General features: G+C 41.5%; 3 protein-coding genes across 3 annotated transcripts in view; 1 reads left to right on the top strand and 2 right to left on the bottom strand.

The window, feature by feature from the left end:
• Positions 1-374: 374 nt before the first annotated feature.
• On the bottom strand, positions 375-16834 carry slc30a2 (solute carrier family 30 member 2). Its single transcript, XM_003227375.4, has 8 exons — positions 16393-16834; positions 9040-9254; positions 7399-7545; positions 4804-4957; positions 4236-4395; positions 2477-2582; positions 2149-2283; positions 375-768 (listed from the first exon to the last, which is right to left on the bottom strand). The coding sequence occupies exons 1-8, from the start codon at positions 16428-16430 to the stop codon at positions 623-625; spliced, it is 1101 nt and encodes a 366-aa protein (XP_003227423.2). The 5' UTR covers positions 16431-16834; the 3' UTR covers positions 375-622.
• Positions 16835-20034: 3200 nt separating this feature from the next.
• Positions 20035-39173, bottom strand: trim63 (tripartite motif containing 63). Its single transcript, XM_062962370.1, has 9 exons — positions 38877-39173; positions 34776-34945; positions 32667-32835; positions 26875-26970; positions 24398-24631; positions 24225-24247; positions 22988-23112; positions 21214-21288; positions 20035-20724 (listed from the first exon to the last, which is right to left on the bottom strand). The coding sequence occupies exons 1-9, from the start codon at positions 39033-39035 to the stop codon at positions 20714-20716; spliced, it is 1062 nt and encodes a 353-aa protein (XP_062818440.1). The 5' UTR covers positions 39036-39173; the 3' UTR covers positions 20035-20713.
• A 17396-nt stretch (positions 39174-56569) lies between these two features.
• The window catches only part of pdik1l (PDLIM1 interacting kinase 1 like), a 7240-nt gene continuing 2861 nt past the window's right edge, over positions 56570-60948 (top strand). The window contains exons 1-3 of the mRNA XM_003227365.4: positions 56570-56718; positions 59005-59306; positions 60249-60948. The exon at positions 60249-60948 is cut by the window's right edge and continues 2861 nt beyond it. Of these exons, the coding sequence (XP_003227413.1) occupies positions 59022-59306; positions 60249-60948 (985 nt within the window). The 5' untranslated portion in view covers positions 56570-56718; positions 59005-59021. The remainder of the gene's footprint in view (positions 56719-59004; positions 59307-60248) is intronic.

Raw genomic sequence — 60948 nt, 5'->3', positions numbered from 1 at the left:
TTTTGCAAGGTCTTCCAAAAAGAGCTGGCTTTTTAACAGCTATTGCATGGAATCACAGTGGAGAAAGTGGTCTCAAACTGCATCAATTCTCCAGTGTAGATGCACTCTTTAACGTCTCTCCAAGAGTCTTTCCACACAACAAATTCTAGACTGATGATCCTAATTTTAACCGCCATGGTTCCATCCTATGGAATCTCAGCCGGAGTTCTCCTGTGCCATACGGAGCTACAAATCCCAGAATTGCATGGCTATGAGTTAAAAGTGGCTTGATTCTAGTGTAAATGCACCCCTGAGTCCATATTCTGACAGAAGAGATTATTCACCTTGAAGAGACCCCGTAGCCAAGCCAACAAATAGGCACAGGTATCCAGCCGTTTCATTTTAGCTTCTTAAATTTTATAGAAAAAGAGAGAAGGACGGACAAAGGCACAAAAGGAACCGAAGGAGGAAAAGACTACAAGAGGACGGGAAAGGGAAAGTGTCTCTTTGCTCGGCTCCCAAACAAACCAGGGACAGGTTTGTTGCAAGTTGAGCGAGTCGGTTTTGGACACGATTGGTCCCAAAGTCAGAAAGAACCTCCGAGGTAGCAGCTCCGAAAAGGACGGGTTGTTGGCGGCAAGGCTCAGTCGGAGGGGCTCTGGCAGGCCCGGCAGTCCTTCATGTCCTCGGAGTAGTTCTCGATCTGGATGGTCATGGTGTGGAAATTGAAGGCTCGCTGCAGCCGGGAACTGGCTTCCTTCAGCACCGTCTGCGCGTCCGCGTCTTCGTCTGGGAAGGACAACAACACAGGCATTCATCGGGCACAACGTCACGCCTGGAACCAAGGGGCACTTCCGGGGTTCAAACCACCTCCGAGATTAGTCAGCTCAAAAAATAAAAATCCTGATTTACACATGAATTTCAACTGGTTAACCAAATAACCCATGCCAAGTAGATGAGAAGAAAAAATTAGTTTGGGAAAAGGACTTTTGGGGACTGCAGGTCTCCAAATCCCTGGCTCAGGATGGTCATTTTCCATAGTCACAAGAGTATTGTTACTACACTGCTATATGAAATCCAGATTATCTGCTTTGAGCCGGATTATATAGCAGTGTAAAGGTAAAGGTTTTCCCCAACAACAACAACAACAACAAGTGTCCTAGACACTTGGGAATTGTCCGACGTGTGATCCAATACAACAGCCAGCAGAGTGTCTGCTGTGGACTCATCTTGTTGTGTTTCAAATAATAATAATAATAATAATAATAATAATAATAATAATAATAATAATAATAATAATAGTGTCCGACATGTGATCTAATGCAACAGCCAGCAGAGTGTCTGCTGTGGACTCATCTTGTTGTGTTTCTAATAATAATAATAATAATAATAATAATAATAATAATAATAATAGTGTCCGACATGTGATCCAATATAACAGCCAGCAGAGTGTCTGCTGTGGACTCATCTTGTTGTGTTTCTAATAATAATAATAATAATAATAATAATAATAATAATAATAATAATAATAATAGTGTCCGACATGTGATCCAATATAACAGCCAGCAGAGTGTCTGCTGTGGACTCATCTTGTTGTGTTTCTAATAATAATAATAATAATAATAATAATAATAATAATAATAGTGTCCGACATGTGATCTAATGCAACAGCCAGCAGAGTGTCTGCTGTGGACTCATCTTGTTGTGTTTCTAATAATAATAATAATAATAATAATAATAATAATAATAATAATAATAATAGTACCCCGGCGCCATTGTGGCCAAGGGGGTTGCTAGGAGATGAAGTGGGTGAGGCCCAAAGTGGGCAGGGTCTACCCTTCTGACCAGCAACCAGGGTTGAAAACGGCTCTTCCTCGTTTTCCAATTTGGACTTTATTTTCCAAGTTTTTTGTTTGAAAGACATAGATTGGATGACTATGTCTTTTGTGGCCAAATTTGGTGTGATTTGGTTCAGTGGTTTTGTTGTTTACTCAGTCCTACAAACGTACATTACATTTTTAGATAGATAGATAGATAGATAGATAGATAGATAGATAGATAGATAGATAGATAGCAGCGTTGTAGCCTTTGGAGAATTGCAGACTTTTCCAAGCAACTTGCGAGTAAGTAACACCACAAATTTCCACAAATTTCCCCCGGGAAACTTACTGATGGCGATGTGGACGGAGAGGACAGGCTGAGACACGGTGAGGGCCCAGATATGGAGGCTGTGGAGGGCTTTCACCCCGTTGATGGACAACAGCGTCATCTTCACGTGGTTGAAATCCACTCCTTTGGGGGTTCCTACGGAAGGACAAAGGGTGCTCATGGGGGGCGTGAAACAAAACCAAAGGCAGGAGCATGGAACTGAGCCAGGCCTGAATCAGGGCCCTTCTACACTGCCATATAATCCAGATGATCACATCAAATAATCCACATTTTCCAGCCTTATTCCCAAGTCCCATTGGCCCCACAATCCAGAGGAGAGGAGACGTACCTTCCATGAGCACCAGGACAACGTCTCGGAGGATGCTCAACGTGGTTCCGAGGACCAGGATGGAAAAGAGGAAGGTGCAGATGGGATCCACGTATTTGTATTCTGGCTGGAAGGACACAAAGGCAGACCATGAGCCGTCTAGGAGCCGAATCTCTTTTTTGCAGTTCACCGTAAGACACAAGGAGTCAGTTGCCTCGGGCATTACGTACTACGCTTCCATAGCTTCCCACCATTCCAATTTCTCCCAATTAATCCCTTCCCAACCCACTTTCTCAGACACTTTTAAAAAGTCCCAGTTTCCTTTCCCCATGTGCCCCATTGTGCTCGGATCACTTCAATAGCTGCAAAGGGAATCCAAAGTGCAGTAGTAGATTAGTTGCGGTGGTGCAATGAGTTAAACAGTTAATCTGTTGAATTTGCTGACATAAAGGATGGCAGTTCGAGGTTGTGGGTCGGGTGAGCTCCCGCTGTTAGCCTTAGCTCCTGCCAACCTTGCGGTTCGAAAACATGCAAATGTGAGTAGATCAATAGGTACCGCTCCGGTGGGAAGGGAATGGCACTCCATGCAGTCATGCCAACTACATGACCTAGGAGGTGTCTAAGGACAACACCGGCTCTTCAGCTTAGAAATGGAGATGAGCACCAACCTCCAGAGTCAGACTCGATTAGACGTAATGTCAAGGGGTAAACTTTTACCTTTACTTTAAATAAAGCAAACATTGCAATAAAAAAGACTTAGAAAGAGAAAGAATTCCACTCCATGTGTGTCCTTACTTATGCCCAACATAAAAACTTTAAGTACTGATGGGGTTTTGGGTTTTTTTTTTATGTTAACCTGGCATGATGTGCATTGTAGTTCACCCCACAAGCTTATGTGTTTTGTTCAATTTTAAAAAATGACTTTTTCAAATAACTCGGGCAACGGCTGGTACCCAAGCTAGCTTGTAAATAAAGCAAAAATTACAATAAAAAAGACTCTAAAAGAAAGAGAAATAATTCCACTCCAGCTGGTGGCAACGTGGGTTAAACACTGAGCTGCTGAACTTGTTGAGCAAAAGGTTCGAATCTGGGGAGCGAGGTGAGCTCTCGCTATTAGCCCCAGCTCCTGAAAAATGTAGCAGTTCAATAATAATAATAATAATAATAATAATAATAATTATTATTATTATTATTATTATTATTATTATTATTTTATTCTTGTACCCCGCTTCTATCTCCCTGCAGGGACTCAGGGCGGCTTACAAATACAAAACTAATATACATACATAAAACATCAAATACTGAAAATGCACAAATGAAAAATTAAAACATACGATTAAAATCAACCATGAATAAGACAAAGTTAAAACACAGCAATGAAACATAAGGATGGGCTGATCAAAGTGCACTAAGTGAGATTTGTAAACATAGAGGAAATTAAAAGTGCTATAAGAACATGGAGGAGAACCCAAAAGTGAGTTGAACCCTGAAGCTATATAGAGAAATTACCCATGCAGATGAAACCGATCAAGGATAATCATTTGTACAAGAATTTAACATTCAGAGGGTGGTACTTATTCAAAAACATGCAAATGTAAGTAGATCAATAGGTACTGCTCCAGGCACTCCATGCAGTCATGCCAATGGCCACATGACCTTGGAGGTGTCTACCTACAACGCCGGCTCTTTGGCTTAGGAATGGAGATGAGCACCAACCCCCAGAATCAGATATGACTGGACTTAATGTTCGGGGAAAACCTTTACCTAGGTGTGTCCTTACTTTGAAATAAATGACGTAGGCTGCGACCAGGACCCCAATGCTCTGCAGAAGGTCCCCGACCACGTGGATGAAGGCGGCTCGGACGCTGGTGTTCTGCCTGCCCTCCCCGTGGCTGTGATGGCCGGGACCGTGTCCCGACTGGTGGAGGGAGATTCCCATTCTGGAGGAAGAGATCAAGAGCAAATGTCAAGGGAACTGGGAAAAGACACCCCGAAAGAAACCACAGAGACCCTCCGCTCCGGTAGCCTTCCGAGATCAGACATTAGATACAAATTCAAACTATGGAACAAACCTACAGAACCTATCCTGTTCCTGTATTCCCACCTAATCTATAATTCACAGAAGGACGGCATCATCGGCTACCACGATCTCAGCATTTAGGAACAAATAATTTGGGTGTGGATTGATCTTACGTAGGTAGTTAAGATCCATCCGTTCTACAAAAGACCTGCTCCTAGTGGTATGAATAGCAACAAAACTAGTGGCATTTTTTGGACGCTTTCTTGAGACCGTGTCACCATGAGCCCCTGGAATTCAATGTCTAGCCTTACGTCACGGCGATACGCACATGATGTTCACCACCACAGCACAACCGGAGGTGATGAGCATGGCGTTGCCTTCGATCTCGTAGTCGCCCGAGAGGAGCCGTTGCACCGCCAAGTAGACCAAGACGCCCGTCACCACCCAGATGGACAGCACAGACAAGAGGGCTCCCAAAATCTCTGCAAAACCAAGAATATAGCGTTGAGCATCCGATACCAAAATGGAATATAATACAGGCTGACAGAATGATCTGAAGTGCATTTCCTTTGGGGTTACTTTTGGATATAATACCTTATATCCAATGCCATGTGCCGCCGCCCTGTTTTTACTATTTTTTAACCTATGCATTGTTTCTTATCCGGTGGTTTTACTTATTATTTATTATTATAAATAATATACGATTTCCTGCTTCTTAGCAGGGGGTTGGACTGGATGGCCCATGAGGTCTCTTCCAACTCTACTATTCTATGATTCTATGATTATATCAATGTTAAAATGCTGGTTTAATCTATGTGCCATGTTATATGTCTATCGTGTTTGTTTTATTGCAACTGTACTTTATTTTGCTTATTGTGGATATTTGGGCTTGGCCCCATGTTAGCTGCCCCAAGTCCCTGTGGAGAGATGGAGGCGGGGTATAAAAATAAAATTATTATTATTATTATTGACACAACAACATCGTATGACACAGTAAACAAGATAAATATGCTGGATTTCGTTTCACAAAATCACAAGTCGAACACTTCCCAAGTGTCTAGGACTGTGTGATGTATTTTCGGATGATGCGTGCAGATCCCAGCAGGGTGGCCTTTTGCAGTTGGCAGATCGTGATTTTGTCAATGTCTGTTATTTCCAAATGCCGGCTGAGATCTTTTGGCACAGCACCCAGTGTGCCCATCACCACCGGGACCACCTGCACTGGTTTCTGCCAGAGTCTTTGCAGTTCCATCTTGAGGTCCTGATAGCGGCTGAGTTTTTCCTGTTGTTTTTCATCAATGCGACTGTCACCTGGGATGGCAACATCAATTATCCAAACCTTGTTTTTTTCCACAACTGTGATGTCTGGTGTGTTGTGTTCCAGAACTTTATCAGTCTGATTCGGAAGTCCCACAGTATCTTTGCGTGTTCATTTTCCAATACTTTGCTGGTTTGTGATCCCACCAGTTCTTTGCTGCTGGGAGGTGGTACTTGAGGTATAAGTTCCAATGGATCATTTGGGCCACACAGTTGTGCCTCTGTTTGTTGTCTGTCTGTGCAATTTTCTTACAGCAGCTCAGGATATGATCAATGGTTTCCTCGGTTTTCTTGCACAGCCTGCATTTTGGGTCATCAGCTGATTTTTCGATCTTGGCCTTAATTGCCTTTGTCCTGATGTCTTGCTCCTGGGCTGCAAGGATCAGGCCTTCTGTCTCCTTCTTCAGGGTCCCATTCGTGAGCCAGAGCCAAGTCTTCTCCTTCTCAGCTTTTCCTTCAATTTTGTCAAGGAACTTTCCATGCAGTGTTTTGTTGTGCCAGCTGTCAGCTCTAGTTTGTAGTGCAGTTTTCTTGTACTGGTTTTTTGTCTGTTGTGTTTTGAGGAGTTTCTGATTTTTGACTTTAATCAAAGCAGGTTATTATTATTATTATTATTATTATTATTATTACTCTTTGAGATGGTGAGAGCAGCCACCAAGTTCGCACTTAACTAGCCAACCCATCGCTATCAACACTTGCTTTTTCTTTCACATTCCCAGCTAATTTCAGTTTCTGAAAACTGAGTTCAGTTAATCCAACAAGAGAGAAGAAAAAGGTTGGGGATTTTGCTCTTCCCTGTAGATTTGGGCAAAACAAACTGCTGCGAGCTCTCCTGTTTTGTTAACGTTTGCTATTTTGGCCACATATGATGCTGCTTGGTCACACATATCTCAGTCTATATATGTGGAGATTGGGCAGATTTATCCTTGGTTAACATATGTGAATCATGTTTTATTGATTAGCCCATCGGCCGTATCAAAACATTTAACACATAGACATACATACAACATACAACCCGCGGTACAAAAGAAGTTAAAATAAACAAGCTGTTAACAAGATCCCGTTCAGGTCAAATATCTGCATCACCTCCACAGTTTACCCCAATTAATTCCAAATATGCCATTCTCAGCTGTGTTGCTTTAAATAGGAAAAGGGCTGTTTTGTGAGTTATTTTAGGATTCTGGCTGACCAACAAAAATGAAGTTCTAATATGTGGGTCCCGGTGTGTTTTGTGAATAATGTATGGCCTGAGGCATTGGTCTCTCTCTTTCTTATACAATTCACAGCTGAACAGAACATGTGCGATATCCTCCACCTCTGATGCTCCACAAATACAAAATCATTCGTTGTATGGAACTTGATTAAACCGTCTGTGTTTATATGTGGAAAACGAACTCTGATGGACAAAGCATCAACATAAGCTGCACATTTAGAGCCATTGTATTGGTGTGGTCATGTTTCAAATCCTGGTCACACTCTCTCAAGTACAAAAACAAACCTGAACCATTTTTCAGAGAGCAAAATAAACTTATTGGGTCACCGTAAATTGGAATAGACTTGAAGGCATAACATAGCAAAAGTGGGAAGTTTGTAAAGCCCAAGTTACCTGCACGATGCCAGCCAAAATTCATGGTTTTGGTGGGAGGACGAGAGGACATCCAGAGCGAGAAAAGGCTGATCATCATGCTGGCAAAGTCGGTGAGGAGATGGGCAGCATCCGTCATAATGGCCAGACTATGAGCAATGTATCCTCCTGGGGAGAAGGAGAGAAGACCGAGAAAAATAAGGACAAGCAGGACATCGTTTGTCTCTTTCTCGTGCCAAGAATATCAACCCAAGAGTTCAGATTTGGTGCAGAAAAAGGTCCAAGACTGGTCTCCTTGCTCTGCTAGATTTTTGCAAGCACCAAGGTTCACAATGCACCAAAACAAAGTTGATACTGTTGCTCTTATTTATTTTGACACTGTATCTTGCAATTTCCTCAAAACTGGGAACAACATGACTTAGAATTTAAAACAAATACAACACAGCTAAAAAAAAGTCAACATTAAACTATTTGCAACATGAAAACAATACACAAGTATGCAACACCCGATGTATTTCTCTCGATGCATGTCAAGAAAGAGTCCCTGCCTAAGGAAGGCTGCTATGGGGAAGAAAAAAGGATTTTAGCCCAATATATATATATACATATACTGTAGAGTCTCACTTATCCAACATAAACGGGCTGGCAGAATGTTGGATCAGTGAATATGTTGGATAATGAGAAGGGATTAAGAAAATTTTATGGTTGGGGGGGTCACCACAACGTGAAGAACTGTCTTAAGGGGTCGCGGCATTAGGAAAGTTGAGAACCACTGATGTAATGGCACACAGGTAACTCAGTTGTTAGACTGAAAAACCATAAAGTAATGTTATGGCTGGAGGGTCGCCACAACATGAGGAACTGTCTTAAGGAGTCGCAGCATTAGGAAGGTTGAGAACTACAGTAGAGTCTCACTTATCCAACACTCGCTTATCCAACGTTCTGGATTATCCAACACATTTTTGTAGTCAATGTTTTCAATATATCGTGATATTTTGGTGCTAAATTCGTAAATACAGTAATTATTACATAGCATTACTGCATATTGAACTACTTTTTCTGCCAAATTTGTTGTCTAACATGATGTTTTGGTGCTTCATTTGCAAAACCATAACCTAATTTGATGTTTAATAGGCTTTTCCTTAATGCCTCCTTATTATCCAACATATTCGCTTATCCAACATTCTGCCGGCCCATTTATGTTGGATAAGTGAGACTCTACTGTACTGATGTAATGGCACACAGGTAACTCAGCTGTTAGACTGAAAAACCATAAAATAATTTTATGGTTGGAGGGTCGCCATAACATGAGGAACTGTCTTAAGGGGTCGCGGCATTAGGAAGGTTGAGAACCACTGATGTAATGGCACACAGGTAACTCAGCTGTTAGACTGAAAAACCATAAAATAATTTTATGGTTGGAGGGTCGCCATAACATGAGGAACTGTCTTAAGGGGTCGCGGCATTAGGAAGGTTGAGAACCACTGATGTAATGGCACACAGGTAACTCAGCTGTTAGACTGAAAAACCATAAAATAATTTTATGGTTGGGGGGTCGCCACAACATGAGGAACTGTCTTAAGGGGTCACAGCATTAGGAAGGTTGAGAACCACTGAATTAAAGCAAGGTTCTTCCTGGCAGTTTATCGTGAGCAGGCTTACCCACAACTTCCCCGGTCATGAAGACTAAGCAGATGACCGAGGCGAGATACAACTTCCGCCGAGCCCTCTCTTTCTCTGCGTCATAGCCGTTGCTGGCGGCCCAGCTGGAGTGGCAGTGCTGGTTCCCCTTCAGGCCCAGCTCGATGGCACTGAGGTCCGGAACGTAGCCCACCACGGCCCCGTTGCCATTCTTCCCAGAGATCCCCAGATAAGACCTAGAGCAGAAAAGAACAGCTTTAATGTATGTGTGTGTGCATGGATTCAAGGAGGATGCAATTATTTCCAAGTGCCCTCAAGTTGCATCAGAATTATAGTCTTGGAAGAGACCATCGTGGTCATTTAGTCCAACCCACAAGAAGATTCCACCACACCCAGAGGCAGCACATTCCTTCTCTGAACCTGTTTCTACAAACTTCCCGAAGAACGACTCCTTGAAACGGGCACGGCTTTTCTAGATGAGTTTGACGAGTACACATTAGAGCGGAACACTCTCTTCCCGTCACTTGAACACTTCGGTCTGATTAACTCAGAATTTTAGCCTCCTTATCCTGTTATCAAGAAACAATAACAGTAATGTTATGTAGTAATTACTGTATTCACGAATTTAGCACCAAAACATTGAACTGGGATATAGAGCAGTGTGGACTCAGATAACCCAGTTCAAAGCAGATATTGTGGGTTATTCTGCTTTGATATTCTGGGTTATATAGCTGTGTGGAAAAACACTGAGGGTCCTTCCACACAGCCATATAACCCAGAATATCAAGGCAGGTAATCCACAATTAAAAGGCCACCGAAAGGGAATCTGGCTCCTGATATTAAAAAAAAACTCTAAAATCAGGACAATAAATAAAGAACAGGAGCGCCGGTGGCAAAGTGTGTTAAAGCACTGAGCTGCTGAACTTGCAGACCGAAAGGTCCCAGGTTCAAATCCCAGGAGCGGAATGAGCACCCGCTGTTAGCCCCAGCTCCTGCCAACCTAGCAGTTCGAAAACATGCTAATGTGAGTAGATCAATAGGTACCGCTCCGGTGGGAAGGTAACAGCGCTCCATGCAGTCATGCTAATGGCCACATGACCATGGAGGTGTCTACGGACAATGCCGGCTCTTCGGCTTAGAAATGGAGATGAGCACCAACCCCTGGAGTCGGGAAATTCAGACAGGAAACAATCAGAGCCAGCTAACACCTCTCAACAATGGATTCCCCCAGACAGGAAGCAAAGCCATTCAATGCTAATCAAGGTGGCCACTTACAACATTCACACTTGCCTCAAGGACTGACATTCCACATATATATAAACCCCACTTGCCTAGTTTCCAAGAGACTTCAACAGCGCCCCCCAAAACGACGGCGCCTGAGGCAACCGCCTAATTTGCCTTACAGGTGAACCGCCCCTGCTCACGTGCCTTCTGCAAGATTTTAAAAACATACAGAACCGCATGTGTTAAAATTCAACAGTGCTGAAGGGCAACTCTAAATGTCGGAGATATTTCAGGGACTGTGTGCGGAAGGAAGCATGGGACGAAACCAGGTGTTGGTTTAGAAGAAAGAGACCCATAGCATATCATACAAGGCACTTAAGTCAATATGCTACAATTTCTTTTTCCTCTCGACGGGCATTCATGGGTGCCGGGCTGGAGAGAACGACTCCGTGTTCTAGAAATGGAGATCACGTACTCTAAACACACACGGACTCTTGACTACGCAGGTTTAAGGAGCCGCCAGCAAAAAAAGTAAATAGATACAAAGGCCATGTGTTGTTGAAGGCCTTCATGGCCGGAATCAAAGGGTTGTTGTGTGTTTTCCGGGCTGTCTGGCCATGTTCCAGAAGCAGCATTCTCTCCTGACGTTTCGCCCACATCTATGGCAGGCATCCTCAGGCCCTTTCCTTTTCCCCCTCCGCCGCTTAAGCGGCGGAGGGGGAAAAGGAAGGGGCCTGAGGATGCCTGCCATAGATGTGGGCGAAACGTCAGGAGAGAATGCTTCCGAAACACGACCATACAGCCCGGGAAACACACAACAACCCTACAACGACCATGTTTAGGGCAGACTTAGAAAAGTGTGACAACACCTATAAATAATCCGGACAGACTTGCCAAAAGAAGGTTGCATTTATTGCCGTTTTAATCTCAACGGACAGGATATTCCACAATCTGGGGGCGATTGAAGAAAATGTTCTGAGTAACAACCAGCCTAGTTTGCATGAAAGAAGGAAATGTCCCACAACTACGGAATTCAAAGTAGACGTCACTGCACAAAGCAGACATGCTCCTGGGCTTTGCTTCCATAGCTAGTAGCTACCAGAAGTAGAAAAAAGAGGGATGATAATAATAATACAGTAGAGTCTCACTAATCCAAGCCTCGCTTATCCAAGCCTCTGGATAATCCAAGCCATTTTTGTAGTCAATGTTTCCAATATATCGTGATATTTTGGTGCTAAATTCGTAAATACAGTAATTACAACATAATATTACTGCGCATTGAACTACTTTTTCTGTCAAATTTGTTGTATAACATGAAGTTTTGGTGCTTAATTTGTAAAATCATAACCTAATTTGATGTTTAATAGGCTTTTCCTTGATCAGTCCTTATTATCCAAGATATTTGCTTATCCAAGCTTCTGCTGGCCCGTTTAGCTTGGATTAGTGAGACTCTACTGTAATAATAATAATAATAATAATAATAATAATAATAATAATAATAAGTTTCTACTTTTCTTATGTTTCCCAGCTAGACACATACTGTATATACTCGACTATAAGCCTAGTTTTTCAGCCCTTTCTTTAAGCCTGAAAAAGCCCCCCTCGGCTTATACTCAGGTGAGGGTCCAGGTTGGCTTATATTTGGGTCAGCTTATACTCGAGAATATATGGTACGTTCATTATTTTTCTCTATTATTGTTGCTACTATTACATTTATTTTACTCTATTTTTATTATTATTAATACAGTAGAGTCTCACTTATCCAACATAAACGGGCCGGCAGAATGTTGGATAAGCGAATATGTTGGAGAATAAGGAGGGATTAAGGAAAAGCCTATTAAACATCAAATTAGGTTATGATTTTACAAATGAAGCACCAAAACATCATGTTAGACAACAAATTTGGCAGAAAAAGGAGTTCAATATGGAGTAATGCTATGTAGTAATTACTGTATTTATGAATTTAGCACCAAAATATCACAATATATTGAAAACATTGACTACAAAAATGCGTTGGATAATCCAGAACGTCTCCTTCTCAGCCTGGACGGTCATCTGTCGGGAGCACATTCTCCAAAAGGCCAAAGATCACACATCAGACAATTATAGTCCCGTGAAGTCCACTGAACAATGGATACACTCAGCAACTACAAAAGGTGGATTGTAAGTAACTACACAAAGGTGGATTGTAGTCAGAAGGGTTGAGAAGGTAAATGGATGGCGAGTGGGGTGGAAAGGATGCTTCCCATGCGCCTCGTATAGAAGATTTCCTTCATTAGGTATCCTCCAAAGTTTTGCATAATTCACGACACCGATCCTGTGAGTTTTGAGGCTTCAAACAAGCTGCTTGTTTACATCACAACAACCACTGACATGGATGCAATCAAACTCCTTATCTAGTTCAACTCTCTCAGCCTAACCAAACACAATAATAATAATAATTATTATTATTAACACTGGGTGCCGTGCCAAAAGATCTCAGCCAGCATTTGGAAACAATAGACATTGACAAAATTACGATCTATCAACTGCAAAAGGCCACCCTACTGGGATCTGCGCACATCATCCGAAAATACATCACACAGCCTAGACACTTGGGAAGTGTTGGACTTGTGATTTTGTGAAATGAAATCCAGCATATCTATCTTGTTTGCTGTGTCATAATAAAATAATAATAATAATAGTAATAGTAATAATAATAATAATAATAATAATAATCTGCCGACTGCAAAAGGCCACCCTACTGGGATCTGCACGCATCATCCGAAAATACATCACACAGTCCTAGACACTTGGGAAGTGTTCGACTTGTGATTTTGTGATACGAAATCCAGCATGTCTATCTTGTTTGCTGTGGCATAATATAATAATAATAATAGTAATAATAGTAATAATAATCTGACAACTGCAAAAGGCCACCCTACTGGGATCTGCGCACATCATCCGAAAATACATCACACAGTCCTAGACACTTGGGAAGTGTTCGACTTGTGGTTTTGTGATACGAAATCCAGCATATCTATCTTGTTTGCTGTGTCATACAATAAAATAATAATAATAATAATAATAATACAGTAGAGTCTCACTTATCCAAGCTAAATGGGCCGGCAGAACCTTGGATAAGCGAATATCTTGGATAATAAGGAGGGATTAAGGAAAAGCCTATTAAACATCAAATTAGGTTGTGATTTTACAAATTAAGCACCAAAACATCATGTTATACAAATTTGTCAGAAAAAAAGTAGTTCAATACGCAGTAATGTTATGTAGTAATTACTGTATTTACGAATTTAGCACCAAAATATCATGATATAATGAAAACATTGACTACAAAAATGCGTTGGATAATCCAGAACCTTGGATAAGTGAGTCTTGGATAAGTGAGACTCTACTGTAATAATAATAATAATAATAATAATAATAATAAATCTGAAAATACATCACACAGTCCTAGACACTTGGAAAGTGTTCGACTTGTGATTTTGTGATACGAAATCCAGCATATTTATCTTGTTTGCTGTGTCATAAAATAATAATAATAATAATAATAATAATAATAATAATAATACATCACACAGTCCTAGACACTTGGAAAGTGTTCGACTTGTGATTTTGTGATACGAAATCCAGCATGTCTATCTTGTTTGCTGTGTCATAAAATAATAATAATAATAATAATAATAATAATAATAATAATAATAATAATAATACATCACACAGTCCTAGACACTTGGAAAGTGTTCGACTTGTGATTTTGTGATATAAAATCCAGCATATTTATCTTGTTTGCTGTGTTGTTGTGTCAATAATAATAATAATAATAATAATAATAATAATAACTTTATTCTTGTACCTTGCCTCCATCTCTCCAAAGGGACTTGGAGTAGTTTGCATAAGAAAACAAACCAACCACAACATAAATTAACGTATAATCCATGAAATTAAAACACATACTGTAGCAACGCTATAAAACAACATAACAACAATGCTCTTGTGTCTCTCTGAAGCAGATGAAATATGTGTCGTGCATTTCTATGCTATAAAAGTGTTCTCCAAGATTTAAAGGAAGACATTAGTTCCTCCAGATGTTTGGGACTACAACTCCCACAATCCCTCTCCACGGTGCCAACCGCCAGCGTGAGTTTCGTACGGCCCCAAATATCCGAAGCCTTGAAACATCTCTGCGACGAAACTGACATTTCGAGCTCTCCTTCCTTCTCGAGGGCATTTTATGTCCATTTCACGCTACATTTCACGAGCTTTAGGTTTTTACACTTAATTGAACTGGAACGACAACCGACCGGCGTATGCTCCGGTGCTGCATATCTGCTGACAAAAGATCAAAAAGCCTCGCTTTCTACTGATACACTTTGTACTAACAGGCCGCACAACGCGTTTGGAAACCGCCTCCCTCGGTGGGGTGGCAAGAACCTGGGGCAAAGGATCTGGGGCAATTGTGCCTCCGGCTTCCCCCCAGAGAGGCCGTGGAGCGATTGTTGTACACACACCCATATGTGTATGTGTATCTATATATATAAAAGGGTAATGAAATTCCGGCCTAGGACAAGACAACAAAACTACACATCCCAGAAACACTAAACTTGGCAGCACAACCCCTCATCCATGCCTCTACGTTCATACAACAAAAAGAAAAGAAAAATAAAGTCCTAATTAGAGGTATGGGAATAATTGTCTTTATCCAATTGCTGCCAGTTAGAAGGCTAAGCTCCGCCCGCTTGGTCTCCTAGCAACCCACTCAGCCCAGGGGACAGGCAGAGTTAGGCCTCACTTAGGCCTCTTCCACACTGCCTATAAAATACAGGTTATCTGATTTTAACTGGATTATATGGCAGTGTAGACTCAAGGCCCTTCCCCACAGCTATATTACCCATTTATAATGGACTTAATGTCAGGAGAAAACCTTTACCCTTTACCTTAACTACCACCAATTCCTTAATACTTTATTTCCCATACCACTATACTTCGCCACAGCAATGCGTGGCCGGGCACAGCTAGTATACACATATTGACATAAATACACACACACACATATATACACACACACACAGACATATACACACATGGTATATATGCACATATATATACATATATATATATATATATATACACATACATATATATACAGACACACACACACACATATATACACACACACACAGACATATACACACATGGTATATATGCATATATATATATATATATATATATATACATATATACATATATATACAGACACACACACACACAGATATACACACATGGTATATATGCACATATATATATATATATACATACACATACATATATATACAGACACACACACAGACATATACACACATGGTATATATGCACATATATATATATACATACACATACATATATATACAGACACACACACACATATATATACACACACACAGACATATACACATGGTATATATGCACATATATATATATATATATATATATATATATATATACATACACATACATATATATATACAGACACACACACACACATATATACACACACACACAGACATATACACACATGGTATATATGCACATATATATATATATACATACACATACATATATATACAGACACACACACACACATATACAGACACACACACACAGACATATACACACATGGTATATATGCACATATATATATATACATACACATACATATATATACAGACACACACACACACATATATACACACACACACAGACATATACACACATGGTATATATGCACACATATATATATATATACATACACATACATATATATACAGACACACACTTATACATATGTTATGTAAATCTTATGTTATGTATATCTTATTCCAAGTTGGTTGGGGATGTTGGGCATTATCTTCCAGAAAGGAACCTTTCCCAGCTGAGAGGGAGGGAAGAGAGACGCCCCTCTGCCTGGGGGATGGTGGGAGTTGTAGTCCCCAAAGCTTCTGCTGCTGCCAAGTGGAACTCTTGGCATTGCCAAAGGAAAGGAGCGCGGGGCGGATCCAGGGCAAGGGCAAGCTGGCCTGCGTCCGCCTGGGCCGGGGATGCTGGGCGCCCGAGTCCCAAGGGGAACTTTCCCCAGCTTTGGGGGCTGCTCACCTGCCCTGCATCCCGTGGAGGAGGCGGCTCTTCTCCATCGCGGCCCCGCAGGTGTGGTGTCGCTCCGCCCTGGGCCGCCCGAGCTCCGTCCGGGAGGAAAGGCCGTTTCCCCGCAGCTGCCGCCTCTTATCCCGCTCTGCGCCCGGAGGGAGAGCAGCCCGGGTGGAGACGCCGCCGAGAGCGTGCGCAAAGGCCGGGGGGCGGCCCAGGGAAGAAGGAGCGAAGGAGCGAAGGAGACGCGGACCGGCTGCAAACCCGCCAAGGACGCCCAGCAAGGCCCAGGAGAGACCCGTCCTTGCCCGGCACGGAGCCTCCTCCGCCGTCTCCCCAGGCGTGGTTGGGAGCTCCTCCGTTCCCTCCAGACACCTCCAGGCTTCCTCTGCCTTCCCACCTTGGAAAGAATGTCCCAGCTCCCCCTCGGCAAAAGTCTGCCAAAGTCTTCCTCGCCAGGGCAGGGGCCCTCAAACTTTTTAAGTGGAGGGCTGATTCACAGTCCCGAAGACTGTTAGGGGGCCGGACTATAATGAAATAGTTGACTATAATGAAATTAAGATTGTTGTAGTTGTGGCCTTCAAGTCATTTCAGACTTAGGTCAATCCTAAGTCTAAAGTTTAGGACAGAGGCCAAGTCAATGACCTTGGAGGGCCGCATCCGGCCCATGGTCCTTAGTTTGGCGACCCCTGATCTAGACGATCTCATAAGACCATAGGTAAGCAAAGAGACCTCCAAAGACCATCTAGATGGTCTCATAAGACAATAGGTAAGGAAAGTGACCTCCAAAAGCCATCTAGATGGTCTCATAAGACAATACGTAAGGAAAGTGACCTCCAAAAGCCATCTAGATGGTCTCATAAGGCCGTAGCCAAGCAAAGAGACCTTCAAAGACCATCTAGATGGTCTCATAAGACAATAGGTAAGGAAAGTGACCTCCAAAAGCCATCTAGATGGTCTCATAAGGCCGTAGCCAAGCAAAGATACCTTCAAAGACCATCTAGATGGTCTCATAAGACAATAGGTAAGGAAAGTGACCTCCAAAAGCCATCTAGATGGTCTCATAAGGCCGTAGCCAAGCAAAGAGACCTTCAAAGACCATCTAGATGGTCTCATAAGACAATAGGTAAGGAAAGTGACCTCCAAAAGCCATCTAGATGGTCTCATAAGGCCGTAGCCAAGCAAAGAGACCTTCAAAGACCATCTAGATGGTCTCATAAGACAATAGGTAAGGAAAGTGACCTCCAAAAGCCATCTAGATGGTCTCATAAGGCCGTAGCCAAACAAAGAGACCTTCAAAGACCATCTAGATGGTCTCATAGGACCATCAATAAGGAAAGTGACCTCCAAAAGCCATCTAGATGGTCTCATAAGGCCGTAGCCAAGCAAAGAGACCTTCAAAGACTATCTAGATGGTCTCATAAGACAATAGGTAAGGAAAGTGACCTCCAAAAGCCATCTAGATGGTCTCATAAGGCCGTAGCCAAGCAAAGAGACCTTCAAAGACCATCTAGATGGTCTCATAAGACAATAGGTAAGGAAAGTGACCTCCAAAAGCCATCTAGATGGTCTCATAAGGCCGTAGCCAAGCAAAGAGACCTTCAAAGACCATCTAGATGGTCTCATAGGACCATCGATAAGGAAAGTGACCTCCAAAAGCCATCTAGATGGTCTCATAAGGCCGTAGCCAAGCAAAGAGACCTTCAAAGACCATCTAGATGGTCTCATAGGACCATCGATAAGGAAAGTGACCTCCAAAAGCCATCTAGATGGTCTCATAAGGCCGTAGCCAAGCAAAGAGACCTTCAAAGACCATCTAGATGGTCTCATAATGTGATTGAGGTGACCCCCCCCCCCAGGACTTTGTAAAAGATAGTTCAAAAATCAAGACTTTATGTTCTATATTCCATATATTTATAGTAGAAGGTGATTGAGACTTTTTACTGGAGTTTACTGTGGTTTACTAAAACTCTCTGCACAAAAGGTGTTTGACCTTTTAGCCTGAGGCAAGAGATAACAACTACTATCATGTCTCCTCTCCACCTTCTCTTCTTCAGGCTCCTCATAGGGCAGAGATGTAGACTATGTGGGAGAGATGGTAGACCTAGTGGCAGAGATGGTAGACCTAGTGGCAGAGATGGTAGACCTAGTGGCAGAGATGGTAGACTATGTGGCAGAGATGGTAGACTATGTGGCAGAGATGGTAGACTATGTGTTGACGTCTTGGTCGATCGCTATAACAGCGAGATGGCCAGGGCGATAGACACGATCGCCCCCGAACGTCCCCTCTCAACCCGCCGACGCACCAGGGCTCCCTGGTTCACAAGGGAGCTGGCTGTGATGAAGCGGCCGAGAAGGGGTCTGGAGTGCTCCTGGCGGAGAACTCGTAGGGTATCCGACCGAACACGGGCTAGAGCTGCTATTAGGGCCTATTCTGCGGCCTTGCGGGCAGCCCGAAAGGCTTTCTCGGCTGCCCGCATAGCATCTGCAATCAATAGACCAACGGAGTTGTTTCGGGTTGTTGGGGAGCTTCTCCATCCTCCCCAGGGGGAGGAGACCCCTGACAACCCAGCAACCCAGTGCAGCGACTTCGCGCACTTTTTTTGCAGATAAAGTCGCTCGGATACGCTCTGAGTTGGACACTGGGGTTAGTGCAATGCCAGGTGAGGTGCCTGAGGCATCTGTCTGTTCGATCTTGATGGATTCGTTTCGGCTTGTTTGCCCTGATGACGTGGACAAGTTCCTTGGAGCTACGAGAGCGACCACTTGTTCCCTAGATCCTTGCCCCTCCTGGTTAATCAAACTGACCAGGGGAGATTTGTTAATTTGGCTTGAGAAAATTATAAATTCATCTCTGGAACAAGGGATTTTTCCACGTTGACCAGAGACCAGTGGTTCCCAGCCTTTTGTTAACCATCGTCCATGTTCACCAGGGCCCACATTGACCAGGGCCCACATTGACCAGGGTCCAGTGGTCCCAACCTTTTGTTAACAATCGTCCATATTTACCAGGGCCCCGGTTGACTAGTGCCCACCTTGATCAGAGACCAGTGGTTCCGAACCTTTTGTTAACCATTGTCCATGTTCACCAGGGCCCACCTTGACCAGGGCCCACATTGACCAGGGTCCAGTAGTTCCCCACATCTTTTTGACCAGCGTTGACTTTGACCAGAGACCACTCTCCAACATTAGTACCAAAAAGGTTACGAATCCATTTTTGGTCAGCTTTGGTTATTTGGGTTGCTGATTCAGAAAATTGTATTAGAATGACCACATCAGCTCTAGTTTCTAATACAGAACATATGCCATCCAGTAGTCGCTATCTGCTCACCTACAAAAAGCCATATTTAATCATCTAGAGCTGATGTGGTCTATCCAATGCAATGGTCAGCACTGTGGAAAGAGCGGGAAAAAATAAAGCCGATGGAGGTTTGCGGATAGATTTTTGTTCTCGCCACCATTGCTGGGCCGCAGCCCATAGGTTGAAAACCACTCATCTAGACACCAAGCATCTTGAAAATGTTTCCAGGTTTTCTGCAGATTTAATTGTACAGCGCTTAGTTTATTTCATCAAAAGTTATTTTTTTTAAAGCCTTCCCATATACCGTGGTACCTCCAGCAGAAGAAACAAAGAAAAACTCTGCCAACAAGTTAAAACTGGAATTTGTTTTTATTGTGTAGCTATATACAACCAAAAAAAGGGTGGGGAAATCAACATGCACCTTTCAAGTTCAACTATAGACACCGAAGTGGAGAATATTCTTCTTCGGACCTCTCTTTTTAGATCAATAAGTGAACGAAAACGAGTGTTTTGTTTTGTTGCTATAGTCTAACACAGGCCTGGGCCAACTTGGGCCATGCCTCGTCTAACACTAAACTTCTTTCCTATCGTCTTCTATTCTACTCAGTGCAAAGAAATCCTCGAACTCATTCCCACACTCATCGCCCTCCAATCTGTGGAAGAGTTCACTTTTAAAAAAGGGGAAAACAAAGGGAAAAAAATCAAGTGTCTTGGCAATTATGTACAAAAAAAAACCCACACACTCACACAAAACATATAAAAATGTATGAAAGTTCTCTGTTTTTTGCACCCGTGTAGAAAAGTGTCTCTGTGCTTGTTTTCCGTTCCGAATTGCCAAGCGCTCCCCTTTCCCCGGTGGCTCTTCTCTCTCCGGCCGGCCTTTATCTTCTCCTTGGCTCTCGCATCACGGGCATCTCCTTTGGGTTTCACCCGCTTCCCCGTCCCACATCTTCCCCCCAAATCTTCCCGGTAATTTCTGCATATCGACAGTTGCATTTCCGTCCTTGGAATTCGTGACTCCTGGCTCCGTTACTGAGGATCTGGAACGAAAGGGGAATTGAAATGTCACGGTGAAGGGGTGGAAACCAATTGAAGGCTTTCATGGCCGGAATCACTGGAACATGGCCAGACAGCCCGGAAAACTCACAGCAACCCAGTGAAGACAATATTGATAAATGAGAAATTTAAAGCAGATCTCTGGACCCTGGACTGAGAAGAATGCCCAGTTTAGAAGTTACAAAACTTTCTGTCCTTTTCAAGCTTTGCTATTATAAAAATTATTTTTAAAAAACGGAGCCTCCGGTGGCTTAGGGGATAAAAGCCTTGGGTTGCTGACCTGAAGGCTGCCAGGTTCGAATCCCACCCGGGGAGAGCGTGGATGAGCTCCCTCTGTCAGCTCCAGCTCCATGCAGGGACATGAGAGAAGCCTCCCACAAGGATGGTAAAAACATCAAGAACATCCGGGCAATGTCCCTTGGGCAACGTCCTTGCAGACGGCCAATTCTCTCACTCATAAAAAAGATACATACTGTCGACTCTTCCAACTTGAAGTTCTTCCTCTTCTGTTTCGTCTTCTTCCTCGTTCGCTTCTTCACTCTCTTCATCTTAAAACAGGAAAAGAACAAGGCAGGGATTTTAGAACCTTTCTAGGGTTTAGTTAAGGATTTTGCTATATCCCCAGTCAAGACTTATTTATCCATCGAAACTACATGTGTCCAACCAAGGCCCATAGACCGAATCCGGCCTTTCATGTCATCGTATGTGGCTCATCAAATGCTATACTACAACTCCTGTAGTAGACAGGAACATTAGAAGGTTGCCATTTGTTCTGTTTTGTCAGGAGAGTGGGCTTAGAATGAAGATACAAGGCTTGCAGAGGCGGTTCAACCGCGAGGCGAACCAGGTACAGTAGAGTCTCACTTATCCAACATAAACGGGCCGGCAGAATGTTGGATAAGCGAATATGTTGGATAATAAGGAGGCATTAAAGAAAAGCCTATTAAACATCAAATTAGGTTATGATTTTACAAATTAAGCACCAAAACATCATGTTAGACAACAAATTTGGCAGAAAAAATAGTTCAATACGCAGTAATGTTATGTTGTAATTACTGTATTTATGAATTTAGCACCAAAATATCTCGATATATTGAAAACATTGACTACAAAAATGCGTTGGATAATCCAGAACGTTGGATAAGTGAGACTCTACTGTACTTGCTTGTGGCGCCACTCTGTAGGGGGCAAGGTTGAGGCGCTCCCGGGTGCGTGCAGCCCACACCTATGGCAGGTATCCTCAGAGGTCTGTTGGAAGCTAGGTAAGTGGGGTTTATATATCTGTGGAAAGTCCGGGGTGGGAGAAAAGGTTCTTGTCTGTTTGAGGCTAGTGTGAATGTTGCAATTGGCCAGCTCGATTAGCATTGAATGGCCTTGCAGACTCAAAGCCTGGCTGCTTCCTCCCTGGGGCCATCCTTGGTTGGGAGGTGTTAGCTGGCCCTGATTGTTTCCTGTCTAGATTTCCCCTGTTTCCCCTGCTCTTTATTTAGGCTTTTCCTTAATCCTTATTATCCAACATTTTCGCTTATCCAACGCTTTTATTTTTCAGTGATTGGTTTGTGGGAGGGTGCCAAAATTCTGTTTGCCTACACTTGAAAATTACCTTGGGCGGAACAAGAAGATAAACTTTTTACCTATATTACAACTTCTGCTAGAATTGTTTTCGCTAGAGAATGGAAACAGGAATCAGTCCCACCAATTGAGGAGTGGGTGGAGAAGATAAGAGAAATAAAGGATATGGACGAATTGACTTTTTTGTTGAAGCAAAACACAGGCAAGATAATGAAAAGAACGAATTGGGACGATCTTCAGGACTATCTGGATAATTTGAGAAAATGAAGATTACGAGAGACAATTTTGCTATTTTTTTTTCTTCTTAGCAAGAAAAGATATTATTGAATAATAAGAAAATATTATCCAAGAAGATGGAATGGAAGTCATTTTTTTAAAAAAATTTTGCTTTTTTTGTGTGTGGGTATATTTTTGAAGATTGTAGACTTTTATCTTTCTCTCTTTTCTCTACTTTTCTATACCTTGGTTGTTCTCACTCTTTTGATGTAGTATAAAAAATGTAATAAAATTCTTTAAAAAATTTTTTACCTTGGGCCGGTCCTGAAGGCTTGTGGGCATGATGTCTGACTTTAAAATGTCATTTAACCAGAGCCACAAGGGCTTGGGTTCAGGTTAGCCATATGTCCAAGGTGAGCAATGTGAACGCCTAATGTTTCCCACACTATGTGATCTTACCTGGCTCAAAGTCAAGGCTTCTCAAGATTTCGGTGACACTCTCTGTGTCTACAATGAAGTAGTCCATGTTTTCAAAGCCCGACTCGATCTTCTCCAGCTGAGCTCCCTTTGATGCATCCACAATTCTAGAGCAGGAAACAAAACAGAACGAGGGTTTTTCATCTTGCGATAATTGCACGATGCAAATTGCTGTCTTGCTTGTGGCTTTCATTTCGATGCTTCCATAGATTGCATCGGATTCTTTCAAATATGATTCTAAACCATCTCTGCAACGAGAGATGATACATCGATACTTTCAACAGGGAGAAAAAGCAGCTTTTTTGATATTTGGGGCAAGGAAATGAAACATGAAAAATAGGAATTGTGTAGATTCCTTCTCTGGAATTAGGTGTGTAGTGAAGGGCAACAAAAAGACCATATTGCCCCACAAATAAGATTTCTACCCTCCCAACAACAAAATGTTCTATCGGACCCAACAGTTCTGTCATTGCAGAAAGTGAGACATTTTCCCGATCCAGAATTTTTGCAGTTGCAATGTTTGTACCGTATATACTTGAGTATAAGCCGACCCAAATATAAGCTGGGGCACCTAATTTTATCACAAGAAAACTGGGAAAACATTGACTCTAGTATAAGCCGAGATTTTGCAGTTGGCAGATGGTGATTTTGTCAATGTCTATTGTTTCCAATTATTATTATTATTACATTTATTATTTCACTCTGATCTCATTATTATTATTATTGCATTTATTATTTTACTCTATTTATTATTACTTGTATTATTTTCCTGTATTTATTATTATTATTATTATTACATGTATTATTTTACTCTATTATTATTAGAAGGATACATAAGCACATTTACATTGAAGAAGATGAGAATAATGATTGGATCAGAATTGGACAGTCTTATCTTAAATTTGAGCTTTATCTAAATATTCAAAAACATTTAACCCATTGATGCCTCAATTAATGTAATTTTATTGGCATCTGTTTTTATTTCTGAAATTTACCACCCTCGGCTTATACTGGGGTCAATGTTTTAGGTGCCTCGGCTTATATTCGGGTCGGTTTATACTCGAGTATATACGGTAACTATTCAAACAGCTTGACTCACTTCATCTGCTGCATTTTAGAGAGCTTTCCCCATTTGGATCCTGCGTCAATCAGAACAATGAATGCTTTGCACACTGAAATTGCCAAATAGAGAAAACAAAAAAAAATTTGCCGGACTTACGTTTTAATGAGCTGTTTTGCACTCTGCAATGGGATAAAAAAAGAAGACAAAATATTATATTATTAGTTAATAACAACGGTTTAGGTTTTAGAACAATGCTTATTCAATAACAACAACAACAACAATAAACAAAATAAAGAAATTCAAATCCAAAAAAATAAGTTTTGTCTCACCAGGAGGAAATCGGCCCCTCCTTCCTCCTCCATGGACTGGATGGCGGTCTCCACCAGTTTGGAAGACTTCTCCAGCTGGTCGTTGTACTGGTGGATGAGGTTCTTCATGAAGCCGACCTTCTCTTCTTGCTCCTTGGTGACGCGCTCCAGCAACTCGTTCCTCTTCTCCTGCAAGATGCCAATCAGCCCTTCGAACTTCTCGTGCAAAGACTGCTTGACCTGCCGGCTGTTCTCCTGCCAAGGAACAAAAAAGGATGGAACAGAGACCCTCGGACCCCTCGGCTTATATTTGGGTCGGCTTATACTCAAGTATATACGGTAATTTTATTGGTATCTCGGCTTATACTGGAGTCAATGTTTTCCCAGTTTTTTGTGGTAAAATTAGGTGCCTCGGCTTATATTCGGGTCGGCTTATACTCGAGTATATACGGTAATTTTATTGGTATCTCGGCTTATACTAGAGTCAATGTTTTCCCAGTTTTTTTGTGGTAAAAATTAGATGCCTCGGCTTATATTCGGGTCGGCTTATACTCGAGTATATACGGTAATTTTATTGGTATCTCGGCTTATACTGGAGTCAATGTTTTCCCAGTTTTTTGTGGTAAAATTAGGTGCCTCGGCTTATATTCGGGTCGGCTTATACTTGAGTATATACGGTAATTTTATTGGTATCTCGGCTTATACTAGAGTCAATGTTTTCCCAGTTTTTTTGTGGTAAAAATTAGGTGCCTCGGCTTATATTCGGGTCGGCTTATACTCGAGTATATACGGTAATTTTATTGGTATCTCGGCTTATCTGGAGTCAATGTTTTCCCAGTTTTTTTGTGGTAAAATTGGGTGCCTCGGCTTATATTCGGGTCGGCTTATACTCGAGTATATACGGTAATTTTATTGGTATCTCGGCTTATACTGGAGTCAATGTTTTCCCACTTTTTTGTGGTAAAATTAGGTGCCTCGGCTTATATTCGGGTCGGCTTATACTCGAGTATATACGGTAATTTTATTGGTATCTAGGCTTATACTGGAGTCGATGTTTTCCCACTTTTTTGTGGTAAAATTAGGTGCCTCGGCTTGTATTTGGGTCGGCTTATACTCGAGTATATACAGTAATTTTATTGGTATCTCGGCTTATACTGGAGTAAGTGTTTTCCCAGTTTTTTTGTGGTAAAATTATTATTTATTATTTATTTACAGTATTTATATTCCGCCCTTCTTTCTCACCCCGAAGGGGACTCAGGGCGGATTACAATGAACACATATATGGCAAACATTCAGTGCCAACAGACAAACAACATTCAGTTTTAGACAGACAAAGAGGCATTTTTAACATCTTTCCAGCTTCACGATTAGGTGAAATTAGGTGCCTCGGCTTATATTCGGGTCGGCTTATACTCGAGTATATACGGTAGATACAATTTGGGAAATAATAATAATAATAATAACTTTATTTTTATACCCCGCCCCATCTCCCCGAAGGGACTCGGGGCGGCTTACAGGCCCGGCCCGATAAAACAAACAAAACAGTAACAAAGCAATAAAACAAATATCCCAGTAAAAAACATCAACATCAATAAAAACAATCATTAAAATCAACAAGCAGGAAAGATTCTTAGTCAGAGCAACCTCACTTTTGGAGAATCATCTCTTGTCTTGTTTTTGGTTCAAGCCTCGTCTCAAGCCTAGAATCTGTGTCTGGATTACTTTTGAAGCTCATGTATTGTAAATAAATACTGTAAATATTAATGTATTCATGTTACCTTGAATTTACAGTAGAGTCTCACTTATCCAACACTCGCTTATCCAACGTTCTGGATTATCCAACATATTTTTGTAATCAATGTTTTCAATACGTTGTGATATTTTGGTGCTAAATTTGTAAATAAAGTAATTACTACATAGCATTACTGCGTATTGAACTACTTTTTCTGTCAAATTTGTTGTTAAACATGATGTTTTGGTGCTTATTTTGTAAAATCATATTGTAATTTGATGTTTAATAGTCTTTTCCTTAATCTCTCCTTATTATCCAACATATTCGCTTATCCAACGTTTTGCCGGCCCGTTTATGTTGGATAAGTGAGACTCTACTGTACTATGCTGTTTCTGGGACTCTGGACGAATAACTACGAAACCATTGAACTGTGTTTAAGGATTGCATTTGCAATTGGATTTTACTTTCTTTACTGCTTTTTTTATTAAGTCTTGCTATCTTTCTTCAATAAACTGAAAAACTCAAGCCTGCAAGGAGAACCAGTGCCGAGGTGCGGCACCCAGGGCCATCTCAAGAGACTTCTCCTCCCTTCGGAGCTGCCCTGATCCGAAGAAGGGCCTGGGGCTGAACTGCGGTGCCCATGGAGGCGCATTTCTCTTTGGCTCTCCTCTCCCGCAAAGCCTGCACCCTCAGCCATTGCTCGGGCTTGGGTTTCCCTCCCAGCGCTTGGGTTTCCACGGGCTCAGCCATCCGTGGCATTCCTCACCTCCGTGGTCCTGCAGGACTCCTCCAGCTGGTTGATGATGGTCTGGATCCTGTCGTTGCCTGCCACCAGCATCGAGATGCAGTTGCTCAGCTCCGTCTGCGAAGGAAGAGGATAAAAATAGGTCTCGGGTCCCTGCTCTCCATTCCTGAGCCCGAGGACGACAGTGCAAACTCGGAATGGCACGAAAGGAAGAGGAGCCTGGAAGCTGAAAGTCCAACTAGGACAGTGATGGCACTGACACGCCTAGCCATCGAGACCACCTTGACAGGTGCAGCTCAGGATTTCATGGTTGCCATGACGACCATGGGGCTGACTCAAGTTATATCTGGGCCCACACATCAGGCAGGACACACGCTGGACCTTGTCTTTATTGTGGACGGTGGGACAGTCAGAGTGGAAGAGCAAAACATCCTTCCATTGTCATGGTCTGACCATCGTCTGATCTGTTTAAGTTTCGCTGTGTCTTCTAACCTCCGCAGGGGTGGTGGACCCACTAAGATGGTCCGCCCCAGGAGGCTGATGGATCCGGATGGACTTCTGAGGTCTCTTGGGGATCTTTCTGTTCTGGAGACTGGTCTCCCCTTGTTTTTATTGTCTCCTTGTTTTATTTTGTAATGGATATTATTTACTGTATTGTTTATTGTATTGTGTTGTGCTGTTCTTTTATATGCTGTTTACATTGTATGCTGTTTAGATTGGGCCTATGGAGCTTCTGGCATCGCTGCAGGTCCAGGCTGATTAATTTCCTTGAAAACACCATCAATGCCCATCTGTTTCATTTAGATCTTTGGAGATCTAAATGAAACAGATGGGCATTGTTTTGGGCGTGGCCCCATGTAAGCCGCCCCGAGTCCCCATTGGGGAGATGGTGGCAGGGTATAAATAAAGTTTTATTATTATTATTATTATTATTATTATTATTATTGCTGACACGCTGCTGCATGCAGATTGATTGGATGACTATGTCTTTTGTGGCCAAATTCGGTGTGATTTGGTCCAGTGGTTTTGTTGTTTACTCCATGGGAATTATGCACAGTACATATTATTATCCTATTATTATTGTAGTATATTATTATATTATTATTATTATTATTATTATTATTATTATTATTATTATTATTATATTAATTATTCATGACTACATTGAAACTACAATAGAGAGAAATCAGCGTGGAAACTGCAAGAGGTACCATAGATTGTTGTACATGGAAATAATGGTAGTAAATAGTTTTTGACTTATTAAATACAGTTATATATTACAACTAGCTGTGCCCGGCCACGCGTTGCTGTGGTGTTGTCTGGTGGTGTTGGTGAGAAATTGTTGAGGTAGTGGTGGTATTGAATGTCTGTTGTATGGTTGTCTTTATGTTTAGTATGCACACTGAAGTGGATTATATGGCAGTGTGGAGTCAAGATAATCCAGTGCAAAGCAGATAATATAAGATTATAAATGGGTTATATAGCTGTGTGGAAGGGCCTTGAGTCTACACAGCCATATAATCCAGTTAAAATCTGATCATCTGTGGAAGAGGCCTAAGTGAGGCCTAACTGTGCCTGTCCCCTGGGCTGAGGAGGTTGCTAGGAGACCAAGTGGGTGGAGCTTAGCCTTCAAACTGGCAGCAATTGGATAAAAACTATTATTCCTCTCCCTGTAATTAGGACTTTATTTTTCTTTTCTTTTTGTTGTATCAACCTAGAGCCGTGAATGATGGGTTGTGTTGTCAAATTTCGAGGTTGGGAGGCCTGTAGTTTTGTTGTTTTGTCCACTGCCCTGATGCCATCACTCTTTTATATATATAGATTATATATTTTTGTTATTTAAACTATATATATTGCGAAATTATGGGGTTTTTTCTCTCAAAGTGACACACCACCCAAGTCATGCTAGGTTTTTTGGTGAATTTTGACACACCAAGCGCAAAAGGTTGCCCATCACTGAACTAGGAGAACGTTTCTGCCGTGAGAAGATGGCTTAGACTTGCTTGTTTTCTGCTTCCATCCTCATCCCCTTGCCCTCTTTCATCATGCCTGTTACATTATAGCATATAATGTACTAGCATATTAAAACATACATATACACACTCTTTCTCTCTGCATGTGTGTATGTACATGCGCATCCTGGACTTTGGCAACCACAAAGAATATTTGGAAAGGTGAGACAGGGCTCCTTAAGGAAAAGGACGACATGAGTCTCGTGGTCATTTCTTCATTCGTTGGACCATAAAGCAAATGAATCCCTTTCCTCGTGCCCTCTATTCAGGTCTTGCCCAAGGCATAGTAGCACACATACACATGCCAAGGTACATAGAGAGTATCTTTGTTATTTTGGCACATGAGACAGAGAATTTCACAAAGAGCTCTCCACTATCTTGGGAATGGAAGCACAACGAAATTAGACCGGCTCCCTCCCTCCTGTCTTTCCGAACGAGAACAAAAACGTGGTTATGGGATCAGGCATTTGAGCATGAGTAGCAGCAGAATCGCGATATGAATATATGACTCACTGACAGACCCCCACCTGGACATGAAAAGCCCCTTAAATGTATATTTAAATGTACAATTATGCAGGTTTTTAATGTATATTTTAATTTTTATTGTAATTTTTTTAATTTTGAAAGACTTTTAAATCTGATGTAAACTGTTTTTCTGATGTATATGTTTATATTGTAAGTCGCCCTGAGTCCCCCGATGGGTGAGAAGGGCGGGGTAGAAGTGATGTAATAAATAAATTAAATAAATAAATGATACTTATTAATGGAGCCTGCACGGAGGCCAGGATTCACGTCTTTGCTTGGCTGTGACAACCCACAGGTAGGCAAGTCACACACTCTCAGCCCAGTAAAGCCCTAGGATAGATTGGCCTTGGAGTTGCTGTAAGTTGGAAACAATTGGAAGGCAGACAACAACATGGGCAAACTTGGGCCCTCCAGGTGTTTTGGACTTCAACTCCCACAATTCCTAACATGTTCAGGATAAAAAGAAAGTGCTGTTTCCAAAATATGGAAGGAAGCAAAATGGTTATCTTTACCCCTATCTTTCCATGGGTTGCCCATGGAGCCCATTCAGTGCGCTCCTTAAATGATCTCCCCGCTCAGCTGCTCCCGTGGGAATGGGCGCCCTTCTCTCCCGCTCGCGGCTCTTGAGTGGCTCTAAATATAACCCTCTGGGAACTGCTTGGGGCCTGTGGTCATCTGTGTATTTATTCCTATCAGCTGTGCCAGGGGTCAGAGGCTATTCCTGAAAGACACCCGGCACAGCAGATCCAGAGCCCTCCCACCAAAAGGGAGACTTTTCTCTCCTGCTCCGAGAGTCTATTTCCCTGCGAGTAGGCCCTGTCTGAGAGTGCATTTAAAAGCTTAGTTTGTGTTGACTCTTTCCTTGGATTGCATCAGGAAGCTGTGTGCTTGGCTCTTTTCTTAGATTGCACTGGGAAGCCGTGTGCTTGACTCCTTCTGAGACTCCATTAGGAAGCCGTGTGCTTGGCTCTTTGCTACTCTGCTATTGTTTTGAAAGGCTAATGTTTTGACCAGGGGTCCTCAAACTTTTAAAGCAGAGGGCCGGTCCACAATCCTTCAGACTGTTGAGGGGCCGAATTATCATTTGGGGGGAAAAAACGAACAAATTCCTATGCACACTGCACATATCTTATTTGTAGTGCAAAACAACAACAATAACAATGAAAGAACAATACAATATTTAAAAATGAAAATAATTTTAACCAACATAAACCTATCAGGATTTCAATAGGAAGTGTGGGCCTGCTAGTCATTAGGATTGTTGTTGTTGTGTGTCTTCAAGTCATCTCAGACTTTGGGCGAGCTTAAGTCCAAAATTATTTATTCATTTACTACATTTATTTACTACATTTATATCCCACCCTTCTCACCCCGATGGGAACTCAGAGCAGCTGTATGTACATACAGTATATTATATTATTAGCATAGCACAATATTAGCATTATATATTACTATATTGAACTATACTACTATACTGTAATATTATATGTAATATATAACATATAATTAATATTATATGGTATTATTATTATATTGTATAAAATGATAATATTATTATCAGTATCATATGTATATACAATATATTATATTATTAAAACAGATATAAAAATATTATATTATAAATGAGGGCGGGGGCCAGGTAAATGACCTTGGAGGGCCGCATCCGGCCCCCGGGCCTTAGTTTGGGGACCCCTGGTTTTGACTGATGGCTGGCTTCCTGTTGAAGCTTTCTGAACCAGAGGCTGACCTCAAGTGGCAGTGGGTTCACACAGAGGTGAGGAGGCAAGAAGTCCGCTTTGCCACCCCTACATTAACACATAGTTAAAGTAAAATCAATTAAATAAAAACACATTAAAAACACATACACAGGGAGGTGGATAGCAGTCTGCCCATAACGCACAGTATAAGGATTCTGCTTGGTAACTTCACTCACCAAGAGATGGAACAAAAGCAAAAAGGTGCCATCGCATGCACAAGTTGTGGCATGTTTAGCTTCTTTGCACAACAACTATTCAACTACATCTGCACCAAGTGTAAACAGATGATTCTGATGGAGCAGAGGATCCAACAACTCGAGGACTGTATTGAGACCCTTAAGGACATTCAGGAACTCGAGCTCTTCTTGGACACGGCACAACACACTGTTCTAGATACACCTCCTGCATCACACCAACACTACCATGATCAGGAACTTTATGGAAGATCAACTCAAATGTAGACAACCCTCAGGCTTGGAAGGAGGTCACTCATAGAAAGAGACAAAGGACCAGGCAGCCTCCGCAGAATTCTTCTGCTCAGCTTGACTTACAAAACAGATTCCAAATTCTTACACCACTAACATCTGATCAGGAAACACATCTTGTGGAGGACCACAGTTACTTATATATATATACACAGTAGAGTCTCACTTATCCATCATAAACGGGCCAGCAGAACATTGGATAAGTGAAAATGTTGGATAATAAGGAGGGACTAACAAAAAGCCTATTAAACAGCAAACTACATTATGATTTTACAAATTAAGCACCAAAACATCATGTTTTACAGCCAATCAACAGAAAACGCAGTTCAATACACTGTAACGTTATGTAGTAATTACTGTATTTACAAATTTAGCATCAAAACATCGCAACGTATTGAAAACATTGACTACAAAAACATTGTGTTGTCAAAGGCTTTCATGGCTGGGATCACAGGGTTGTTGTATGTATTCCGGGCTGTATGGCCATGTTCTAGATGTATTCTCTCCTGACGTTTTGCCCTCATCTATGGCAGGCATGCCTCACAACCTCTGAGGATGCCTGCCATAGATGTGGGAGAAACGTCAGGAGAAAATGCTTCTGGAACATGGCCATACAGTCCGGAATACATACAACAACCCTACAAAAACATTGACTACTAAAAGGCAGACTGTGTTGGATAATACAGAACGTTGGATAAGTGGAGGTTGGATAAGCGAGACTCTACTGTACGTGTATATACCTGTGGAATAATGTCCAGGATGGGAAAACGAACCCTTGCCTGTTGAAAGCAAGGGTGAATGTTGCCATGAGCAAACTTGAATTAGCATTGGAATAGCCGTGAAATTTGCAAAGTTAATCAGCAAAGGTATCTGCATAGAGGTAGCATGGCCTTTGTTGCCTGGAGGCAAGGTTGGATCTATAAAATATTCAGGGTTTTCTAAATAAAGAGTTTGGAGCACAAGGAAGAGTTGGCTGGAGACACAACAATTGAAAACCGTTTGCCAACCTGAAGTTGGTGGACATGTCTCCTTACCTTTTGTCCCTGGAAGACGCTCTGGAGGGGCGCGACCTCGCAGTCCTTGTGAGCCCCAAAGACTTTGCACATGGAGCAGGTGGGCACCTCGCAGGTCAAGCAGTAGATGTTGATCTTCTCGTCCTCGTGGTCTTTGCACATCGGGTGGTTGCCCTTCTTCAGGGGTCGGCTGGAGGAGACACAAGGAAACACATATATACAATATAATTTACAATAATATATAACATTACAGTAGACTCTCACTTATCCAAGCTAAATGGGCCGGCAGAAGCTTAGATAAGCTTATCTTGGATAATAAGGAGGGATTAAGAAAAAGCCTATTAACCATCAAATTAGGTTATGATTTTACAAATTAAGCACCAAAACATCATGTTATACAACAAATTTGACAGAAAAAGCAGTTCAATACGCAGTAATGTTATGTTGTAATTACTGTATTTACAAATTTAGCACCAAAATATCACAATGTATTGAAAACATTGACTACAAAAATGCGTTGGATAATCCAGAACGTTGGATAAGCGAGTGTTGGATAAGTGAGACTCTACTGTAATTTTATCCAATACCGTTAAAGAATTTGATGTTATTGTATATCATGCATCCTCAGAGGTTGTGAGTTTTGAGGATGCCTCTATGGATGCCTGCTATAGATGTGGGGGGAAAGCATCAGGAGAGAATGCTTCTGGAACATGACCAGACAGCCTAGAAAACTCATAGCAACCTGTTGATAGATGTTTATTGATTAGTCCTCTGACTATATCAACAGTAAAAGACAAAGGATAAGTAAACAAAGACATAATAAACACAAATCCATATCCTAACTCCAAGTTCACTCTTGTTTGGAAGAGTGTTTGGCAGCCTATTGTCTTTTCAGCCCGTGTTTCATTCTAAGGTTAGACAACGGAGTCCAACTGTCACATTAATCCCAGGTGTTGAAAATCCAGAGATGTCTAACCCTAGCCACCTCTTAGTACAGTAGGAATTGGACTGGTTCCCACTGCACCTCTAATATTAACTTCCTCCGAGAGGTTATGTTTAGACTTTCCTTCTTCACATGCCATGCCATGCTGTGCGAGGAGCTTGCGAGCTGCGCCTGGGTTTTATTTTGGGAGGCCGACAACGGTATTCCTTCGTTCTGGAGCCGCCTTCAGATAAGGCCCCAAAAGTCTCCTCCTCAGCACCGGCCCTCCTATATTTGGATTCCTCTCTAATCCACCCAAAATGCATTTCCCTGAAGGGTAGATGACATGTGTAGGTTCAATGTGTAATTAAAAGGCTCTAATATTATCGTGTCTTAGTTAGCAACTCCCAGCATTTACTAAGGCCCCTTCTACACTGCCGCTGTAAAGGATGCCAGTTAGAAGTCAGTTGAGGCTCGAGTGTTTGAGTGCAGAAGCCAATGTTAGAAGCTAGAAGTCAGTTGAGGCTTGAGTCTGTCTGAGTGCAGAAGCCAGTGTTACGAGTTAGAGATGTCAGTTGAGGCTTGTGTCTGTTCGAGTGCAGAAGCCAGTGTTACGAGTTAGAGATGTCAGTTGAGGCTTGTGTCTCTTTGAGAGCAGAAGCCAGTGTTTCGAGTTAGAGATGTCAGTTGAGGCTTGTGTCTGTTCGAGTGCAGAAGCCAGTGTTTCGAGTTAGAGATGTCAGTTGAGGCTTGTGTCTGTTCGAGTGCAGAAGCCAGTGTTAGGAGTTAGAGATGTCAGTTGAGGCTTGTGTCTCTTTGAGAGCAGAAGCCAGTGTTTCGAGTTAGAGATGTCAGTTGAGGCTTGTGTCTGTTTGAGTGCAGAAGCCAGTGTTAGAAGCTAGAAGTCAGTTGGGGCTTGGGGTTTTGTTTTTTGTTTTTTTGGAAGCTGACTGTTATTAAAGAGAGTGTTTTTAAGATTTTTTTTAAAAGATATTTTAAAGATTTTTTAAAATTGTTAGATTTTAGCCTTTCTTGTAAGCCACCCCGAGCCCTAGGGGAGTGGCAGCATATACGTTTAAATAATAAATAAAAAATAATAAATAAATAAATAATCCAAGAGCCCAATAGGTTATGGTCTTAACAGGTCATAATCCGTTATCCCAATACCCCGTGGTAGAGCCAGCCCAGTATGACGGGTCAATGCAAACCTGGAATATTCCTGCTTGTAGATGTCAATGATGTTCTCCACCAGAAGGTTCCTCTGGAGGCCGTAGACGCCGTGGCGGTCCAGGATGACTTCGTGGCGGCAGGAAGGGCAGCGGAACCGACCCCCTGAGATGGTTGTTCCACGGGATGTTTGCCAGTAGGGATTCGCAGCCTAGAGAGGCCACCAAAACAGAAGGACACGGGTCAGGTGCTGGACACAAGCAGACTTCGTCCCACCTGGCTAAGGAAAGGCAATGCCAGACTGCAGCTATCCAAGGGTGAACAAATCACATAATAATGATTGACATTTGTCTTTCTGATGCGACTGGAAATCCCCAGAATGTTTCGTGCTTGGATCAGACACCTTGGGCTCATCTACCTTGTGGCAGTTGGACACTACTTTAACTGCCACGGCTCAGTGCTATGGAATACTGGGAATTGTAATTTGGTGACGCACCTGCATTCTTTGTAATCTGAGTAATCTGAAGACCTTATAGAACCACGACTTCCAGGATTACGTAGCATTGAGCCCTAGCAGCTCAAGTGGTGTCAAACTGTGCTAATTCTACAGTGTAGATGCAGCCTCAGTAGCAATTGTTGGGGAAAATAGTGAAAGGGGACTGCCGCCTTCATGCCCTTGCATGTTGACTTTCCAAGACACATCTGATTGCGAGATTAAATTAGATAGATCTTCTGACTTGATCCAGCAAGATCTGCTCACATTCCTATGCAGTTTAGAACCAAATCATGCTCCAGAATGGGTTGGTTACATTATGACATTCAGCGAGACAATGGGTCTAAATTCATATTTAGAGGAAGGTCACTAAATTCATCGTAGAGTTTTAAGTTGCAGAGTTATATAAATATACTTATACATTAATTTGATGTACCCTGTTCTTTAAAATGCCCTAAACACTCTTAGGTGCCCTATCAAATTATATTATTAATTTCCAAGACACATATGGTTGCGAGATTAAATTACTGTATATACTTGAGTATAAGCCTAATTTTTCAGCCCTTTTTTTAAGACTGAAAAAGCCCCCCTCAGCTTCTACTCAGGTGAAGTTCCTGGTTGGCTTATATTTGGGTCAGCTTATACTCGAGAATATATGGTACATTTATTATTTTTCTCTATTATTGTTGCTACTATTACATTATTTGAGTCTATGTTTATTATTATTAATAATACATTTATTATTTCACTCTGATCTTATTATTATTATTATATTTATTATTTTACTCTATTTATTACTATATGTATTATTTTACTCTATTTATTATTATTATTACATGTATTATTTTACTCTATTATTATTAAAAGGATACATAAGCACATTTACATTGAAGAAGATGAGAATAATGATTTCATCAGAGTTGGACAATCTTATTTTAAATTAGAGCTTTCTGTAAATATTCAAAAACATTTAACCTGCTGATGCCTCAATTAATGTAATTTTATTGGTATCTGTTTTTATTTCTGAAATTTACCGCTCTCGGCTTATACTGGAGTCAATGTTTTCCCGTTTTTTTATAATAAAATTAGGTGCCTCGGCTTATATTCGGGTCGGCTTATACTCAAGTATATACGGTAATTTTATTGGTATCTCGGCTTATACTGGAGTCAATGTTTTCCCGTTTTTTTATAATAAAATTAGTTGCCTCGGCTTATATTCGGGTCGGCTTATACTCAAGTATATACGGTAATTTTATTGGTATCTCGGCTTATACTGGAGTCAATGTTTTCCCGTTTTTTTATAATAAAATTAGGTGCCTCGGCTTATATTCGGGTCGGCTTATACTCAAGTATATACGGTAATTTTATTGGTATCTCGGCTTATACTGGAGTCAATGTTTTCCCGTTTTTTTATAATAAAATTAGTTGCCTCGGCTTATATTCGGGTCGGCTTATACTCAAGTATATACGGTAATTTTATTGGTATCTCGGCTTATACTGGAGTCAATGTTTTCCCGTTTTTTTATAATAAAATTAGGTGCCTCGGCTTATATTCGGGTCGGCTTATACTCAAGTATATACGGTAATTTTATTGGTATCTCGGCTTATACTGGAGTCAATGTTTTCCCAGTTTTTTGTGGTAAATCTTTTTGTGGTATATATATTTTGAAGAGCTACGAAGAGCATTGGCAACTAATTATTTTTTTCATCCTAACGGCACATTCTGCCCTCGGTCATGCTAGGCTTGGCTTGAGTCTCAACCCGACTCCCACGGCACCAACTGCCAGCCAAACTCTGAAAACTTGTGGAAACTTTGATCTGTGTTCCAGAAGCCGAATCCAACTCTCCTTTGCCCCTGAGCCGTCCTCCTGACTCCCCTTATTTTGTTGTCTCGGAAGTCAAGCAACGGCGATCAACACCGTTGGAAACAACTGCGTCACAACTCGAAGAGGCCCCAAAGGGACCGTCCTCTTATCAGCTGGTTCTTCCTCTCGAGATAGGAAACCGATTCCGTTTGGGATTGTTTCCAGTGCGTTCACCAAGAGAGGATTTGCCTTTGTTTGATGTTTCCAAAGCTGGGACAGGGACTCCTTAGGAAATGTTTGCCCCCTTGATAAAAACTTATAAACATTTCACAGCTCCCTTGTTTGCTGTTGTTCATATTCATCGGAATTAGCGGCACGCATTGGCACCGTTCTCGGGTTCTTGTTGCAATTTGCTTGTTTCTACCAACAAAGTTCTTACAAACAGTCCGTTTATTGTTCCGTTGGCTGATTCTGGAGGTTGTGTTGTGTCCTCCCTGAAAGAGGATTATCCTGTAGTTGAATATTTCCAGTTCAAGGCTAAGTCAGCCTTTAAGAGAATGGGACCTATAAAGGCTTGGCAAAAATGGCCCATTATCAACTCCGTTTATTGTTCCGTTGGCTGCTTCTGGAGGTTGTGTTGTGTCTTCCCTTAAAGAGGATTATCCTGTAGTTGAATATTTCCAGTTCAAGGCTAAGTCAGTCTTTAAGAGAATGGGACCTAAGAAGGCTGGGCAAAAATGGCCCATTGTCAACTCCGAGTTGCCAGATGAAATCATGGAATGAGCTCCTAGCCGTGAAAAGGTGCATGGAAGAACATTGCTTTCCTGACATACGACAGTTGCTGAAATTCCTTCTTCTACACCAGCATTTCTCAACCTGGGGGTCGGGACCCCCGGGCCGGGGGTCCCGACCCCCAGGTTGAGAAACGCTGGTGTAGAAGAAGGAATTTCAGCAACTGTTGTATGTTAGTGAGTGGGTGTCACCAAAGACATATTTCTGATGGTCTTAGGAACCCCTTTGGCAGAGAACCCGAAGATCTCTCCTCCTGTTTGGCCCAATTGTATCATTGGTGGGATTCAAGGGGCTCTTTGATTGTAAGTGAACTATAAATCCGAGCAGCTACAACTCCCAAATATCAAGGTCTATTTCCCCAAACTCCACCAGTGTTCACATTTGGGCATATTCAGTATTCGTGCCAAGTTTAGTCCAGATCCACCATTGTCTGAGCTCTCTGGATGTAGGTGAACTACAACTCCCAAACTCAAGGTCAATGCCCACCAAACCCTTCCAGTATTTTCTGTTCGTCATGGGAGTTCTGTGCACCAAGTTTGGTTCAATTCCATTGCCGGTGGAGTTCAGAATGCTCTTTGATTGTAGGTGAACTATAAATCCCAAATGACAAAATCAATCCAACCCCACCAGTATTCAAATTTGGGTGTATCGGGTATTTGTGCCAAATTTGGTCCAGTGAATAAAAATACATCCTGCATGTCAGATATTTACATTACGATTCATAACAGGAGCAAAATGACAGTTATGACGTCGCAACGAAAATAATGTTATGGTTGGTGGTCACCACAACATGAGGAACTTGTATTAAGGGGATGCAGCATTAGGAAGGTGGAGAACCACTGTTCTACACAATTATTAAAGGGACAGAAGTAGTAGCTCTTATGTATCTCCTTCCCGATCCAAGCTTTGCTTCCAAAGTGATCATCACCTGCTTCCCTGCCTCATTGCATCTCCCTCACCATGCACCACTTACATGAGCCTTGCTTCCAGCATTGGTAGTATTGAAACTGACCATCTACCCACATCGGGTCAATATTAGGAGATCTACTGACCTGGAAGATGTCGTTGGCACATTTCCGGCAGAGGTTGTGCTGGCAAGGGAGGATCACCACGGGTTTGGTGAACATCTCCAGGCAGATGGGGCAGATCAACTGCTTCTCCAGGTTCTCCATGGGGTTCGCGTCCCGGATGATGCTCGACTGGTAATCCATGGCCCTGCTTGAGGCTTCCGTATTATATCCTTCGCGGAGGACGTTTCGCTCTCTGCAGAAAAGGTCTTGTGGTCTTCTTCTCAGGCTTCTCGGCACTTGTCGGCTGCTTCTCAAAGCTCTGCACTTTTGTCCGGCCCTTTTCTATTTATAATTCATCTCTGGGAGTCACATGGGCTTGGGCTTGAAGGGGGTGAAGGGGGTCGTGTTTCCTAAAGAGTGACAGGCTGTCACATGGGGAGCGGGAGCGGGAGCCCCTCCAGAGACAGACACAGCTCTGTAAACAAGGCCGAGGGGACAACCTGTCCAAAAAGGCTGGGTGGAATCGGACAATATTTTTCTCCTTCCTCGCTTGTTTGGACAAAGAAACCGGAGCCACGCTTGTGTAAATGGTCACACTTCTCCAAGTGTTAAGTAAGTGACATGAGCCTGCTCCGCTCCCACCCCGGGATCCACAACGTAGGACCTCTTCTTTCTTCCACGAAACCAAGGGTTAAACTTACACCGCTCAAGAAATTGTTTGCTATTTCCAGCACCAGCTGCTGTCCTCTCCCAATGGGTGACTCTTAACAACCCAGACAGACATGTGCTAGTGGCCTCTTATTCTATCTTTTATCTTATCTTTTTATCTTACAGTTTGTATATTTTGTTCAGACTCTAATTATTTATTTATTTATTTATTTATATTCCGCCCTTCTTTCTCACCCCGAAGGGGACTCAGGGCAGATCACATTGTATACATATAAGGCAAACATTCAATGCCCATAGACACATAGAACCGAGACAGAGACAGACACAGAGGCAATTTAACCTTCTCCTGAGGGGATGTTCGATTCTGGCCACAGGGGGGAGCAACTGCTTCATCATCCACTCTGATGGCACTTCCTCATTCCAACGTCATAAATTAGTTAAATTTGCCTCCCCACTTTATAAGTGGTACCTTATTTCCTACTTAATAGATGCAACTATCTTTCGGGTTGCTAGGTCAGCAACGAGCAGGGGCTATATTTTATTTTTAATTGATGGGTGCTCACCCCGCCATGGGCTGGCCTCGAACTCATGACCTCATGGTTAGAGTGATTTATTGCAGCAGCTGTTTACCAGCCTGTGCCACAGCCCGGTGGGGCTGTTCTAATGTTTTATGTTGATATTTTATGCTGGTTTGTATGATTATACCATCTTACCTGTTTTACATTGGTTTAATTATGCTGTAATGTATTGTATTTTGGAACTGGGCTTGTCCCCATGTGAGCCGCCCCGAGTCCCCTCTGGGGAGATGGGAGTGGGATATAAAAATAAAGTTATTATTTTATTATGACACAGCAAACAAGATAGATATGCTGGATTTCATATCAGAAAATCACAAGTCGAACACTTCCCAAGTGTCTAGGACTGTATGATGTATTTTCGGATGACGCACGCAGATCCCAGCAGGGTGGCCTTTTGCAGTTGGCAGATCGTAATTTTGTCAATGTCTATTGTTTCCAAATGCTGGCTGAGATCTTTTGGCACGGCACCCAATGTGCCCATCACCACATTATTATTATTATTATTATTATTATTATTATTATTATTATTATTATTATTATTATTATTATTATTATCTGCACAGGCTTCCATCCACTGAGGTCTGCTACCCATCGTGCACTTGAAACTCTCCTTCCTTGATTGCACAGGCTGCAGCAAGAAATTAAACCAGAATCATTTTCTCACCGGGATGGGGATGCATTTGGCCAGTTGGATATTGTTCTTGGTCACATTTAGAGCTTGGGAAGATTACTTCGAAAGCAGGGAAGATCCCAAGCAGGGCCGGCCCAAGGTAATTTTCAAGTGTAGGCGAACAGAATTTTGCTGCCCCGCCACCCCAAACATTCGGGGTGAGAAGGGCGGGACACAAGTATGGGAAATAAATAAATAAAAACAGGACAGTAAAAAAAAAAAAAGAACACTCCAAAACAGGGGAATTCCAGACATGAAACAATCAGGGCCAGCTAACACCTCCCAACAAAGGATCCCCCCAGGCAGGAAGCAGCCAGGCTTTGAAGCTGCAAGGCCATTCAAAGCTAATCAAGGTGGCCAACTGCAACATCCACACTTGCCTCAGACAGACCAAAATTCTTTTGAGTTTTCTTTCTTTCTCCCAAGCTTGACCTTCCATAGATATATAAACCCCACTTGCCTAGTTTCCAACAGACCTCACAACCTCTGAGGATGCCTGCCATAGATGTGGCCTTCCTCTGGACACATTCCAGCATCCTTTGGCAGAGAAGGATGAAGAATTTGGGACCTTCCACCCAGCTCTATAACCCAGGATATCAAGACAGGACAACCCACAATACTTGCTTTGAACTGGATTATCTAAGTCCACACTGCCATATATCCCAGTTCAAAGCAGGTAATGTGGGATTTTAAGTCAGATGCATGGAAAGGGCCTTTGTGAAACAACTCCAAGGATTTTTTTGTTGAAGGTTTTCATTGGCTTACATTCCAAAACTCCCTCCCAGCTTTTTTTCATGACAAGAGCGACTTGAGAAACTGCAAGTTGCTTCTGGCGTGAGAGAATTGGCCGTCTGCAAGGACGTTGCCCAGGGGACACCCAAATGTTTTTACCATCCTTGTGGGAGGCTTCTCTCATGTCCCCGCATGGAGCTGGAGCTGATAGAGGGAGCTCATCCACGCTCTCCCTGGGTTGGATTCGAACATGGGACCAGGGGCGGTTCAACCGTGAGGCAATTGAGGCACTTGCCTGTGGCGCCATAATCCCAGGGATCAAAACAAATGTCTTGTTGGGCAAATTACAAATCTGAAATTTTTTGTAGATTGTAGACTTTTATCTTTCTCTCTTTTTCCTACTTTTCTATACCTTGGTTGTTCTCACTCTTTCGATGTAGTATAAAAAATTTAATATAAAAAAAAACAAATCTGACCAACTAGAGCTGTGGAGGTTTGCCCATCCCCAGCTAAGTCCCAAAGAATCAGAGCAAGAAAACCGGGAAAACAAGCCGTAGCCTCAGAGGAAAAGAGGCATCTTTATTATGCAACTCTGAGATCAACGTGCTGCTATCTATTTACCAAATATTTACCAATGGTTCTTGGAAGGGTGTGCAAGGAAATGAGGGGGAAAGTGTGCATGGGACGGGAATAGTGTCACGGGGAGCCCCTGGGGAAGGGGAGAAGGGCTTGACCCCCCAAATAATAATTCTGCCTCTCACCAATGACATTTTCTTTGAGTCTCCAGTTTTCCAGCATGGCAGAGAGCAGGACCCTGAAAATTGGACATACCCAATTATTTATTTATTTATTTATTTATTTACAGTATTTATATTCCGCCCTTCTTTCTCACCCCGAAGGGGACTCAGGGCGGATTACAATGAACACATATATGGCAAACATTCAATGCCAACAGACAAACAACATATATAGACAGACACAGAGGCATTTAATTTTTTTTCCAGCTTCACGATTCCCGCCACAGGGGGAGCTGTTGCTTCACTGTCCAATAGTGGTTGTACTTCCTCATTCCATTCCTCGTGTTTTGCTGGCAGTTTTATGATGTTGTAAATTAGTTAAATCAGCCTCCCGCATAAAGCGTACCTAAATTTCCCTAATTGACAGATGCAACTGTCTTTCAGGGCTGCATAGGTCAACAGCAAGCTGGGCTATTTAATGGTCGGGGGCTTAACCCGACCTGGGTTTCGAACTCATGACCTCTCGGTCAGTAGTGATTTATTGCAGCTGGTTACTAGCCAGCTGTGCCACAGCCCGGCCCAATGGTCTTCTGTTTGCATTTCCACACAGATAGGGAACGAAAACTTGTTTACTCATCCATGCAAACAAGAAGACAAAATCCACTGAAGTGTGAGGAGTCCTTCCATTAATAGGGCGGAAACTGAACGGCCTTGGGTTTGGTGCCAGAAATCCCGCAGAGATACCAATAAATTCATGGATGCTTAAGTCCCATTATGCACGACTGCATAGTCAAACAGTGTGGCTTAAACCCAATGGCAAAGTCTAGGTTTGCTTTTTTGAACCGTAGATTTTAAGAACAGCCAGATCCCTCCTTGATGCAGAAGGAACATTGACTTTTCAAAAAGTCATGGAAATAAAATACATGGATCGACTAACATTTTTGCTGGAAAAGAATACAGACAGAGGAGTAAAAACGACCGATTGGTCAAAATTTGAGGACTACATGATACAAAACTATAGTCTTTAAGAAGAAGAGATAAAAAACTGCTAAGAATCGAGTAAAAGGGAGAGAAAGTCTCAAAATTCAAGAGAAATAAACAGGAGAAAGTAAAACGGAAGTCCAATATACATCTATTTTTATTTTTTCTTCTCTCTCTCTCTCTATATATATATTTTCTTTCTCTATATCTTTCTTGACTTTCTGTATAAAATTTGTTCTCACTCTTTTGTTGTATATACAGTATAAAAACCTTCTATCTATCTATCTATCTATCTAACTTCAGTATAAAAGATGTCAAGATAATAGAGGCTAAAAACTTGGATGTAACATAATATAATGTGATATAATGCTTTGTTTACTTGCCTTCCACAATATTTTACTTATGATGATTCATTAGATATGTGCTAAAACTCATTAAATTACTATTAATAACTTGAAGAAGTCTGATCTCTCCTTCCCACTTGTGGAAAGGAGATTGTGGAAAATATAAATAATTTTTCTTTTATTCATTTTTTATTTTATTTTCATTTTTTTAAAATTCAAAATTCATGGATACTTAAGTCCCATTATATATGACAGCATAGTAAAATCAATAATTATTTTTTAATTTTTTATTCATTTTATTTTTTATTCTTTTTTATTTTTTATTTATTTTCATTTTATTTTTATTTTTTATTGAATTTTATTCAACATTCATGGATACTTAAGTCCCATTATATACGATAGCATAGTAAAATCAATAATTTCTTTTTTAATTTTTTTATTCATTTTATTTTTTATTCTTTTTTATTTATTTTCTTTTTTTATTGAATTTTATTCAACATTCATGGATACTTAAGTCCCATTATATACGACAGCATAGTAAAATCAATAATTTCGTTTTTAATTTTTTTATTCATTTTATTTTTTATTTATTTTTATTTTACTTTTATTTTTTTTTTGAATTCTATTCAAAATTCATGGATACTTAAGTCCCATTATATACGATAGCATAGTAAAATCAATAATTTCTTTTAAAAAAATTTTATTCATTATATTTTTTATTCTTTTTATTTTTTTCATATATTTTTTTTAAATTCAAAATTCATGGATACTTAATTCTCATTATATACGACAGCATAGTAAAATCAATAATTTCGTTTTTAATTTTTTAATTCATTTTATTTTTTATTTTTTTTATTTTTTATTTTTTTTATTTTTTTTAAAAAATTATTCAAAATTCATGGATACTTAAGTCCCATTATATACAACAGCATAGTAAAATCAAGAATCTCTTTTTTAATTTTTTATTCATTTTTTATTAAATTTTATTCAACATTCATGGATACTTAAGTCCCATTATATACGAAAGCATAGTAAAATCAACAATTTCTTTTTTAATTTTTTAATTCATTTTATTTTTTATTCTTTTTTATTTATTTTCATTTTTTTTATTGAATTTTATTCAACATTCATGGATACTTAAGTCCCATTATATACGACAGCATAGTAAAATCAACAATTTCTTTTTTAATTTTTTAATTCATTTTATTTTTTATTCTTTTTTATTTATTTTCATTTTTTTATTGAATTTTATTCAACATTCATGGATACTTAAGTCCCATTATATATGACAGCATAGTAAAATCAGTAATTTCTTTTTTAATTTTTTTATTCATTTTATTTTTTTATTCTTTTTATTTTTTGTTGAATTTTATTCAACATTCATGGACACTTAAGTCCCATTATATACGACAGCATAGTAAAATCAATAATTTCGTTTTTAATTTTTTTATTCATTTTTTTTATTAGTTTATTTTTTAAAAATTTTATTCTAAATTCATGGATACTTAAGTCCCATTATATACGACAGCATAGTAAAATCAATAATTTATTTATTTATTTATTTATTTTTATGACTTTCAGTATTGCAGGCCTGTGTTACATGTTTGCTACACTCGATCTAGGAATGGACTATGTTCAAGTGCAGGCGGCATTATCCCCTGAGCATGTTCTCATGGTCATAAAAAGGACACCCAGCAAAAGAGTGGAGCGCACTCCGATTGAACTGCCTCTCTTTCACCCCGAAGGTTGCCATGAAATTGCAACGAAAATGGCCGCGGGACTCTTCCACGTGCTGCTTTCCTAGGCACGCTGCCAATCGGGTGCATATTTCAAAAACATGCTCTTGCAGAAGGACCGAAAGAGCGAGAGACCTCTTCCTCCGGGCAGAAAAGTCAGTCGTGGATCTCAGCTGACAATCAGTTGATGCCCGGGAGGAAACGGGATCCAAAACACATCCCAGAAAAACAACAGCTGGGTCGATAGACACCCACCTCTCTGTACTGTACATCTGGGTCTCTCGCTGGTGACACTGTTGATGACCCCTAAACGTCCATCTGTGGTGGACATTCAAGCCAAGATGCTGTCTTGTTGGAGGGAGACCTACTTTTAGGCAAAGTGAGGCAACCGCCTCAGGTACCAGATACTAAGCGGAGCAGAGGTAGCCCAAGAAAAGCGTCTCCCAAACCTTGGTCTTCCATATTTTTTGGACTTGAGCTCCTAGAACTTCCTGATTATTGGCCAAGCTGGTTGGGGCCTCTAGGAGTTGAAGTCTTCTCCTTATCAGCTTTTCCTTCAATTTTGTCAAGGAACTTTCCATGCAATGTTTTGTTGTGCCAGCTGTCAGCTCTAGTTTGTAGTGCGGTTTTCTTCTTCTTCTTCTTCTTCTTCTTCTTATTATTATTATTGACACAAAGACTACGGTCTGGAGGTCTCTGGAGAGAGCTCTAGGGTTCACTGTTCTGAATTATTATTATTATTATTATTATTATTATTATTATTGACACCAAGACATAGTATCACACAGTAAACAAGATATATATGCTGGATTTCGTATCACAAAATCACAAGTCGAACACTTCCCAAGTTGTTGTTGTTGCTATTATTATTATTATTATTATTATTATTATTATTATTATTATTATTATTGACACAAAGACTACGGTCTGGAGGTCTCTGGAGAGAGCTCTAGGGTTCACTGTTCTGAATTATTATTATTATTATTATTATTATTATTATTATTGACACCAAGACATAGTATCACACAGTAAACAAGATATATATGCTGGATTTCGTATCACAAAATCACAAGTCGAACACTTCCCAAGTTGTTGTTGTTGCTATTATTATTATTATTATTATTATTATTATTATTATTATTATTATTATTATTATTATTGACACAAAGACTACGGTCTGGAGGTCTCTGGAGAGAGCTCTAGGGTTCACTGTTCTGAATTATTATTATTATTATTATTATTATTATTATTATTGACACAAAGTCATAATATCACACAGTAAACAAGATATATATGCTGGATTTTGTATCACAAAATCACAAGTCGAACACTTCCCAAGTTGTTGTTGTTGCTATTATTATTATTATTATTATTATTATTATTATTATTATTATTATTATTATTATTGAGCAGACTTGTTTTCTTTTTCCTTCCACAAGCAAGCCTTGCTGGCTTGTCCAGCTGTCTCTAGGGCAGAAGTGTTAATAAAAGCAACTCCGCCTGGTAACTCCGCTCCCAACCTTGGGCAGCAAGTTCAGACAAATGCAAAGTTGCTAATTTGGTCTCAGCTCCCTGCAAAATTCATCAAATGGCAATGGAGAGAAGGCCTTGCAGGGACGGAAGAGAGGGAGTCAAACACAGAGCTACAACTAGCACATGAGATGTAAGCATTGCTTTGTGTAAGCTATGAGCACCAGATAGATCAGGCCTGGGCCAACTTGGGCCCTCCAGGTGTTTTGGACTTCAAAGCCCACAATTCTTGGGGAGCATAATAGTCTATCAGCTCTTTCCATTTAGAGTCCCAATTCTCCTTAGGAAATCCATTTGTATATTTAATTCTCCTTCATAATATTATCCTGCAGCATATAGCCTGCTACCGTAAGTATTCATATGATTTTTTTTAAATTTCCTGAGCTCTAGGAATGCTACATAGGAAAATAAGGCAGTTGGGAAGCTTCACTGGGATATTCCACCCAAAGGCAAAGAGAAGAACAGCTTGGAGGGGGTCGAAAGGGTGTTGAGGCAAAGTGGGGGCCGGTGAGGCTGGTCCCCGGGCCAGCTGTCCTCCTGGCTTCCATCTCAAGTTGCTTTCTTACACGAGGCTGGAATGTCTCCCCGGAGAGTGTCAATCCGATTAATAGGAGGCCCTCAGCCATCACAACCCCCTGACTCAGAGGCTAAATTTATACCCCCCCCCCCAGCCCTTCTCTTGGTCCGCCGATATTTACAGATCTCCATGTGGATCTGGATTAATACCTTGTTTATCACTTGGAACTTCCAGATGAGTCTGTATGCGAAACCACGATCATGTGAGCTTGATTTTTTTTGTCCTGAACTGAGCTTATTTATTGCACCTTGAACATTTGGAATGTGAGGTGGGGAGAATACCCCCACAATATTCACACATGTGCACCCTCTGCTAGGGATATATAACAATGAAATATGGGACTAGCTGTGCCCGGCCACGCGTTGCTGTGGCTTATGGGAATGCTTTGTTGGCCAGGTGGAATCGCAGTGAATAGCCTTGCAGCCTCAAAAGCCTGAACCCTGGCTATACCCCAGTGCCATTGTGGCTGAGGGGGTTGCTAGGAGACAAAGTGGGCGGGGCCTAAAGGGGGCAGGGCCTACCCTTCTGACCAGCAACCAGGGTTGAAAACGGCTCTTCCTCTTCCTCTAATTTGGACTTTATTTTCCAAGTTTTTTGTTTGAAAGACATAGATTGGATGACTATGTCTTTTGTGGCCAAATTTGGTGTGATTTGGTTCAGTGGTTTTGTTGTTTACTTAGTCCTACAAACGTACATTACATTTTTATATATATAGATATAATACATAAGCATAAATGGCATTGCCATTTATAACCCCCCAGTGGCGCAGTGGGTTAAACCCTTGTGCCGACAGGATTGCTGACTTGAAGGTTGGGTTGCTGACCTGAAGGCTGCCGGTTCAAATCCAACCTGGGGAGAGTGCTGATGAGCTCCCTCTGTCAGCTCCAGCTCCATGCGGTGACATGAGAGAAGCCTCCCTCAAGGATGGGAAAAATATCAAAACATCCAGGCAATGTCCCCTGGGCAACATCCTTGCAGATGGCCAATTCTCTCACACCAGAAGCGACTTGCAGTTTCTCAAGTCGCTCCTGACACACACAAAATGGCATTGTGCTTCTTATTGTACAAATATCTAAGTATATATCAAATACAGTCAATTTTATAAACAATAGATTAAAAACAAAACTAGGCATTGTATTACATTCCTTGCAAGAGTATGATAGAGGGATCATGGATTAAAATAATTTATTTCACATAATTGTATGTTATAATAATATATGTATATTTATATAAGATATCGAACATCAGATGTGTTATATGAATATAATTAGCATTTTATGTATGTTGATGCTATTAATAATCCACAAATGATTGACAGGCGAGACACTTTCCTCTTTCATACCAATCATTGACTAGGAAAATATTACCTTGACTAGTTTTCAATCCAGGCAGAGGTGAGTTTTCAATGAATTAATCACTGGTGAAAACTCACGACGGGAAATCCCGATGGTAGCTTATCTGGGAAGTTCCCAACCAGGAGTGATGCAATATTCAAACATGGCAATAATTTGCTCAGGAAATATAGTGAGCAATTCCTGAATTTCCAGGGTTTGGAGATGGACAAGGCAGTTGTTAGGTAGCTGTCTAAATCTTCTTTTCCCCCTTAAGACACAGATCCTGACTGATTTTGGAAATCAAGCATCATAATCCCTGGTTAATCCTTGGATGGGAGACTTCCAATGAACACCAGGTGCTAGAGGCCATATTTCAGGGGAAGAAACTGGCAGAACTACTTATGCAGTTGTCATAAGTCGACACGCAACCTGAAGGCCCATAACACAATTTTATGTTCTCCCTAGAAGACAAAATGACTCAACTGAGGCTATCATATTTTGGACATAATACAGTGGCTCTATCTATCTATCTATCTATCTATCTATCTATCTATCTATCTATCTATCTATCTCAGGCATGGGCAAACTTGGGCCCTCCAGGTGTTTTGGACTTCAACTCGCGCAATTTTTAGACCACAACTCTCAGCCCATTTAATATAGTCTTTTGGAGCATCTTTGTGCTCATGCACATTATTCTGGGAGTCGTAGAATTCCAGGAGATTCTAAAAGTTGGCGTCCCTGATAATAAACCTCCCGCAAAGCTTTGTTCCCTATGAACGCAGTGAGGTTTACTTCCAAATAATTCTGCATGCAAAACCAAGAATAGGAGCCCAGGAGTGCACCCAAAGCACATTGCCTTGTCTATTTATGATTTCTAAGGTCAGGGCAGTTGTTTTTGTGTGTGTTTGAACCTTCCAGGAACAAAGCGGCATGCATTGACCTCGCTGGGGATATCCCCACCGGTTGTGACCCTTCCCCGAAGGTCTCTAATGGTGAGGAGGCTCTTGCGAGAGCAGCACTCCAACAGAAGGCCACTGGCACGAATTTATCGGGTTTATGTGAGTGTGTGTTTAATCTTCGGAAGAGCAAAGCAAGCCTGGCCTCTGCTGCAGCCTGGGAGAGTCTCAGCTGTTGTTTGTGGAGGTGTTGATCAGAGAAGAGCTGGCCTCTCTGACCAGTGAATGACTCCGGCCTTGCCCTTCAGGACTCCCCTGGCTTTTGCCTTTCCCTCGCCATTGCACCCGCCTGACCCCCCAGTCTCTGGTTGCAACACTGACCGGGCTCTTCTGTGCCAGCTGAGGTCAAGTTTTCAATTTTAGACCTCGGTTGCTGCCCCAAGTCATTTCAAGGTTTCCAAGTCACTTATTTTCTTGTTTACTTAGCAAGGCAGCGGCGCACAACGCTGTGTATTATATAATACTCTCCTTTCGCCAGGCCAGAAAGGAGTGAGGTTGTTGTATTAATGGGATAGCATTGTTACTTAAAAGAATAACGTTAATATAACAGGCTCACTCCGTCTTTCCCTTGGGATAATAAATAGAAGGGTTGAGTTTATTTATTTATTTATTTATTTACTACATTTATATCCCGCTCTTCTCACCCTGAAGGGGACTCAGAGCAGCTTACAAATCAAATGAACATACACTATATTATTAGCATAGCACAATATAAGCATTAAATTACTACTGTATATACTCGAGTATAAGCCTAGTTTTTCAGCCCCCCTCGGCTTATACTCGGGTGAGGGTCCTGGTTGGCTTACAGCCGGGCTGTGGCGCAGGCTGTTGAGCAACCAGCTGCAACAAATCACTCTGACCAAGAGGTCATGAGTTCGAGGCCAGCTCGGAGCCCCGTGTTTGTCTTGTCTTTGTTCTATGTTAAGGCATTGAATGTTTGCCTTATATGTGTAATGTGATCCGCCCTGAGTCCCCTTCGGGGTGAGAAGGGCGGAATATAAATACTGTAAATAATAAATAATAATAAATATATGGGTCAGCTTATACTCAAGAATATTTGGTACATTTATTATTTTTCTCTATTATTATTGGTATTATTACATTTATTATTTTTTCTATTATTGTTGCTATTACATTTATTTTACTCTATTATTATGATTATTAGTACATTTATTATTTCACTCTGATCTTATTATTATTATTATTGCATTTATTATTTTACACTATTTATTATCACTTGTAATATTTTCCTGTATTTTATTATTATTATTATTATTATTATTATTATTATTACATGTATTATTTTACTCTATTATTATTAAAAGGATACATAAGCACATGGACATTGAAGAAGATGAGAATAATGATTGGATCAGAGTCGGACAGTCTTATCTTAAATTTGAGCTTTATGTAAATATTCAAAAACATTTAACCTACTGATGCCTCAATTAATGTCATTTTATTGGTATCTATTTTTATTTCTGAAATTTACCACCCTCGGCTTATGCTGGAGTCAATGTTTTCCCAGTTTTTTTGTGTTAAAATTAGGTGCCTCGGTTTATATTCGGGTCGGCTTATACTCAAATATATACGGTATATAATAATAATAATAATAATAATAATAATAATAATAATAATAACAACTTTATTTTTATACCCCGCCCCATCTCCCTGAAGGGACTCGTGGCGGCTTACATGGGGCCTTGCCCAATAAAACAATCAAATATCAAAACACAGCAATAAAACAATTATCCAATAAAAACATCAATTACAGTAAAAACAATAGTTAAAATCAACATAAAACATACAATATTAACACAGGAGACTAATTCATAGAACCCAGGCAAAGTGCAACATGTGCCGAAATGTGCCGAAATGGGGAAGGTAATTTCACAGTAGAAATGGACAAAGTGCAATATATATTTTTATATATATATATATATATATATATATATATATATATATACTTATAGTCTCGTAATGAACTACACATCTTTTGGCGGGTTTACTGTGGCTTGATAACAATATGTTTTAAGAAACAAAGCAAATGTATAATTTTGCTTGTAGTCCAATTCAGGCAAAAATTCTCACAGGTATTTATGATCATGAGTCCCTGTAGAGGACAGAGGCAAATTCCCCAAAACCACACCTGTCTCCAGGCCCCATAAACCTTATGAGTATCTCTACAAACTGACTTTGGGCAGGATGCGGGCATTAAATGTGGCAAGATGTGGTATTAAATGCACTCGCTCCCTGCTCAGGAAACTATTTGTTTTTGGGTTGATCCTGCCATCGGGCAGAGTGGAGATACGTGTGTGCTTTGTTGTTCCATTTTTACTGCCAGGGACATAGGTCTTTGGGGGATATTCTGCCTCAAGTCACAAGTTTCCAGGTTTTGCAACGAGGTGCCACTTGCTCTTTCTGCCTCATCTGCAAAATAACCAGCCGTGTTCTTATCCAGTTAGTTTGGTCAGTGGGGTTTTGAAAAAAACCTCACATGATTTCTTAGAAACCCATGGCTTCACCTAAGAAGCTTGGCAAATGCTTCTTGTTGACTAAAAAGTGATTGCCTTCTAGAAACGTCTCTTATATAGTGAACTGAGATTGCCGCTGCTTAGCCAGCAGTTGTTGCCTGTCACTCTTCACTCATTGATGGACTTGTGGAGAGAGCAGCTCAAACCCAATAGTTAGAATTGATTCCTCGACCTCAAAACACCCGGATCTGTTAGTGGATGGCTTCCTGTGGCCTTTGGGTTCATTCTTGCCATGTTATCCAGCTTTTCAATCATAAACAGACCCTCCAACTTGGGGCAGCTTTTGAGTGTGCTGTCCAGCTTTCTGACTAGGGACACGACAAGATTTGAAATCCAGAATTGCTTTATTTTGGGATGATGTGGGCATTCTTGGAGCCTTCTGAAAGCCCATTTGAAAGCATGGAGCGCCGTTACCTTCCCACCGGAATGGTACCTATTGATCTACTCACATCTGCATGTCCATAGACACCCCCAAGGTCATGTGGCCACTGGCATGACTGCACGGAGCGCTGTTACCTTCCCGCCAGAGCAGTACCTATTGATCTACTCACATTTTCATTTCCACAGACACCTCCAAAGTCATGTGGCCACTGGCATGACTGCACAGAGTGCTGTTACCTTCCCGCCAGAGCAGTACCTATTGATCTACTCACATTTTCATGTCCACAGACACCTCCAAGGTCATGTGGCCACTGGCATGACTGCACAGAGCGCTGTTACCTTCCTGCCAGAGCAGTACCTATTGATCTACTCACATCTGCATGTCCATAGACACCCCCAAGGTCATGTGGCCACTGGCATGACTGCACGGAGCGCTGTTACCTTCCCGCCAGAGCAGTACCTATTGATCTACTCACATTTTCATGTCCACAGACACCTCCAAGGTCATGTGGCCACTAGTATGACTGCACAGAGTGCTGTTACCTTCCCGCCAGAGCAGTACCTATTGATCTACTCACATTTTCATGTCCACAGACACCTCCAAGGTCATGTGGCCACTGGCATGACTGCACAGAGCGCTGTTACCTTCCTGCCAGAGCAGTACCTATTGATCTACTCACATCTGCATGTCCATAGACACCCCCAAGGTCATGTGGCCACTGGCATGACTGCACGGAGCGCTGTTACCTTCCCGCCAGAGCAGTACCTATTGATCTACTCACATTTTCATTTCCACAGACACCTCCAAAGTCATGTGGCCACTGGCATGACTGCACAGAGTGCTGTTACCTTCCCGCCAGAGCAGTACCTATTGATCTACTCACATTTTCATGTCCACAGACACCTCCAAGGTCATGTGGCCACTGGCATGACTGCACAGAGCGCTGTTACCTTCCTGCCAGAGCAGTACCTATTGATCTACTCACATCTGCATGTCCATAGACACCCCCAAGGTCATGTGGCCACTGGCATGACTGCACGGAGCGCTGTTACCTTCCCGCCAGAGCAGTACCTATTGATCTACTCACATTTTCATGTCCACAGACACCTCCAAGGTCATGTGGCCACTGGTATGACTGCACAGAGTGCTGTTACCTTCCCGCCAGAGCAGTACCTATTGATCTACTCACATTTTCATGTCCACAGACACCTCCAAGGTCATGTGGTCACTGGCATGACTGCACAGAGTGCTGTTACCTTCCCGCCAGAGCAGTACCTATTGATCTACTCACATTTGCATGTCCATAGACACCTCCAAGGTCATGTGGCCACTGGCATGACTACATGGAGCATCGTTTACCTTCCCACCGGGGCAGTACCTATTGATCTACTTACATTGGCATGTTTTTGAACTGCTAGGTTGTCAGAAGCTGGGAGCTCACCCCGCTCCCCGGATTTGGTCTTCTCTCTTTCATCATTTACTGACTGGGTAAATTACAAACCACCGTTTTTACCTGTTTCAAAAGCATTTAGAGGGTGCTTCTGGAACATAGCCATACAGCCCAGAAAACTCACAGCAATCCAGTGATTGAAAGCCTTGGACAAGACATTTTACCTGTGTTGCTGGAGCCCCCGGTGGTGCGATGAGTTAAAGCCTTCTTCCAGAAAGACTGCTGATTGAAAGATCAGTGGTTTGAAGCCGGGGAGCGGGGTGAGCTCCTGTCTGTCATCTCCAGCTTTCCATGAGGGGACATGAGAGAAGCCTCCCACAGGATGGTAAAACATCCAGGCGTCCCCTGGGCAACGTCCTTGCAGAGGGCCAATTCTCTCACACCAGAAGCGACTTATAGTTTCTCAGGTTGTTTCTGACACACACAAAAAAACATGTGTCGTTTAGCTTCATTTCTTTCTAGTGGCTGGGACAGAAAAGGCCCCTGATTTCCGAAGACCTCCGGCGCCCTCGCCTGGCACATGCATATAATATTAATTAATATTATTTTATAATACAATATAATACTAATAATACAATATAATGTTAATTATATATTATATATTACATGTAATATTAATAATAATATGACAACATGTTGATATAGTACAATATAGTAATTTATTGCCAGCATTGTGCTATGCTAATAATATAATATTGTATGTAAATTTAATTTGTAAGCCGCTCTGAGTCCCCTTCGGGGTGAGAAGGGCAGGATATAAATGTAGTAAATAAAATAATAATAAATAAATGTTCCCAAACACTGTGGAGAGTTTTCTCCTTTCCTTCAATGTCCTTTGTTGTCAACTTCTGTGGCTATTTTGAGGCCTTTTTCTGTGTATCTCCCAGAGCTAAAACATTTACCCAAAGGCTGGAACTGCTTAATCCAGAATTGCATTGAAATTGGTATCTTATGAGCCGTACTCGCTGTAAATGACTAAACACATCACAAGTTTGGCCTCATTTGGAATAGAAGTGGCTGGATCAATGTCAACATGGGAAGTCAACACAGTTGTGTTAGTTCTATGATTTAATGGGATTAAGTTGGGATCTAGGTCCCCTTCCATTTGACAAATGGCATTTTGCTTTCCTTTTCTAATCTGTTGTTTCGTTGCATTACTTTTCCTGTTGTTGTATATACTATATTGCGATATTGTGCAGAAGTCAAACCCAGTTATGCTAGTTTCTGGGTTCAGTTCTCCCCAGGTCACAAAGCGAACACCTAGGGCCCTTTCACACAGTCATATAACCCACTATATTATGATGTAATGCAATGTAATAATAATAATAATAATAATAATAATAATTTTATTTTTATATCCCACCACCATCTCCCCAGAGGGACTCAGGGCGGCTCACAGATAAAAACAAGCATACAGTGGTATCAAATACAAAAAACCTCACAAATAAGATTAAAAGGCATAAAATAAAATCACAATCATTATAAAACACATGATAAAACAGAGCAATAAAATCATACAATGGACTGGGCAAAGTGCACTGAGTAAAACTTGTAAACATGAAGGAAGTTAAGGTGCTATAAGATCATGGGAAGAAACCTTAATAATAATAATAATAATAAACTGTTATAATTATATATTTATATTACATGTAATATTACTAATATTGCAATATAGACGTATAGTACAATATAATAATATATAATGCTTACGTAGTGCTTATATTGTACTATACTAATAATATAATATATTATTGTATTATATGTACATATAACTTGTAAGCTGCCCTGAGTCTCCTTCAGGGTGAGAAGGGCGGGATATAAATGTCGCTAATAAATAAATAAATGAATAAATAGTATCATCCATAATATCTGCTTTGAACTGGGTTAGCTGAGTCCACACTGCCATATCTGTATTTTGTAAGTGTTTTTATGAATGTCTGATGTAATTTAATAACTTTTTAATTGATTCACAATGTATTATACAATTTTATATATGTGTGTTTATTGTAAGCCGCCCTGAGTCCCCTATTGGGTGAGAAGGGCGGTATATAAATATTGTAATAAATAAAATAAATAAATATAACCCAGTTCAATATGGATTGTTTACATCTGTCTGGAAGGGGCCCTAGTTAAAATGACCAGAACCTAACATTCTACTCTTTCAATTCCTTTTTTTTTTTTTAAGCCAAGCAAATCAGTGGATTCCATTTTAACAACAACAACAACAAGTTGGCCCAACATTTAATTACAAAAGGGGAACAAAACCCCAAAACACAGCCCGCGCATGCGCCTTTGGCTGCCTCTCCTGGCAGGGAAGCCGAGGCTCCGCCCCCTCGTCCCTAAAAAGTAGCCAATCGGGAAAGAGGAGCGCGCGTTTGCTTCTCCCGGCTTGTAAAGAGGAAGCCGAGGCCCCGCCTCTAACTTGCCCGAAAGTAGCCAATCAGGAAGGGCGAGAGCGCGCCTGCTCGCTCGCTTCTGCCCGGCTTGTGAAGGGGAAGATGAGGCCCCGCCCCCTCGGGCCCCTGAAGTAGCCAATCAGGGCGGAGGAGCGCGCTTTCCCACGGGAGCGCGCGCGCGCGCACCCTGTCCCGCCTGTGCCAGAAGGGGGTGTGACAGCGAACCCGGGAGCCTGATAATGGCGGCCGGGAGCCGAGAGCGCCGCGGCGGCTCTGAGGTAAAAAAAAAGGGACGAGAATTAAAAGGCCTCGCTTGACGAGGAGCCGGCTGGGAAGCGGGGCAGGCCCGGGAGTCTGAGCCTAGGCCTCGTCTGTGCTTTGGGCCTGAGGAGGCCCGGGCTGAGGAGAGGCCTGAGGAGGCCCGGGCTGAGGAGAGGCCTGAGGAGGCCCGGGCTGAGGAGAGGCCTGAGGAGGCCCGGGCTGAGGAGAGGCCTGAGGAGGCCCGGGCTGAGGAGAGGCCTGAGGAGGCCCGGGCTGAGGAGAGGCCTGAGGAGGCCCGGGCTGAGGAGAGGCCTGAGGAGGCCCGGGCTGAGGAGAGGCCTGAGGAGGCCCGGGCTGAGGAGAGGCCTGAGGAGGCCCGGGCCTCCTCAGGCCCAAAGCACGGACGAGGCCCAGTCGGGAGCCTGGGAGCGGGAGGCCCGAGAGGGGCGGTCAGAGGAAAGAGGCCTTCCTTTGCTGGCAGCGCCGAGGAAGCCTGGCCTGCGCCTCCTCCGAAATAAGGCCTGCAGCGCCTCCTGTCCCTTGGACTCTAACCCCCACAATTCCTCACAGCTTACCCTGGCCCAGGCCTGTCGTAGGTTTTCTTGTGGTGTAAGGTGCCTTTAAGGGCCTCATCACACTTGAGCATTTACCCACTTTAAATCCGGTTTCTCCTTCCTGCAGAATTCTGGGGTTTGTAGTGTGGTGAGGCCCAGGACCTGTCTGGCCGAGCTGTTATTATTATTTGTTATTTACAGTACAGTAGAGTCTCACTTATCCAACATAAACGGGCCAGCAGAATGTTGGATAAGCGAATATGTTGGATAATAAGGAGAGATTAGGAAAAAGCCTATTAAACATCAAATTAGGCTATGATTTTACAAATTAAGCATCAAAACATCATGTTATACAACAAATTTTTAAAGAAAAAGTAGTTCAATACACAGTAATGCTATGTAGTAATTACTGTATTTACGAATTGAGCATCAAAATATCACGATGTATTGAAAACATTGACTACAAAAATGTGTTGGATAATCCAGAACGTTGGATAAGCGAGTGTTGGATAAGTGAGACTCTACTGTATTTATATTCCGCCCTTCTTTCTCACCCCGAAGGGGACTCAGGGCGGATCACATTGCACACATATAAGGCAAACTTTCAATGCCATAACCTGGCTGTTCCAATGTGCCTTCCCAGATTAATAGGAAATCTCCAATACCAAGTCCCATAAGCACTTTATTAGAACTAAGGTCGCATATTGCACTCTGCACTTGCCCTATAAGCCTTATATATCACCTGTCACATCAGCACTTTTAATCTTGTACCCATTACTCTGGCCCGGCCCAGTTCTATTGCGTTTTAGCGTATTGTTATTGCTTGTGGTTTATGCTGTTTTAATTGTTTTTAATTTGCCTTTGTTTTGTATTGTTATATTGTGTGTTGAGGCCTTGGCCTTTGTAAGCCGCATCGAGTCCTTCGGGAGAGGCTAGCGGGGTACAAATAAAGTTTAATAATAATAATAATAACATAGAACAGAGACAGAGACAAACGCAGGCACGGGCTGGCCTCGAACTCATAACCACTTGGTCAGAGTGATTTGTTGCAGCTGGCTGCTAACCAGACCCCTCCCTAAAGTGGATTTAAACTGGATCCAAACTCTAGTGTGATGAAGCCCTAAGACACAGCTTACTGTGAACTCTTACAGCTTACATAGAACTCTTCTATGATTCTATTATTGTGGATGCATCTGCAGTGTATTTATACTGGAAGCATTGTTGAATAGGAAGCTTCTCAGAGAATGTTTCTAGCTGGTAACTGCTGCTTGGAAATAAACCTTACAGGATACATTTCGTGCCATCTGAATGGACGGTATGAAACGGAAATACAATTGTAACAAATACCGCGCACATCTCTAGTATGTACACACAGTGAACATCATTACATCTTCAGAGTATATACAGATGTGGGAGAAGCCTCTGTGAAAAAGCGATTGAGCAAGCAAGAGTTTACTTGTAATCCTAGTTCCGCGGTTGCCAGCTCATTTGTATACAAACAAAGGTATTTTGCTGGCTCTGAAATTTGGTACGTAAACATTTGAACAAATCGATAGTAGCAATGGATTTTTTTTTTCCAAAAGACTCATGAGAACACCCTCCTGCCTTATCAAGTTTAAGCAAGATCAGATACATTCATAATAGTCTTTGACCTGGTCCATGTGGGATATCTTTGTAATTAACATCGTAGCAGTTCGGTTGCAAAATCTTATTTATATTGGGGGTTTGTTCTCTCTCTTTTTGCTTTAGATACTTTGACCTTGAAGATGGTGAGTAGCCAGCCAAAGTACGATCTAATACGGGAGGTTGGTCATGGCAGCTATGGTGTGGTCTATGAAGCAGTAGTGAGGAAAACCTCTGCCCGTGTTGCGGTGAAGAAGATTCGGTGCCATGCTCCAGAGAATGTAGAACTAGCGCTGCGTGAGTTTTGGGCACTTAGCAGCATCAAGAGTCAACACCCCAATGTTATCCATCTGGAGGAATGCATCTTGCAAAAAGACGGCATGGTGCAAAAGATGTCCCATGGTTCCAACTCCTCACTTTATTTACAGGTAAATGGGATTGACTGAAGCAGAGTTGACATAATGAGTATTAGAAATAAAAGATAATCAGCTTTTTATTTATAAAGTAGAGGAAAGGAGATTTGAGGTTTGCATGCGTCAAAGTGCTGCTTAGGCAGAAATATGTTGTTTTTCTGTGTTTCTTTAGTTTTAGAAACTCTGAGTCCCTTCGGGTGAGAAGGGCGGGATAGAAATATTGGAAATAAATAAATAAATAGACGATTCCAGAAAAATCATGCCACTAAATATGAATCTTCATGGAAAACAAGTAAAACAATAGTAATGCAGGTGTTTGATCTCAGCAGCGTCATTTTGATATGTGTACAATTGGAAAGACAACCTTGATTATTTTTTCCCTTAGACATCAGCTGTGTCTGAAATTGTAACTAGGTTTAGGAAGCTAAGCAAGCATTCAAAAATAATAGATAATGTTGCACCAAAGCCTGAGAAGTATCACCAGTCTGTCCAGATACTTTATGTGATTGCTACATTGTAGAAAACTACTTTCGGGCTCATCCTAAGTAAAGATACATTGCTAACCCTTTCAAAAAAATTTGCAAGGGAAACTCATAACTGTACCAAGAACGGAGCAGATGGAAAATGAACATATACCTTTATGTGTTCATATATTTGGAATTTTGAACCATGGTTTGAATCCTAAACAACATGTAACAGAATTTATGCTAAACTGTCGCATTTGAACTTAGCCTATGTTCTCATTGAAGGTGTTGGTTGAATGGATGTGATGATTGCTGTAGATGCGCATACTGTCAGTGAAAATACTTCTTAAAGAAGAAATTAAGATAATGAGTGCAGCAGGAATAATTCTAATGTGCACACTAAAATATGGGACATTGGGGTTTTGTTTATTCAACTGCTTTCTCACTTTAATCACAATTGCTGAACATGTCTATGAAATGTTTTATATTACAGCTTGTGGAGACCTCTTTGAAAGGTGAAATTGCCTTTGATCCCAGAAGCGCCTACTACCTTTGGTTTGTGATGGATTTCTGTGACGGCGGCGATATGAACGAATACCTCCTGTCCCGAAAGCCAAGCCGGAAGACCAATACCAGCTTTATGCTTCAGCTCAGCAGTGCCCTGGCTTTCCTGCACAAAAACCAGATAATCCACCGTGACCTCAAACCTGACAACATCTTGATTTCCCAGAGCAGGACGGATGCTAGTGACTTAGAACCTACTTTGAAAGTAGCCGATTTTGGACTGAGCAAGGTTTGCTCTGCTTCAGGACAAAACCCCGAAGAACCCGTGAACGTCAACAAATGTTTTCTTTCTACAGCGTGTGGCACAGACTTCTATATGGCTCCTGAAGTTTGGGAAGGCCATTACACAGCGAAAGCAGACATCTTTGCCTTGGGGATTATAATCTGGGCAATGTTGGAAAGGATTACTTTCATAGACACAGAGACAAAGAAAGAGCTGCTGGGGAGCTATGTCAGGCAAGGGACTGCGATTGTACCTGTCGGAGAAGCGTTGCTAGAAAATCCGAAAATGGAACTGCACATTCCTGTTAAGAAAAAGACAATGAATGCTCGCATGAAACAGCTCATTAAGGAAATGCTTGCTGCTAACCCACAAGACCGCCCAGATGCTTTTGAATTAGAACTCCGGT

This window comes from Anolis carolinensis, unplaced genomic scaffold (assembly GCF_035594765.1).
Source record: "Anolis carolinensis isolate JA03-04 unplaced genomic scaffold, rAnoCar3.1.pri scaffold_10, whole genome shotgun sequence".
In the NCBI taxonomy this organism is placed as follows: Eukaryota; Metazoa; Chordata; class Lepidosauria; order Squamata; family Dactyloidae; genus Anolis; species Anolis carolinensis.
The sequence above is the reverse complement of the archived record's forward strand: the minus strand, read 5'-3'. Positions and strand labels throughout refer to the sequence as shown.

Excerpts from the sequence above, each read along its gene's own strand:
- slc30a2 (XM_003227375.4), bottom strand. The coding sequence starts at position 16,430 with ATGGAGAAGAGCCGCCTCCTCCACGGGATGCAGGGCAG. Across the intron at positions 9,255-16,392 it reads CTCCACGGGATGCAGGGCAG|GTCTTATCTGGGGATCTCTG; the intron begins GTGAGCAGCCCC and ends TTTCTGCTCTAG. Across the intron at positions 4,396-4,803 it reads GCTGTGGTGGTGAACATCAT|AATGGGAATCTCCCTCCACC; the intron begins GTGCGTATCGCC and ends CTCTTCCTCCAG.
- trim63 (XM_062962370.1), bottom strand. The coding sequence starts at position 39,035 with ATGGATTACCAGTCGAGCATCATCCGGGACGCGAACCCCATGGAGAAC. Across the intron at positions 34,946-38,876 it reads GTGCCAACGACATCTTCCAG|GCTGCGAATCCCTACTGGCA; the intron begins GTCAGTAGATCT and ends TGGCCTCTCTAG. Across the intron at positions 26,971-32,666 it reads GCGTCTTCCAGGGACAAAAG|ACGGAGCTGAGCAACTGCAT; the intron begins GTAAGGAGACAT and ends CTTCCTTCGCAG.